General features: G+C 37.3%; 3 protein-coding genes across 4 annotated transcripts; all 3 read right to left on the minus strand.

The window, feature by feature from the left end:
• Positions 1–622: 622 nt before the first annotated feature.
• On the minus strand, positions 623–8,784 carry LOC149836638 (serine hydroxymethyltransferase 3, chloroplastic-like). Its single transcript, XM_090005495.1, has 11 exons — positions 8,367–8,784; positions 6,712–6,907; positions 6,437–6,611; positions 6,235–6,352; positions 5,991–6,103; positions 5,725–5,847; positions 3,873–3,977; positions 3,352–3,438; positions 2,146–2,253; positions 1,116–1,188; positions 623–1,037 (listed from the first exon to the last, which is right to left on the minus strand). The coding sequence occupies exons 1-11, from the start codon at positions 8,578–8,580 to the stop codon at positions 763–765; spliced, it is 1,587 nt and encodes a 528-aa protein (XP_089861621.1). The 5' UTR covers positions 8,581–8,784; the 3' UTR covers positions 623–762.
• A 12,530-nt stretch (positions 8,785–21,314) lies between these two features.
• Positions 21,315–36,092, minus strand: LOC149836639 (protein ABIL1-like). Of its 2 annotated transcripts, none has more exons than XM_090007061.1 (9): positions 35,595–36,092; positions 33,814–33,896; positions 33,332–33,482; positions 33,146–33,245; positions 32,963–33,052; positions 22,922–22,997; positions 22,729–22,781; positions 22,472–22,572; positions 21,315–21,676 (listed from the first exon to the last, which is right to left on the minus strand). In XM_090007061.1, the coding sequence occupies exons 1-9, from the start codon at positions 35,679–35,681 to the stop codon at positions 21,518–21,520; spliced, it is 900 nt and encodes a 299-aa protein (XP_089863187.1). In that variant the 5' UTR covers positions 35,682–36,092; the 3' UTR covers positions 21,315–21,517. The 2 variants fall into 2 exon arrangements, with proteins under 2 accessions (XP_089863187.1, XP_089863186.1); XM_090007060.1 differs by having other exon boundaries at positions 22,922–23,006.
• Positions 36,093–52,007: 15,915 nt separating this feature from the next.
• LOC149836640 (acyl-lipid (9-3)-desaturase-like) lies at positions 52,008–53,699 on the minus strand. Its single transcript, XM_090005496.1, has one exon. It carries the CDS (start codon positions 53,608–53,610, stop codon positions 52,261–52,263), a length of 1,350 nt encoding a protein of 449 aa, XP_089861622.1. The 5' UTR covers positions 53,611–53,699; the 3' UTR covers positions 52,008–52,260.
• Positions 53,700–72,089: the final 18,390 nt, after the last annotated feature.

A 72,089-nucleotide genomic window follows, 5' to 3' on the forward strand; every position in this document is an offset into this window, starting at 1 on the left:
TTAAATGTAGATCCATATTACACATTCAATCTTCCTCTTGTTAAGAGTTGCCACTAACTTGTAGATCCATATACGTTGTTTCACAAGCTCGATCACCAGGCTTTTATCCAAAATCACAGAGGCAACCTATGGCACAATGATTCATGGACTCCAGGATAAAGGATTCGGATTAGACTAGAAAGTTCAATTTTTTTTCAAAAAATGGGACAGAACACATTTTTTTAATTTTTAATAAATAAAAAGCTATTTTTTAAAATATGTAACATTAAAAATGACTTTTTATTGAAATAAAATTAAAATATAAATAAATTATTAAAATAATGCTGTATATGTCAATGTACGTGATGATGTGTCTGCTTGTGTCACCAGGGACATTAATCCAAAATGACGTCCCCGTGACATAGGTTCCAACACGCATGCATGCGTGTGAGCGTGCATACACACATGAAGGAAATGAGAAAAAGAAAACGAGAAAAAGGAAATAAAAGTTTTTTTTTATCTACCGGGAGTACACCCCGAGCCTGGGCTGTTCAAACTCGGCTCGGTTCAAAATTACTCGTTCAAGCTCAGCTCATTTACGATGCGGGAACCAAACCGGTTCGGCGTCATCCCTAGCAGCGGGTACATCAACATGTGCACATACTCATTGTTGATAATGTAACACCATTCAGAGATAAGCTCTCTCTCTCTCTCTCTCTGCAATATATATGATGACAAAAGTTTCACCAGGTGACTGATGAAGGCGATATGGAAGCATGATTTCTAAACACCAGGCAATGGAAAATGGCTCGTTAGGCCTTCAACTCTCCCTTTCAGATCCAATATCTGATCTGTGAGAGGAAACTCCTGAGACTCCACAAACTCCAGGAAATCCTTTAGCTTTGTTCCCTTGACAGCTTCCTTTGCCTTGAGTGCTATCTGCACACCCTCATCGACCAAGTCTGCAACCGAGACGAAATCTGCCTCCTTGAGTCCTCTGGTAGTCATAGCAGGAGCTCCAATGCGGATGCCTCCCGGAACTATGGCACTCTTGTCACCTGGAAGGTCGTGGAGTATCAGAAGCAGATCATAAGATTACTGAAAAAATATAAAAGCGCAACAAAATAGCAGTGTACCAGGAACTGAGTTCTTGTTTAGAGTGATTGAGCTAATGTCCAGGACTTTCTCAACTCTTGCACCATCGATCCCCTTTATATCAAGAGTAATAAAGAATTGGAAAGACAAAAACGATGAATATCATCACCAAAAGAAAGTGAAGAATGCCAGAACAAACTAGAATCTGCACACATAGGAGTAACTAATACCCGAAAGAAGCGGGATTGTAAGCAATTGCCCGAAAGTTAAATCCTCTCTCACAGCCATATATATAATCACTTGATTCTCACTTAATTTGAAACAAACAATTGACAGACTTGGTCAAGTCACCAGCAAATCAGTGATTTATATAGAAGTAAAAAATATACACTTCAAGGATTAAGGGTGGCGAAAACCAGTTACAAAGATCTTTACTTTGAAAATTTTATATGACCTTCAAATGCTGATATCATTAATTTGTTACCACTAATAACCTGCTCAAAAGGTTTTCTCAAAAATTATACTAAACGCACCTCTAAAGGCAGTTCCTGATTTTACAATTTCCTCTAAATGTGTTTCCATAGTATTTGTTTGCCTTTCTTTAGAGTTTTTCCCATGTAAAAAGGAGTTATTTTAACTCTACTAGTTTGCCAGGATGCTGCTTTGTCATTACAATATTTCATTATCATGGGCATCATCAATTAACACCTTAACAAATATAAATCGGGATTAAGCTACGTTGATAGAGCACTAGTGTACTGTAGTCTAAAAACTTCACATCTCAATTTTGGTCATAGTGAGTGGGACTGAATTGCTAGAATGCTGACCATATTTCTTTAGACCAAAAACATTACCAAAATAAAAAAAATTGGTGGCATTTTCTGGTCGTCATCTTTGCAAAAGAAAGCAAATTCTATCATTTTCAAATATGAATTTGCTTACCACCAATTGAGGTAGGATTCCACAATTCAAAGCATAAACTTATCTGGTAAAAGAACTATGCCGATTAAAGTAAGTAATGAAGACACCATCATCCATGTGTGACAAATATGTGTTGAACAATTGCCTTACCAGAGGCCTCAGGTCCACTAAAACAAGGTGATTATCCGTTCCACCAGAGACCAGTTTGTATCCCAAGTCTACCAAACGGTTGGCAAGAGCTTTACAGTTAGACACAACCTGCAAAGAATTTTACACCAATATTCAATATTGTTAGAAGTATTGATCGAATATCAGATGGTCATGGAAACGTGACTGGTGGCATAACTTATAGATTGAGTTGATCTGATTCAATTCCTTTAGCAAGGGATGATTACCAACAAGTAGCTCAACAGGCATGATAAGTTTGTCCACCATTTTTTGTCGAACCTGGGTTTTGCCCCAAGATATTTCATGTGCTGAACTAACTGCTGGTGAATGAGTCGACAAACATCTAACAGGTTATTTAATAGGAGTAAGTGGTTTGGGTCCAGTTTGGATGTACACAAAGCCAATTCCTATTACTGTATCTAATTTGATTCACTCCCAATCCTTTTTTGGATCTAATTTACATGTAAACTAACTTTATCTGATTTAGATCTTTATTTTTTTTATTTGAGGACCTTGTAATGGACCTTGCCATTTATCTCATCAGATATGGAGATGGTTTTGCTAAATCCAGCTAAATGTATTTATCTCAGAGCAGTATCCAACCTGAATATATGCTAGTACCAGAACATTTTCTCTAATCATTTTGCAATGAAACAGATTCTTGACATCCAGTCTTCTTTTCCTTTCCAGATGCTCAATATTTCTTTTTGTTTTAACAAAAGATATAAGTTATTAATCTTTCTGCCCTGTGGGGTTGTCAGGTTGAATGTCCAAGAATTCTTGTCGTGCTAACCATTTTCTTGCTCTTGATTCCATTGAGCAGGTAGTATCCTTTATCTTTCCTTTTGCAGCAAACTGGGGTTTCACTATGTCAGTTCCTATCCCTCGCTTAGGAGTGAGTCATTGATTGGGAATGGCCTCAGTCCAAGACATGGAGTTGACTATTTCAAGCTGAAATGTTTATTTCATCCAGACTGACACAACTAGGACTCATCTAAATCAGCAATCATAGATCCTAATACTTGCTCAGAGTCGTACAGACTTGGACGACTCTAGTCAGGGTAGCTCATCCTAACTTCAGCATGTCTTCAACAACTATCTGTACAAATTATGCTTTCAGACAGTTTATTAAAAGTTAAAGCCGCAACAACTTGAAAACAATTATCATGCCAAATGTGGTGAAAATACCTGCTCCTGGTAAGCCTTAAATTCAGGAGACTGAGCATGCTTTAGGCAGACAGCAAGTCCTCCAATTGTGTGGTTATGTGGCCCCCCCTGTAAATGCATGTTTCCATATAAAGAACTTTGTTCATACAAATATAAATATGAGTCTGGTAAAGACAAACATCATTAATTCAGGATCAGAAAAAAGAGGAAGATAAAAAAAATGAAGCCTGTTCCATCAGGAACTTCCCCGGAGCAATTTTTTATTTTTTTATTTTCTTTTGTTCATTTAAGTGTTAACAAGAACAAACTTGAACCCGTGGACACCATTCACTGGGCTAAGGACTTCACCAACTAGATGCCAGTCAACATTGACTCAGTCCATCAGTTGATTTGGTTGCTACAGCAGCAACACTATCCAGTACAAGTCCATGTAGCTGCTCACTTGGTCCTAGTAAGAGTTGACTTGTACAGTTCCCAGTTGTAAATCTATATCTAGTGATTATTAGGAGGTGATATAGAAAGAAAAAATTCTACTCATTTACCTGCAATCCTGGGAAAACAGCATTGTTGATGGTAGTCTCCAGGTCAACACCTAGAATGGTTTCTTTCTTGAAGAAGATCATACCTCCCCGCGGACCTCGTAATGACTGGAGATAAATGATTCCAAACATGCAAATAAATTTGGAAAGATAAGTGCAAGGCATAAATAGAAGAATACAAAATAGTTACTCAAAATATTTAAAATAATATTTGCAGGAAAATCTCCCTTGCATTCATTAACAAAAAGAAAGCTCCCATGTATTCATTAACAAAAGAAATGATCTAGTATCAAGAAAAAAAAAGAGAATTGGAAGAGAAAGTAACAAATCATGCAGAATTGAACAGTAGAAAATGTAATTATGGCTTATGGAGATAACAACTCTCATGTCTAAGGCCATTTTTTATTTACTTATGTTTATATTAATTATAATAATAAATAGAAACAGTTTTTAAAACCATTATTACAATAAATAAAATCAAATTATTTATTACATATAAAAGTGTGCGAACTTTTATACTATATTGGCACTGGATCCAACAGGGTCAAGTGAGTCCAAAACCGACAACCAGAACCAACAGGATTCATGTGGGTCCAATTAAATCTGCGGGGCCTTTGTTGGATTCTATCTAAATTGGCGAAGGATGTGCGAAAAGCTAAGTGCTGTTTCAGCACTTAGCTTTTCTGCACACACATGAACTAGCCCAACAAACAAGGAAAGAATGCCTCTCAGGGCATCTGAGAATGATTTGAACCGTATGATGGCCATTTTTTCATTTTGCTGTTTGTATGTCTCAAAGAGAAATAGTAAGCAAGTCATCCAGACATACTTGTTCTGTTCAAAATATGCACAAACAGAAAAAGCCAAACATTAAATTCATCAAAATACTACTAAACATACAGCATTCCAGCTTCTCTGAAATTTACAATGTGAAACACATAAACTGCACCAGTACCAAACAGCTACAACGAAACAAAGTGTGTAAGAGCACATATTTAGTTTATATATAAGATACAAAAGATTCATATTCAGCACTTGCAAGCACTTATTTTGTTTGGTCTCAGACTCTCAAGTTATCTTGCCATGGAATTTGGGTTTCTCTCATTCAGTTTAATGTAAGATCTCTAGTTGTAAGAACATTGTAAACAAGGCTCATATTAAGAGGATTCTGATCAGAACAGACAAAAAATGTTCACATGTTAACAAGAAGTTAACCGTGTACAAAATTAAACAGATGCATTGATATCTAAAGAAAGTACTGTATCTCAATTAAAAAAAAATCGTTAACCATTTTCCATGATTCAACAACTTCATCGATCATTTGGTCCTTAAATGTATTCTAGCTTACTGTGCAGTCACTTGTAATAAGCAACAGTGCAGGAATGCTGGAAATTTAAGCAATTTATCCAATGGAAAGAGGGCCAACTCGCCAGTTATTGTGCTATATTTCCTTTTTGAGGATAAATTAAGTGGATTTTCTTAAAGTGTTAATTCATTATTGAGCCCATACTAAGAGTGAATTTTGCTCCCATAAAATTAGTTCATTGTCGTGCCCATCAATACAAGGAAAGAAACCATCGAAATGTCTTAGAAAACTATGGGTAAAACTTTACGAACTATGAAAGCATTATTCACAAGTAGGAAACATTGACAATTTCAATGTATTTGAAACATATGAAAGCTTTTTAAGCTACAAATCCCATACAACCAAGTCCAATTATGTTTACAATCTTCAATGGACCAAAATAGGTGAATTTAAATCTCAACTGTCAATATAGGGTTTCAATCTATTAAGGCCACTAAATTTGACACTTTACCCACAAACTCTTATCAACCTCAGAAAAGATCACTTTACCTTATGTGTAGTTGTAGTGACAATATCACAATACTCAAAAGGATTAGCAACAACAGAAGCAGCAACCAACCCGCTAATATGAGCCATATCCATCATCAGAAATGCACCTACAGAATCTGCGATCTTAAAAAAGTAGTGAAGATAGAATGTCAAAAGGCTGAGCAATGGCCAAGGGTTCATTAACACACTTACAACTCTTAATAGTAGCATGAAAAAAATTAATTCCTATAAATATCTTCATACAATGGGTAACACGAAACAAATACCTTCCTCATGCGAGGGTAGTCAAAGTCTCGAGGATATGCACTCGCACCAGCAATAATGATTTTTGGTCGGAAAAGTGTTGCTGTTTTCTCAAGCATATCATAGTCAACAAGTCCTGTATGCAAGTGCAGTATACATGAAAATGATGTAAGTCCTTTTCATTTAAAGAGAATAAGTGGCTCCAATGTTCACTCAGAAATAGGTAAATATACAAGATATAAAAGAAAAAGGTGGGAAGTGGGAAACCTGTGGATTCATCAAGCCGGTAAGGCATTGACTCAAAATAAATCGATGTTGCTGAAACTCGCCTCTTGGGGGTCATGAATCCATGCGACAGATGTCCACCATGAGCTAGATCCAGACCCTATTAAAGTTTATGAAAAGAATGAAGGCATTACCAAAGGAACACAAAGCTTTCAAAACAAATTAAATCATATAAAAGACCTACCATGATTCGATCATGTGGACTAAGAAGAGCAGTGTACACTTCAAAATTAGCAGGAGAACCAGATAGTGGCTGAACATTGACCCCCCAGAGTTTCCCATCAAGGTGAAATGCTTCCAATGCTCTTTCTTGACAGAGAGTTTCCATCATATCAATGAACTCATTGCCACCATAGTATCTGATTCATAAGTGATAAGAATGATCTGCTACATTTTTCCAACAAACAAAAACAAACACTTAGAACCCAATGCATGATCGCAGATTGCCACATGCCTTACCTTTTACCAGGCAATCCTTCAGAGTATTTATTTGTGAGACATGAACCAACAGCTTCCATCACTGCCCGGGATGTAAAGTTCTCAGAAGCAATGAGTTCCAAGCATGTGAACTGCCGATGCTTCTCTTTCTCAATTATTGCATGCACTTCAGGATCTGCTATGCTCAAGCCATGGTCCACTAAACCACTCATATTGCCTAAGAGTAAAATGAGTATGATAAGCAAAATATGGATCAGCCACAGTAATAGAAGTAACAAAGGGACCTTGGTTCTATTCATGTCATAGGGGATACATGAAAAAGTCTGATCACTGTTGGAACTTCGACCATTATGAGACAAAAACAGTAACTTGAGCACAGAATTATGGATCATCAGAGAATAGTGCAGTTATCTCTAATAGTTAACATCAAGGTGAGTTTATTGGCAATGCATCAAAATTTCACACTAATGCATTCTTAAGTTTGTGAAATGCTTTGTTTTTCATTCTAGATAACGCCATCACAATAAAATTTCACAATGTTGGATTATTTTCTTAGATAGCTAGGACGTTTAAGTAACGGCTGTGTGCCTGCTCGGAGTATTGCAAAATATTATCAGTAATGAAGAGAGATAAATAAAAGAAACTAATTTAAGATACACCCTCCAGTCTGACGCACTGATTTGTGTTCTGTCCTTTCTGAGCTTGTAAGGCAAATGAGGGTGGAAATATGTAAATGAGCCATGTTTCATAGAGACATCTAATTCATGCTATATAGAAACAAATAACGATCACTTCTCTTAACCGGAGAACCAATCTATGTTCATATATAGTTTCGCCAAATTAAGGACAAAGACGAAATAAGCCAAGCTAAATCAAACAATGAAATAATCAAAATGGAAATACAACATCAAATACGGCAGTGACCATCACCATACTAACTAAAAAGAGAGTAACAACAAAATAGAAAACGGAGCAACAAAGGCAACAATGAATATTCTTATGGAATATTCTGAATAAGCGACAGTAACATGGAGAAAAAGTTGATAATTGATTAAATACGAAAATATGAAAAAGAGTAAGCAAGTTGAAATTTGAATGTATACGAAAATGCAAATAAGGCACCAAGCACATCATTCTTTAATTTCAAATCAGAAACAATCACAAGTTCTTATCCTGAAAAAGGAAAAGATATGCCTGTACATAAACTAAAGAGGCACCAAAATTCATTTTTTCTAGTCAACAAAAAAATTTACCGTAGAAGACAGTCCTCATCTGCTCAATAAACATACTAACAATCTTTAGACAAAAGAATCTCTCTCTCTCTCTCTCTCTCTCTCTCTCTCTCTCTCTCTCTCTCTCTCTCTCTCTCTCACACACACACACACACACACACACACACACACATAATAAAACTAGAATGACAGAAATCGTTTTCAAATGGAAACAAGTTGAAATAGAAGACCCCCATAGACTCTTGTACAAACATGAACATGAAAAACGGCACTTTAGGTGAAAATAATCAACACCACCCTCCTGTTTTCTCTTTTCCTCTTTGCTAACTTTCAAATAGCAACCGAAAAAGAATTGGTTTCTCGAACAAAATCAAACACTACCAAGGAGTTCTCATCTCCTTTTGTTTAAACAAACACAAGAAAGAAACACGAAAGAAAAAATACCTTTAACATCAGGTGCAGCAACGCTTGCAGAAGAGGGCGCCCTTGATGAAACCACGATTCCCTCGATGGAAGCGTTGTAAGACCTCACCACGTTAAGCCTCGCTCTGTAAGAACGCTCGGAAAACGACGAGCCCCTGGGAAATAGGGATCTATGGTTCCCCACAAAAATGGGCTGCTCGACTGAACCCTTTCCGATTCCATTGAAGGCCAACATGATTCCTCAGAAAGATGGCGCGTTTTCTGCTCTTTGGAGTCTGCTTTTGAGCGCCAAAGAAGACTCCAAAGAGCAAGGAAAACAGTGAAGGGGAAGGTGGGTATGCTAATTTAGATAACCAAAAGCATTGAGAATCAAAGAAATACAAAGAGAGATGATCATCAGTGGCAGAAAGTATGGTTCTTGAGAGAGAGAGAGGTCGGCGACGGCGATATATCTGCGCGTGTATTATAAAACAAAACGAAAAACAAATTGGGTGGTTTCAGAAAATTCCTGACAAGTGCCTGTGTTGTAGTTTTGACCCTAAAACCGATCTCTGAAATCCTCAATTATCAAATGACTGCTATCACGAGGTTCATAGGAGTTCAAAAGGCCACCCAGGGTGCTACTTTTTACTAATAACATATGTGGTTTTCGGTGTTTGATCAACAAGGTGGTCATCATGACGAATAATCCTAAAGGGTTGGTTTAATTCTTTATAATTCCCATTTTTTTTGACGTTATTAGATGTACATGATAATTTCAAATTTAATTGAAAATTTAACACGCCATAGTTTTCATACGTTTCAAATGTCCCACAAAGTTGTAGGTTACGTTTGGTTAGGTGACTTATTAATACACTTTAGAAAGTGAATCACATTTGTACATTACCCAAAAACGGTTACGTTTGGTTAGATACATTGATTATTGATTGACTTATTATTACACTTTAGAAAGTGAATGACATTTGTATGTTATCCAAAAACTATCAAACATAAATTTTTTTATATAACCTCAAAAGCTAAGATTTACTTTTTCATGGGGTCTTATGAAAATTTGAAAGTAAATCTCTTTTAAACAGTACTTTTACTTTTAAAAAACACAACCAAATCGTAGTATTCTACTATGTCACAGTATTTTAATATAACAATGCAAGTTTTATGTGTAATTCATGATTTAATATTATTGTATATTAGATTTCAGTAGGAATGAACCCTAAAATCATTAAAATCGAATTTGGCTTGAATCCAATTTGATCCAGGGGCAGAATTATAATTTTTGGATAAGGGACGTACCCAAAAATTTCAAAAAAGGTGAATGATTAAATTGTCAGGGGATATGTTAAGAATTTGCTTAAAAGATTTTGTTTTTTATGAATAATAGTTGTTTGGTAAATAGGTTCGAAGTTAAAGGCAATTTTGGTATAGAAAAAGGTAAGTTAAAAATTTAAAACAGCTACAAGGGTACTATGGTAATTATGATAGGGCCAACTGTCACTAAAAGGAACAACTCAACCCCAGCTGTGGTAAGAGAGGTATGATTAGAGCTAATGATTTTTAATAATAAACCTAATCTAATCTCTCTTTTGATTATGCATAAGCTTGTTTTCTCTCATCTTCTCTCTCTCTTCTCATTATTCTTCCTCTCATTTCTCTCACCAACCAGCACATTTCCTCCCCCCTTTGGTTTAGCCCCATTCCCTCACACCATCACGTTGTAGCGGATGAGGAGGGGCTGCACAACATAGAATCAATTTTGGGGGCTTTCAAATAACAATTTTATCTTGCAAATGTTCGATTCCATACAAGTAAGGAGCTGTTATTGGTAGATTTTTTAGTGTTCTTGCGATTAACAAGATGTAATCCCCTTACTCTATAACATAGATGAAGTTTTGTTTGAAACCATGCTAGTTTAGATAATTTTTTTATATGTTTGGAAAGTGGTTTAGTGCGTGCATCTTAAATGTTTATAATGAAAAAATTATGGTATGCTATGAAGTTGTCAAACCATGTTTTCGTTTGAGTTTTTTAAAAAATGTACATGCCCATATATGTTGTATGGTTAGAAAATGGTGTTTTCAAAAGCATGCATGTGTGTGTTTAAGTGGATACGAGGTTTAATGCAATCTTGATCATGTTTTTCTGCAGAAATAAGTATTAGAAATATTCATCTCATATTTTAGAATGAGAATCCATGAATTTTTGCAATTTTTTTTTATTTTGGAGTTGAGATTTTTGGTTTGGCCCTATTTAGGGTCGACTCCTGCTGTCAGGAGTCGACTCCTTCATTGATATACATTATGTTTTGTCCCTGAGGGTCAACCCTTATAAATCAAGGGTCAACACCTTACTTTCTTAGCTCTAATATGTGTTTTTGGGGACAAACAGTCGACCCCTATATTCAGGGAGTCGACTATTGAAGTGCTAGGGACGACCTTTGTCTTAAAAAGAGTCGACCCTTGCAGTTGGGGCATCAACCCCTAGATATGAAGAGTTGACTCCTGAACATAGAGAGTTGACTCCTAAACTTAATGAATAGACTCTTAAAAGGTAAGAGACAACTCCTTAACAGATAAGTCAACCCTTGGGCTCAGAAGAGTCGACTCTTGAAACACCCAAATCTGGTTTTCTTGGTGTCTTGACATTGAGTGTGGGTTGCCAAGTTTGGGATTCGATGAATCAAGTCTAAAATAGTTGTGTATGAATTTGAAGTACTCATATTTATTATTTTTGAGCAATCTTTGTGCAATGAGGCACTAATGTGATTTTGGGTGGTCCAAGAGTTACCTATTTTGTGTATAAATGCATATTGCTTGTTGTGAGATGCATTGGGATGTAGAGTCCTGCAATTTTTATTTATAGGCATTGTCAGGATGGTAATACCAAGAAAAACAAAGATATGTGTATGTAAGGTTGGTATTCTAATGTGATGATCCTAAAGGTATCCTTTTAGAAGAGCATGTTTAGGTGTTGACCCCGAATAACCAGATAATACATTGTGAGGTTGTGTGATGCATAATAAACTCTAATTAAAAACAAGATACACTGTCATGAAGGGTGATATATGCTCGTTCGTGTGGCTTGAGCTAGTTTGTTTGATGTGAACAAGTCTGCACCAACCTCGTGGGAGAATTTTTTTGGAACAGTTGAACGAGCCCCTGTCATGTGAATCTAAGGGATCTGTACCTCACCACAGGGCTTAGGGGACACTGGACTCTAACACTCGAGACAAAGGTAAAGTTGTTGCAATATGCCTAGTAGTGCACTATGTTGACTACAGAAAAATGGATAAGGTCTCAGACTCTATGTTCTAGGGAGAGAGATGCCTTAACGAAGGGTCTTAGTGTCCGTTAGGAGTTAAAAGACACAATAAAATATATGAATGAATACCCTTAGATGGGCCAGAGAAGCCCGCAATTTTTAGGAGAGTGGTACCCCTTTGGTATAAATAGGATCATAACAATAAATGCATGTGGTTCAATGCAAAAACAAATAAATAAAAAATTTTAATAAAATATTCATGCATGTAAGTATACATGGCATGAGTTTGTATGCTCAGTGCATGGTACACCTGAGGCTCAACTCTCAAGTTGGGTGAGTCGACTCCTCTTCGATTTTGGCATTATGATCTGCTTTTAGAGTCTACTCTTGTGTTTAAAGTGGGTCAACTCCTCTTGGTTTTTGATTTGGTGTTACATTTTGCAAGGCGGGTCGACCCTTGTGTATGGATGGGTTGACTTTTTTTTTGCATTTGTTTGGTGGTTCTGTCGAGAGTTGACTCTTAGATTGGGAGAATTGACTCCTCTCCTGACTTTGGGTTATTATGTTCTGAGAGCAGACTCCTAGGTTGGGAGAGTAAACTCCTCCTTGTACTTTTACATATACTTAACCCTAGTTGAGGGTCAACCCCTGGTTCAGCAAGGTCGACTCCTCTTGAGTCTCTTTCACAGTGTGAGTTCTCCTGAAAATCGACACCTGACGAATTAAGGATCAATTTTCTTGTTTGGAAAATGGAGTTTTTGGCCAAGACTTTTCAAATTGACTTGATCTTTTGTTAGTACCTTGTGACACTTGCGTTGAATAGTTGGATCACACTTAGACATGTGTTGTAATGCCCCAAACCCCAACCAAGAAAAAACCCTAGATTTTTAGAGTTGAAAAGTTTTTTTTTGAAAGGTTTTAAATAAGCAACGAAAAACAAGAGAAAGACAAAGGTTGCAAGTTTGAACGACTTACATAGAAATAACATTTATAATCAAAAGTTACAATATCAAAGTTCTTTTACAAAATGAGACTATGAATACATCTCAAATACAACTCTCCCAAAAGTCAGAGAACATTCCCCCAAAACCCCAAAAGCCAAGACCGCAGAAGTCTAAAGTGTGGGTCCCAAGCCTCCCATCGTGCAGCCATCACATCACAATTCAAGTTAATCATCACCTGCATCCCCATAAAATGGGGTCGGAACTCTTGCAAGTTGGTGAGATACTACAACCATATATTACCATTTTTAAAGGAAAACATGAAGCATGGAAGCAGATAATTAAACAAGTATATGTGCATGTGAGCAAGTAGGTGCACGTGCTACAAGTCTAGTCGACAAAGGAAGCAATGAAGTACAGACTAGTGTAACAAGATACGACAGTCAAAACTAAGAACTAAAGTAAAACATCTACTGTACGAGCAACTAAGGAAAAATATAAGTAAGAAAAGCACAAGAACAGTACTAACGTAAGCAAGCAGAGCAACTAACAAGGTAAGTTAATATGTGATTGGTTAGTAATTATAATCTTCTGATTACTCCTTCGGGTACGCAAATAAACCTCACGTTCTGTGAGACATGCACTCGATGTATGTTATTCAAATTCTAATATAGTAACCGGAGATGCCACAGACCGAGTAACCTCATGCGGACAACCCACGACTGAGAGAAACCACACATAGGTAATGGATTACAATCCTCACTACTGCAGTAGCAGAGGTACCTTAACAGGTAACCTCGACCTCCCTAACTTCGAGTGACTGGAGGTCAAAGGACCCCTCAGCTCCTATAAATGTGTCATAGTAACAACCTGTCACTCGAGGATGTACTATCTACCCTCTTTAAGGTGAACCATTCTGTGAATGAGAAATGAGTGGTTTATCTTTCTTAAGTTGATTGACAACACACCTTCTTCTGAGGCGTTCAGGCACCCAGGCCTCGTGATCCCCGTAGGGTCACACAACAAGGTCTTTGCCCGTCCATTCGCGTGCTCAAGCCTCACACGGCCAAAGAAAGAGCACATCGCCAGTAAACGTGATTCAACACCATTTTTCATTTTCATCTCTAGGGTATCTCAATACGTGAGTTCACTCATGAACATGGGACCATCGCTCAAAGACTCAAGTAGAGTCACAAAACCTCAAAAGGTGTTTAAGTCATAACTATTTGTTACATCGAGTGTATAGTGTGCAACATGGTGCATTTTTCTACAGAATAGAGCACAATACTCAAATACAACACTCGAGGTAAGAAATGGATAGTACATGTGTTATGGTGTGTCAAGGTGCAAGTGTGAAGCTATACCACACATAATTCTAATTTTTCGTACAAGTATCGAAACATAATCAATGGCAATTATGCATACTTATGCAAACACATTGCAACACGTGAATATGTGCAAGTGAGTGTATCATTCGACATTCATATGCGATATATGATTCAAAATATGTAAATTTACCATAATTTGCATATAAGTCGAGAAAGACAGTTTAGCAAACATTCTGTGCATGTGCCATGACTACAAAATTTCAAGTAAACACATTCAAAACACCATACATAGGTAAATTGTATAGCATGACCATTTGCATAAAGAAATCATGCCAATCAACGCACACAAGTATCATGGTGTGCAAAGTGGAACATTTGCATACGTATGAGAATTACGTTAGCATTGCCAAGGTTCATCGTTGCGCTTGCAAAAAATAGATAGGCGATTCTAGAACCTAAGGCGAAAATGACAAAAAATCAAGTGTTGTAGAAAAGGAGCAAATGGGGTGGGCAGCATGCTGCTCATCACCTCGCTCACCACCCTGCTGCCGTAACAGGATAGCAAGGGTGTGCCATGGCAAAGCCACGGAGGCCAGCACAACCATTCGTCGAATGCAACCAGCCGAAGGTGGCCAGCTTGCGGTGAACACATGCCAACTCAACCTGGTGCAGGCTGTGGCCAAGGAGACCAGCAGCCCACTGGTCTGAACATGCACAGGTTGTGCAAAGTGTCCAGGCCAGTGCTGCTGGACAACTAGTGCACATGAACTAGTCACAAGAGTTTTATTTTTCTTTCTTTTTGTTTGCTTACAGCTAGAGTGCAAAGTGTACACGCTGAGGTGACTGGATAGGGTGCAACCCTGTGCTAAGGCAAAAAAATGAGCTCAACCAGGCCTGGTCCAGGAGGGACCGGACCTAGTTGGTCTCACCCACGCCCTGGTTTGAACTGGTGCAGTTCGGACCAGGTGTGGCAGAACACAAAATGGGCTGGAAGCTCCCCTGAACTGAAGCAGTCCGGGTGTTCCAGCCGTTGGGCAAAAACACAGCAGGGTCTGGTCTGCGAAGAACCAGACCTTGCTGGTGGGGAAGACCCTGGTCTGAACCATAAAGGTTCAGACCAGGTGCTGCAACTGAGCAGCAACCTGCTCAAAGGCAACCCACGACCAGCAAAAGCCACCCGGATGCCGCACCAAAAGTGCTCAGCAGGGAGCTCCTGGCCGAGCTCTTGCTCGGACCAGTATGCTCCTGGCTGGGTCCAAACAGAAAGGTTGCAGACCAACAGCTGACACAACAAAAAGGAAAGGAAATAAAATAAAAAACAAAGGGCTTGCAACGGCTCGAGTGGAGGAAAGAGGCAGCGGTTGGGCTGGGCTACAAGCAAGCCCAGTCCAGTTGCTCCAGCTCTTCCAAAGAAAAGATGTTGCCCCCAACCAACCTCTTAGCAACGAGAAATGGTTGCGGACAAGGCATGCAACAATAGAAAAATAAAAACAAAACAAACTTCATAGGCAAACCAGAAAATAAAAACTAGAAAGCATTTCTGGTTCGTATGCAAGCAATGAAAAGGAATTAAAATGCTTAGAACTGAATGAGCAACTAGTTGCTTAGAATCCCTCTCATTTCATGGAATGAAATCGAGAGAGTTCAAAGCTTTACTCCAGTCCACCCACCACAAGCAATGCTAAAAAAAAATGGATAAAGGAATGTGGAAGAAGATCATTTTAAACATGCCAAGTGCGTGGGTACTCAAGGTGAAGAAATGCTACAAGCATTAACCCACAACCACCACTAATCCGCCAAAGATCCGTACATGCAATGGATCCACCCGAACCTCTTTGGCTTCACGCATCATGCAACAGGCAATATCCGAATAAAGATGGAAAGACATAGTGAAGTATTCACCTTGCTCGGATTGGGAAGGAGGAGAAGTCGGCTGCTATGCTTGAGATGGAGCCTCCACACTCACTCGAATGCACACACACTCACTCGATTTTTCGGTAGCTTAGAGGAAGAGGAGAGGAGGAAGAGCTCAAGAAAATTTACCCCTTTTTGCTCTCTCTCTCTCTTTCATAAAAGTTTTTATACCAGTGCATGCAAAAGGGATGGCTAGGATCTCTTAGAGAGATCCAACGATTAGGGTGAGTTGCACACCCATCCATGCCATGGCAAGAGTGAAAGACTCTTGCATGGCCGCCCATATGCTCCATTCATCTTCTTCTTTTTGAATTTTCTTTTCATTCTTTCAAAAATGCCATGGGGCGCAGCCCCATGCTCTCCTTGGAAACACACCCCTCCCTCATTATGACATCCAGAGACATTACAAGATTGCCATGGGTGCCGCCGACTTGGCCAATCCATGCTATCTTTTCAAAAAATATATTTTTCCTTACCTTCTTGCCACCGCCCAGCTGGTCAAACGTGACCAGCTAGTCTCCAGGCCTAGCTGTTGTCCGAGTATGGGTCGACCATGGGCTAGGGTCGACCCCTTGTCGTACTCAAGACCACCTACGAAGGGCAATTCGACAGAAATTCAAATATGCCCGAATTTTAAAATATATTCTAAGCTAATGTTCTTCGCGAAAACCCATCTCCGGTATAACCCATACTTCTTTAAAAATACATTCTTTATTAATTTGCATAAAATGACTGGGTTTTAAATCGTTTACATTCTTTGATTTGAGATCCGATTGATCTTATGCAATTTGAATAGAATTTAGGGTTTTGATGAATAATGCCTTGCAAACTCGCATTTGTTCAATTCGTATATATATATATATATATATATATATATATATATATATATATATATATATATATATATATATATATATATATATATATAAATATGTGTGCGAAGGTTCTCATAAACATACAAAAATATTTATCTCAGAACTCTTATCATGAATTGAATTTTTCTCAGAAAATTTGTGGGTCTTACATGTGTTGTCTCACTCCTTTAATTATTACTATTTTCAGGCACCCAGTAATAGGCAGAAGTGGCAACGGAGGACACGTGAGCAACTTGTGGATATTTAGGGATGTGGACTAGGTACTGCTTTTGTTGTTTTTGGAACTTTGTACGTAGATGTAAATAATGATAAATATTTTATATAAAATATATTTTGTAAAATAAATCTCTTATGTTTTGTATAAATGTGCAAATTGTCTTGTGAGTTTTGGATCCGGTTTGAAAACCTGGATTAAAAAATAATTTTAAAATAAGAACAATCTTTATTTTTTAAAAAGAAGATTAAGGAAAAAAGAAAACAATGAAAATTTCATGTTAAATATCTCATGGGTTTCCAGCTTGTCCCCATGACATGACCAAACACGCTTGGACGATATTTTAATATTATTTTAATAATTTTAAGTACTATTTCATAAAAATTTGTCATTATTATTAAAATATCAAAAATTAGTTTTTTATTGATTAAAAATAAAAAAAATTCGTGTCCTATCCTAGTTTTTCAAACAACTTCCCAACTTGTGCATAGTCCACGTGTTCACATGTCTTTATGACATAATGATCAAGTAATTGCCTTGTTTCTCTGTATGATTGTATCCATTGTTAGCATAATCATGTGCTTATGTGGCAAAAGCTATTATATTAGCTCCATATTGAGATTTCAAGTTGTTTTAAATGTCTCTAATGAAGAAGTCAAGATGGGATTAACAAAAAAGACTAACTTAAGTGGGTATTAATTATTTTTTCCTAACATGAATAGTCTTTATTTATATATAAAATAGTTTGATAGAAGTTGCTTTCTGTGATTATTCATTTCATTCAAGCAAAACGTTTGGGAGGTATATGAAAGGTAAAGATATTTGGTGGAGGCATTAAATAGGAAGGCGTTGTTTGAAAATATCTTGTAACCCTGTGAATCTCTCTCGCATTTAATAGCTAGCTGGCGTTGGTATTTTGTATGGAGCAATTGGCTCATACTTTTTTGTTTACTGGGAGAAACAGCTTCAGGCGCACAGACCTAGCAGCCCTGGCTCAGCCTGTCGTACTTAGGGTCACTGTCCTGTCATCGTCAAAAACTCGGAAGGCTTACTCCTTGACCCCATGGAGTCGCCAAGCTTTGGCTTAGGCTGTGGGTGATGGCCATGGGATTTTAACCTAGACTGTACGTGAAACGGCCTAGGCCCCATCCCACAAAGCCAAACCCCTTAGGTCACAATTAAGGTTGGTAAAGGAGCCGGATGAACCAAACAGGGCATGTTCAGGCTCGGATCGTTTATTAGTGGATTGAGCTTGTGGCTCGGCTCGTGTTCGTGTTTAGCCGATCCGAGTTTGAGCTTGGCTTGTCCCTAAATAAGACGAGCCAAACATAAGCTGGCTTGTGTCAAAACATTCCTTGCTATTTATACATAGTATATACATTTTTATATATTATAATTGAATATATATATATATATATCTTTTTATAAATTACACTTAATAGTCTATATTTTATGTATATATTTTTTATTCATCCTTGTTATATATATATTTTATACATTATTTTTTTTATATATTACACAAAATTTATTATTCATAAAAATATATATTTTATCTATACTAGCACTATCGAGCTGAGCTGAACACCTTGTGTTCAGGCTCAACTCGTTTAAGCTAAATGAGCTGCTCGTGGCTAAGCTCACCAACTATACAAATCGATCATGAACGAGTTTGTGGTGAGCCAAACTGAGTCGAGTCACGAGCTGCTCTGTTCGTTTACCAGCCCTAGTCGCAATTGGATCATACTTGCGTGGTGGAACACTTGAGGGAGAGAGACACAGGACTGTTGTTGAGTATGAGGCATCTTTTCTCAGTAGATATTTTTCTTTTCTTACCCTCAAATCTGGCAGAGTTTCTAGCTTCTTGAGATTTCTTCTTAATTTGTGTAAATTCTGGGGCTCAAGGATTTCCTCATCAAGACATTTTCTTGTGATTTCAGGAGGATTTGGTTGGGCTTAAGGGGAATGTGGATCCATGGATTACCATGCATGCATGTGCTCCTATGAAGTTGGATGGAGGAAGATCCCTGGGATAACAATCTGCCTTGGCTTCAAGTTTTGTGCATCGACCAATGAACTCACAGAATTCTGCTTGTGGAGCAACAATAGCTGGGCTTGTGAATGTTGTGCACGCAGTGGAAGGTGATGACACAGTGTATCGTCAAACACCCATCTCGTCCGACACAAGTTGGACAATTTTTGCGCTGCTGATCGCACAAAAAAAGTTGTGTTTTAAACAGTTTTTAGCAGCAGTCAAGAACCTAAAAACCATTTTTTTGAATTTTTTTAATGTGCGGTGCTTGGCCGGGCATCTGGTGCAGTGTCCGACAATATTGTCAGAACACCCATCTTGTTTGACAAAAAACCAGACGTGTTTGCGCTGCTGATCGTGCGCACGATCAGCAGCACAAATTTTTGTTGTTGTGTTAAAATGGTCTTTAGCTGCGGTCACGACCATTTTCCGACCTTGGACGCCCCTTAGCACATCCGATTCTGGTTTGACAGAAGGGGCCCCAACGTTACACCCTTTCGTGTATATATGTCAAAATGGTGTATCATCGGATGCCAGAGGTGTCAGACGAGCGGCCTAGCGCCCGCACTTAAAAAAAAAATTCAAAGAAAAGTTTTTTTTGATAAAAACTGTTTAAAACACAAATTTTATTGTGTCAAAAAGTGTCTGATTTGCGTTGGATACACCCATCTCATACACACACACACACAAGCTGATCATCATCTATCATAAAACAAAGACTATGCCAAGAACGAGCGTGCTAATTCATGCGACCAAATGCTTGATATACATGTATTTTCCATGTGATAGGAAACTGATTGAATGGAAGCCTTGCATGTGACCATAGTCCCGGGTAGACGCACTCCTGGCCAATGGATCCCTCCAAGCAGATTCTTTTGATGGAAAGGACGACTTCGATCTTCCTCTGTCAACACAGTGAACCAACTGCACTTTGCAGTTGCTCTATGGTGTCATGGTGGTGAGGCTGATTGAAGCAATAATCAAGCGGTGAGTCTTGTGCTCGTGCATGGTTAGAAGCTAAACATTCAAGTTTTTAGATTTGATTGCGGCAGTACATACCTGGGATTGAAATCCACTCAACCAGCATTTGTGAAGCATTTGCATGGTTTCATCCACCACTTGTGGTTGAGCAACAAACTGTGGAGCATATAATTCATGACCCATGATTCAAAAATACTTCTCTTTATCTCCTTTGTCTTTCTCTTGCTTTTTCTTTTGCTCCTCTTCCTCCTTTTCTTCGATAACTTATGGATTCATGATCCATAGGTTAAATATAGAGAGGATGCAACTCTAGTGATCCAGCTATTATCAGACATACCATGAAGTGAAACTTCTGCCATCGATTGAAAACAGTGAAGTTTGATACATTCAAAAGCAGCAGATTTCATGAAGACATTCAAGTTGTGGTGGAGGATGAGAGATAACTCATGCAAAGGCAGTGAGGAGTCCTGGTGTAAGGAATTCTGTCATCTAAGGTTACATAAAGGAATGGTGTATATATGTAACATGCTAACTGATTGATGTAACAAGTCTTTCTATTGAATCGGAAACAACATGACCACCCAAGAACTCTCTCTCTCTCTCTCTGGGTTTTGTATGCCTATGCAATATTTATGTATTTCTGCAATAAGAAAATCTTACTATCAGAAAGGAAAAAGTCCAACCAAGAAGGCAAGAACAGACATTAAATCTAAAACCCATAATTAAGTCACATGTGGAATCAGATGGAGGATATGAATAGGCTTCGTGTTAGGTCAGAAACTACACAAACATACGCTGATCATTAAAGCTTAGTGTTAGCTCAGGACCTACACAAAGCTTATGCTGATAGTTAAAGGCTCTAAAAGCACAGGTGAGCTGGTCTGTGTTGACTAAAAACAAGTCAAGCAGGTTTCTTAGAACTAGAACTAATCAGCCTGAACTAGGACTCAGGCCTTAATGTGGCTTGAATCCTCAAGCTACTTTTTTTGGTCTAGAAAAACTTACAGGGTTGTATTTTCATAGTGTGTGTGCACATTACAGTTGGATGCATTTAGTACCTCCATCCCGAAAGTGAGTTTCTATATATTTTATATCTTATAGTTGTCCTCTTTTTACAAATTTTCTGATTTTAATACCAATCAATTTTTTAAATGGTCCGATTCAAATCAGTTTGATTCAGACGATTTTCCGAATCATTTTGAAAACCTATCCACCTCATGAACTGATATTGACCTGGACTCATTTACAACCCTACCCCTTAATCTCCCAATTTTCATGGGAAAAAAGAAAGGAAATTGCTGAACCATGGGCACATGCTCACATGAGTCTAATGTCTGCATGCATACGCTTTACATTATAATATGAATGTATTCTCAAAGAGAAGAAAACACAGCTGAAAAATAGAAAAAACTGAAAATAGAGAAGAAAAATAGAGCAGGAACCGAGAAAGCATATAAAATACAGTGTTAATTAAAAGACCAGACCATATTAATCAGAGCAGATTCAAAGGCAACTAGACATTGATTCTAGTAGAAATTAAGAATGGTAGCCTGCCTTATGCTTCACAGATTTGTTTCTGCCAAATAATGTAAATGTGCCTTTGGTTCGGACAGGATGTCAAGGTATCTCCACCGGTTAGGAAGAATAGCCTGTTTTAAGCTTGGCAGATTTGTTTTTTCCAAACAATGCAGCTAACATGCTTTTGCTTCGGATAGGAGGGCGAGGTGTCCCATGCCGGCCACCAATGTCAAAGGACTTGTATACAGTTAATGCTTTGGAGAGTTCATGTGGATCCTGTACAAGAGGTATACAAATATTATGCTTGCAAGTAAACGAACATTGACAGGTGGATCACAATTCTTCGACATAAAAACATTTTCAGTTTCTACTTACTTTTCCTTCATTTTTATTTTCTCTAACTACAATAGACTGCATAGTTTTTTTTTTTTGAGATCAAGATAGGCTCTATGGTTATTCATGATAATGCCCAAGCTAGCACTCAGCTCCTGATTTAGTTTTGGTCCCAAACCAAGGGAAATTCATGTTATTCAGTATATAAACTACCAAATCACAAGAGACACATTGATCCTATGGATCCCTATCACTCAAAAGTATCTACACTTTCTGTGGAGCCTCATAGCACTTGATCTTTCTAAATAAAAGGTTTCTGCCTTAAACGAAACATAACTCATGTTTTTCTCCCAAATAGCTATAACCTAAAGTAGATTCAAACCTAAACAAATTTAAATTTCTTAAGAGAGTTAAGACTAAAATCCTTAAGAATAGACCAAGTAATACATGTATGTTGGTGTTAGATGATATGGGTGAATCTGCGATTTTCTTTGAAATTTCTTTCTATCTCACATATGCAAGTATGCAACTTACTGATACATTGGGTTAATGGCAGGCTTCTGACCGTTTTTTGCAGCAAAACAAATCAATAATTTGTTAAGAGAAAAAATGATACAAGAATAGAAACTGGTGACAAATTTTCAATTTACATCTTTCTCAGTATATGGATAATACTAGTCTTTGCTTAAAAGAGGGCGGGGGAAGGGGGGTGGTTAGGAGAGGGAAAACAAAACTGACCCGTCTTGCAGCACCAAGCGCAACTGGTGTGGTAGTGGAATTGTGTACGCCATTGGCTGATGGAGCTTGACCTGGCAAGGGAGGTACTGATGAAACAGCATCTGTAGATATAGATTTTTATCAGGGAAGGAAAAAAGAAGCATAGATAAACTCAAAAAGGCTCTATCTGTATGTGTAGACAATTTGTGTAACCATTTATTAGTGATAAAGAACAACAAGAAGTTACAGAAGCATAAAGAGCATGGGCCCTATCATACCTGAAAGGCAGAAAACTCCTGGAGCTATTGCAGAAGCTATGATATCTTCAGTGCTGCACAAGAAAGCACTTTTGATGTCCTTTTATTGCTCACAGAACACATCTAGAATTTTCATTTATTGACATGACAATGTCATATTTAGAAAAAGAATAGGCCACCTTGTTAACCATGAATAGGACTGGAGATAGCATACCTCGAAGATGCATGTGATTCATCATTTAAACCAGACTTTGATTCAGAAGCCAAGTGCCAGCAAAGAGTCTTTGATGCTGAGGTACCTAGGTGTCCATATCAGATAACCAGCAAAAATGTATAAAAACATTCAACAAAGAATCCAAAATATGTGGCACAGATAATAGGCTAAACAAATAAGTACTACTTCACACAACAACTAGACAAGAGATGCAGACCAAGATGAGACCCTGAACTCAAATGTGGTTCTGAGTCTGGAAATGCAGTGTCAAAGTGACACCCACTTAGGCCACCAAACAAAATATGTAAGCCAGTTAGAGAAAGCTGAAAAGTCTGAGTCAAGAGTTGTTAGCACTCATCCCTCATGGACAACACCACAAGCCAATACACACACGTGCAACACACAACACATACACACAGATGCACACACGTGCATGTGAACACACACGACACACACACACATGTTAGAAAGTGACTTTGAATACTTTAGGTTCGATAATGAACCCATACACATGCACATTAAGTGCGAATATACCCACTCAAGGGAACAACACAAGCACATCATGTGCTAATACATAAACCCATAAAAGGGGTAAATATGACATAAAGTCATAAGTTGAATATTATTGAAGAAAGAGGGTAAAAATATGTTGATCCTTAAATGTACATATATATATTTATATATATATAAATAGAGATATGTATACATATATATATATATATGTATACGTATCTTTATATATATATATATATAAATATATATATGTACATTTAAGGATCAACATATTTTAACACCCCCCCTCAATCTTTGCGGGGGGGTGTTAAAATATGTTGATCCTTAAATGTACATATATATATTTATATATATATAAATAGAGATATGTATACATATATATATATGTATACGTATCTTTATATATATATATATAAATATATATATGTACATTTAAGGATCAACATATTTTAACACCCCCCCTCAATCTTTGCGGGGAAACGAAAAGATTGAACAAAGGGCAAGACTCCAAGAGGCTCCGGCAAGGATGCAATGGAACTTGAAAAGGCCTTCCTCCTATTGTCTTCAAATTTCCCGAATTATCCAGGGTACTTCTCTTTGTCCTATCTCCAAGATCCTGTGAAATAACAACAAAGAAACAAGTAAAACAAATCTTTGTACTTTTATTCAAATGGAACATTTCTAACTAGCACAGGTTAGAAGATATGCAAATTATGCAAAAATGACACCAAAGTTTCAAAATCATATATCATGTTTAAAACAAAATGAGCGGAAGCAAATTATGTAGAAATAAATTGCAAGAATGCATAATGCATTCATAAGGTCCAACGTTGGACAAATATAACCCCATAATGGGGAATAACAAAATGGTCCACTAAGGGACACCACAATAAGCCTACGAAGAGGCATGATATACATAAACATTATTGAATGAGGGCCCAAAAAGGCCATAAAGAGCATATGCATATACTTATCATGAAATGAATTAATACTCAAAGAACTCATTAATGAACATGCTTCAAACATGTAATGAAGTGTCAAACAAGAGAAACAAAGTCTCCAAGCATACTTTAGGCAAAATAAACCCAAGAGTTCACAAGCATACTTGGTTTTAAAATCATTTATGAAAGACATACTTAATACACATTTTGCATATAAGGGTGGCAAAAACCATAAGCACTTAATATATAGATTAAATGCTAAGAAATCAACTTGATATGCATATCAAAAATATGATTTGCTTGAAAAACACAAGTCATGAATGAAATTTTGCAAATTTCAACAATAGTTTATCCATTACAAACATCTTCCTCATTAGTCCTCCAAAACCCATAAATCAAGTGTATAAGCTACTAGATCAAGAATATAAAGTCATTAAAGGCAAAAGACACACACAAAGGTGTGTAAAAGAACCTCTTGTCTACATATAATAATACTTGAAATAAGTGCATCTACGACAAGAACAAGAGAATACATGCCAACATGGACTAAAAAGTATCTCTTGTCTACGTAAAAAATACACTTAAAACCAAGTATGTTCAGCTACTAGAACAAGAGTAATAAGCCAACCATGGGCTTAAAACATAATACATCTCTTGTCTACATATGATAGCACTTGAAATGAGTGAAATAAGTCAACCATGGGCATACATCTTAAGCGACTAGAACAAGGACACAAACGCCAACATAGGCTAAAAATCACACACCATGGTGTGAATCAACGTGACTTGTCTACATATAAAAACACTCAAGACAAGTGTGTTCAGCTACTAGACCAAGAGAGCAAAAGCCAACAAAGGGCTAAAAACACACGAAGGTGTAATAAAATTCTTGTCTACATATGATGACACTTAGATAATGGGCATAAAAGGAAAAGACTTTTGAGGCAATAAACTTGTAATGAAAATAAACCTCGAATAAAACAATACTCCTTTTTAAATGAATTCTCATAACAATAACATGCATGTAAAAAATATCTTCAACAAGATACTATAATCGATAAAATAAAATTCTTGAGAACATACAAATGTGTGAACATACACACACCAAGAACACTTAGAATACTTATGCAAAATCACAAGAACACAAAATCATAAATGTGCAAATGCACTCATAAGATTCATAAACAAGAAAAGGTTGGGCAATAATCCCAAAACCCTTGATTTTTAATATACCTTAAAACATTTAAGGTTTTAAAACACCATATGTCCATCACATTTACATAGAAGCATCCATAATATCAATGGCCACAAGAGAAAAAATGAGTGACACTCATAATTAGAGATCATACAACAAATCATTTTAGAGTCCCAAGGTGCCCATAACTCACCTCAACAACCATCTATAATATGGAAGGTGGACAAACTAAAATGATATAACACGAGGTGCCCATAACTCACCTCAACAAACATCTCTAATATAACAATAATAAGGCCAAATAAAAGATACATTAAATAACATGTGATGGACAAATATAAATGCCACAAAAAGGCAATAAACACTTAAGGAATCATTTTTCAAAGAAAAGAGAACCGATTAAAAAATTGAATCAAAAGGTCCAATAATCAATAATGTGCTTTATAACAACAATTTTGCATAAACACAAATTATGCTTAATCTTCAAACAAGTCATTTATACCAAAAAGGACTTATTAAGCAATAAACACAACAACATAAAGAATTCATCAAGACAATCAAGCTTTTAATCAAAGAAATCATAAGAACCGTAATGGTTCACAAAGAAGGCTTTAACACAATACTCAAGGAATGAATATTTAAAACACTTGAAAATTTATAAATTTGGGATTAAATCTCATACAACAATTTTTAAAAAACCTTTGATTGTGATGAGATATGTGGAAACATTCAAAGTGCTAAAAGCACTTACAATGATTTAAAAATGACTCAATATCTAAATTCATTATATTTTTCACAAAAATAAATGTGCATAAAGGCTCCATAATGCAAAAATGTCTACGAAGAGACAATACACATGTGAGCACAAAAGGCTTTATAAAAGATGTGCACGAAGGCACTCATACAATACTTGAACAAATACACACCAAGGTGTAAACAAACATGCACTAAGGCATGTATTTCATAAAAAAGAGGGAATGCATACAAGCGCAAATATTTGAGAAACAAATGTGCACAAAACACAAAAATACACAAAAGTGAGCAAGTATGCACTTTATAAAAAGAGCAATGCTTGAAATTCTCAAACTTTAACAATTGCAATTGAGGACAAAGAAAACCATATTATGGCCAATGTAGGCATTTTAAAAGATATTATTAAGAGGTTTCGAAACCTTATGAAAAATACAAACCAACAAGTTTATAAAAATGAAATCATTTATACCAAAAGGATGCAAAAGATGAACTATGCACTCTATGTAGTGTGAGAAATTCCTTTAAAAAAAATCTTTCCTAATGGTTTATCATAAACAATTTTTCAAAAAAGAAACATTGAAAAACTTTTAGGAGTTCTTATAAGTTATCATTAACAAGAACTACTTTAGGATTCAACAAAGATTTTTAGATGTGAGAGATTTTCATATAAGGATTATATCAAATTTTTCAAAAAATGCACTAAAATTCATAATCAAAAGAGGAACTCAAATCAAATTAGGGTTCATATGAGAGTAAAGAAATTTTAAGCAAAGATCATTACTTTAGCAAGAAATCATATATATAATTTTAAAAATTAACTTATAGGTCAATCATGAGATAGTTCGATAAACACAAATTATATATTTGAACAACAAACGAGTTCACCAAATTTGAGGGAGATAATTTTAAAATATACGAGCACACGAAATGTGAAAAGACATAATTCAACTATCATAACTATTAAACGAACAAACTATATGCAAGAAACATATTTTCAAATGCATAATACTTTAAGAAAAGGGATACATACCGAATAACTTCAAAGCAAAAAGGAAGAGCAATGAATACTTCACCATTTCTTGAGCGACACGCTTTCTGTTGCACCAAAGGACAACCCCATCGTGACCTCGCTTTGATACCATGTTAGAAAGTGACTTGGAATACATTGGGTTCAATAATGAACCCATACTTATGCACGTGGAGTGCAAATATACCCATTAAAGGGAAACAACATAAGCACATAATGTGCTAACACATAAAACCCATAAAAAGGGAAAAATATGACATAAAGTCATAAGTTGCATATCATTGAAGAATAATGGAGAAGGGGTAAAAACCCCATTACAATGGAGCATAAGCTCCCTCAAGAATACGAAATACAAAGGGGAAATCCCCTATTTATAAGCATGAAAAGGGACCACCTTGGGGGCTCCCAAAGGGGACGTTGGAGAGCCCCCAACGGTCACATTTGTGACCGTTGGGGGCTCCCAACGTCACTTTTGGGAGGCCCCCAATGTGGTACGAAATCCAAAAATATAAAAAACAAAAAATAAAAATAAAACAAAAATTACAATGCATATTCCAATTGGAATATGCGTAAAATGCTAATTTACAAGAATACCCTTGAGGGTATTTTAGGAAGATAAAATATATATTTATATATATAAATAGAGATATGTATACATATATATATATATATGTATACGTATCTTTATATATATACATATATATATAAATATATATATGTACATTTAAGGATCAACATATTTTAACACACAAGCACATCATGTGCTAATACATAAACCCATAAAAGGGGTAAATATGACATAAAGTCATAAGTTGAATATTATTGAAGAAAGAGGGTAAAAACCCTATACAATGGAGCATAAGCTCCTCCAAGGAGTGAAGAATACAAAGGGGGAGACCACTATTTATAACACAAGAGAGGGGCCACCAAGGGAGCTCCCAAAGGAGTCGTTGGGAGCCCCCAACGGTCACATTTGTGACCGTTGGGGGCTCCCCAACGACTCTTTGGGGAGCCTCCCTAGGTGGCGCAAACCACAAAAAAGGGAAAAATAAAAAAGAAAATTAAAAATAAAATTACAAACATATTCCAAATGGAATATGCGTAAAAACTGTGAAATGTCTAAACTACCCCTATGCCTATAAATAGATAAATATATATTTTATATATATAATTAGGATAATACATATGCATATATACCATATATGAATATGTATTATCCTTTATATATATAAAATATATATAATATTACAATTGTCGAATGATACATTTTAACAACACACACACAAGCATGAGCGCACACACACAAAAATCCAAGAATGCATAATCATGTTTAAAGAGTGAGCGGAAACATATTGCAAGAATGCATAATGCATTCATAAGGTCCAATATTGGACAAACACAACCCCATAATGGGAGAATAACAAAATAGTCCACTAAGGGACACCACAATAATCTTACGAAGAGGCATAAACAACATATACTTTATTGAATGAGATCCTAAAAGGCCATAAAGAGCATATGCATATATTATCATGAAATGAATTAATACGTAAAAGAATCATTAATGAACATGCTTCAAACATGTAATGAAGTGCCAAACAAGAGAAACGAAGTCTCAAAGCATACTTTAGACAAAAAATAAACACAAGAGTTCACAAGGTTTTAAATCCATTTACGAGGCAAAACGAATAGTATTATTGGAGTAGAGAATCTTACCCATTTAGGAAAATCTCACTCAATTGACAAAAAGGACACATTTTGCATACAAAAGTGGCCAAAATACCATAAGCACTTAATATATGGATTAAATGCCAAAAAATCAACTTAATTTTAAAATATGCATATCAAAAATATGATTCACTTGAATATCTTAAAACACAAGTCATGAATGAAATTTTGCAAATTTCAACAATAGTTCATCCATTACAAACAACTACCTCATTAGTCCTTCAAAACCCATAAATCAAGTGTATAAGCTACTAGATCAAGAATATAAATATAATGTCATTAAAGGCCAAAGACACCCACAAAGGTGTGCAAAAGAATTTCTTGTCTACATATAATAATACTTGAAATGAGTACATCTACGACAAGAACAAGAGAATACACGCCAACATGGACCAAAAACATCTCTTGTCTACGTAAAAATACACTCAAAACCAAGTATGTTCAGCTACTAGAACAAGAGTAACAAGCCAACCATGGGCTAAAACACAATACATCTCTTGTCTACATAAGATGGCACTTGAAATGAGTGAAATAAGCCAACCATGGGCATACATCTCAACGACTAGAGCAATGACACAAATGCCAACATGGACTAAAATCACACACCATGGTGTGAATCAACGTGCCTTGTCTACATAAAATAACATTCAAGACAAGTGTGTTCAGCTACTAGACCAAGAGAGCAAAAGCCAACAAAGGGCTACCAACACACGAAGGTGTAATAAAATTCTTGTCTACATATGATGACACTTAGATAAGGGGCATAAAAGGAGAAGACTTTTGAGGTAATCAAACTTGTAATGACAAACATATATATAAATCAAACCTTGAATCAATAAAACAATATTCTTCAAAAAAGAATACCCATAAAAATAACATTTTGGAATAAACTATGTAAAAGTATCTTCAACAAGATACAACAACCGATAAAACAATATTCTTGAAAATAAATGTGTGAACATACGCACACCAAGAACATATGGAACACTTGTGCACAAAAGCACAAAATCACAAATGTGCAAATGCACTCATAATTTTCATAACAATGGAAGGTTGGGCAATAATCCCTAAAACCTTGATTTCAATATGCCTTAAACATTTTAAGGTTTCAAACATCATATATCCATCACATTTATATATAAATAAGAGCATCCATAAGATCAATGGCCAACATCAAACTAGTGACACACTCATATACCAAATCATTCTAGAGTCCCAAGGTGCCCATAACTCACCTCAACCCCCATCTATAATATGGTAAGTGGACAAACTAAAATGACATAACAATGAGTGACACACTCATAATTAGAGATCATATACCAAATCATTCTAGAGTCCTAAGGTGCCCATAACTCACCTCAATCACCATCTATAATATGGCAAGTGAACAATCTAGAATGATATAATACGAGGTGCCCATAACTCACCTCAACAAACATCTCTAATAAAACAATAAGGCCAAACAAATGATGCATTAAATAACATGTGATGGGCAAATATAAATGCCACAAAAAGGCAATAAACACTTTAGGAATCATTTTTCAAAGAAAAGAGGACCGATTAAAAATTGAATCAAAGGTCCAATATAATCAATCACAATAATATGCATAAATCCGAATTATGCTTAATCTTCAAAAGAAGTCATTTATACAAAAAGACTTATTATGCAACTAACACAATTTATGAAATATTAAGCAACATCATGATCATTATCAAAAGACTCAATAAACACAACATGAAATACTTAAGCTATGTCATGTGTGAGAAAGGAATTGGAATCATCCAAGAAACAAATCAAGCCTTTATAATTTGCAATTATATGTATACCAAGATGTAAAATGGCAATAATCTTAAATGTGTAAATTTAGGACAACATGTACCAAGATATTGCGAAAGCATTCATAATGATAAAAGAAACAATCTTACAAGTTCATAAAAAATAAACACAAGCCCTAAAGGAGGCAATAAAAACATCTCTTTATTGAAAAAAGAGTATCATGTGAAAATGTCTACGAAGAGACAATACACATACAAGCATAAATACTTTATAGAAGAAGTGCACGAAAGCACTCACACAACACTTGAACAAAATACAAAAAAAGCGTATAAATAATAAACATGCGATAATGCATGTATTTCATAAAATGGAAGCAAATGCTTGAGACTCTCAAGCTTTAATTATGTAATTATATGCTTGATAAATGCAATTTAAGACAAAGAAGACCATATTATGGCCAATGTAGACATCCTTAAAGATACAATCAAGAGGTTTTGAAACTTTATATGAAAAATACAAACAAACATGTTTATAAAGTTGTATCATTAGAAGAAAACTCAAAAATTAATGAAGTCTTTTATACCAAAGGATGCAATAGATACACTATGCATTCTATATAGTGTGAGAAGATTTTAAAAGATCTTTCCTAATGAACACAATGGTTCATACAACATATTTATCACAAATAATTTTTCAAAATCCTTTAACTAAACCAAAACCATTGAAACATCATTGACAAGAACTACTTAGGATTCATAACAAAGATTTAGATGTGAAAGATTCTTGTACAAAAATTATATCAAGATTTTTCAAAAAAAAAATGCACTAAAATCCATAAACAAGAGAAAAACTCAAAACCAATTAGACTTTATATGAGAGAAAAGATTTTTTAAACAAAGATCATTAATCAAGAGATCATATATAATCTTTAAAAGTTAATTTATGAAATACTTATGTAATCATCATAAATCCCACATAATTGAAGACAATTTTAAGAAAGAACATAAATTACTATTTATATGTGATGAGTAATCGATAAACATATAAACAAGAATTTATATATTTGAATAGCAAAACAAGTTTACTAAATTTAAAAGGAGATATTTTTTTTTTAAATTTTGAACATGCGAAATATGAAAAGAGGTGATTTAACTATTATAAACACTTCATATGCAAAAAATAATTTCATAATGCATAATATGTTAAGAAAAGAGATACATACCGAAAACTTAAGAAAAAAGAGAAGGACAATGAATACTTCACCATTTCTTGATCAACACGCTTTCCGTTGCATCAAAGGACAACCCCATCGTGACCACGCTCTGATACCATGTTAGAAAGTGACTTTGAATACTTTAGGTTCGATAATGAACCCATACACATGCACATTAAGTGCGAATATACCCACTCAAGGGAACAACACAAGCACATCATGTGCTAATACATAAACCCATAAAAGGGGTAAATATGACATAAAGTCATAAGTTGGATATTATTGAAGAAAGAGGGTAAAAACCCTATACAATGGAGCATAAGCTCCTCCAAGGAGTGAAGAATACAAAGGGGGAGACCCCTATTTATAACACAAGAGAGGGGCCACCAAGGGAGCTCCCAAAGGAGTCGTTGGGAGCCCCCAACGGTCACATTTGTGACCGTTGGGGGCTCCCCAACGACTCTTTGGGGAGCCTCCCTAGGTGGCGCAAACCACAAAAAAGGGAAAAATAAAAAAGAAAATTAAAAATAAAATTACAAACATATTCCAAATGGAATATGCGTAAAAACTGTGAAATGTCTAAACTACCCCTATGCCTATAAATAGATAAATATATATTTTATATATATAATTAGGATAATACATATGCATATATACCATATATGAATATGTATTATCCTTTATATATATAAAATATATATAATATTACAATTGTCGAATGATACATTTTAACAACACACACACAAGCATGAGCGCACACACACAAAAATCCCAGCTGTTTTTTCGTGTAAACAAACATTAAAGTTCTCCCAACCCTCTCACGGAGCCTGGGACCAAAGGAACTATGAAATGAATTTCTACCCACTGCAATAAGGAATTACAAAAAGCAAGTACCTGAACGATAAGTACGTGGCTTTCCAAGCACATACTTTGGACCAGATTCGTGTGTTTTTGCACTGGTCTGCAGTCTTTTGTTTACAGAACCTAAGAGAACTTAGAATGTCAGATAAAACTTCAAGAAACAGAAATCAGATGGACACATAACAAGGACAAATTAAACGCTTCAAGCTTGCATACCTGGCAATACATAATGCTTGTGATGTCTTGGAATGACTACTGAAAACTGCTGCTGTCTGAGACCTTCTTTATCTGTGCAATTTTGGAAAGTTTGAAGTTTCTAAGATAAGCAAAGAAATGTCAGTTACCATTTAAAATTTTAAATTAACACTTAACTGAGTCATGACAGAAATAGAAAGGGAGTACCTGATCAAGACATGTAACTTTTAAGTCCAAAGTAAAAACATCCAATGTTTGTTGTTCAAATAATTCAGTTAATTTGTAGGCAACAGTTCCAAGATGATCAACCACATTGACAAGAGCTTTCACAGCATAATCTTTCAAGTTATCTAGTACCCTGATCAATGGAAAAAACTCCAGTTTAATCCCTTTTTTACATTTGGCAAATTAATGTTTTTGAGTGCCACACCATGAATCCAAAATCTTCTGTCCCGTAATGCTGGCCCATATAGTGATCACATATACAAAAAATATCCTTAATGGATAAAGATCAAAGGCATAAAAAAGAAAAGAGCCAGCAGAAATAATTCCATAGACGCTCTAGTCCTCTCTGCAAGAAGTTCTTGAGCCTTTCAGTATAAATTTCAGCAGAAACGGCAGATCTGAAGCTTTAATCAGAAACATAAGTCAAACAAAAACAACATAAAGACAATGGTACTTGTACATACATCTGTTTCTGCTCATTATGGACATAAGACTTTTCACAGTATTCAGCCGCAGAATAGAGTTGTGGCCTCAAAATTCTCAGTTCCTGAAAAAAGGCCAACATAAGAAATACGGTAAACAGTATAACTCAAACCATAAGAAAATGCAATTACAACAAATAATGAAAACAGTGTCACAACAGTGCAATTGATCCACAACAAGAACCACCGAGGGTAACTCCAAGAAACTCAAGACGATCTGAAGAAATGCACTGAAAGATGGAGGGTGACTATCCATATCTGCAACACAGGTTGTTTTCTAGATTTCTATTAAATTTGTGCTTCCTCATGCTCTAGTACTCTTGGAACCTTTGGCAAGGAATTAATTTCTCAATATGAAAGCTGCTAGGGCTGTTCCCAATGCCAAAATCTTCACATGACTGTTGGTGCATGAGACACTTTTTGCGACTGATAATTTGCCAAATTCAACTTGGTGTTAGTCTCTCATGCTAGAAGATTTAGTAGTGGTGTACAAGAAGCCTTTCAGACCATATAACTTGCAAGCTAGTAGTGGGGAACTTCTGAGCCAATGTGGTATGTGCAAATTTGAACAGTTAATTTAGAGATCAGGAAATTAACGTATTCACCAAGAAATAAGTAGCAGAAAATTCAAGGACAGGGCGGAAAACTTCCAGTCTAACAAGTGCAGACTTGAAAAACAGTATCAGGGTGTACTAAATGTAAGAACAACCTAGGCAGCATTTACACGGACCAGGCCATGTAGGTTTATCAATAACAAATCTCATACTAGATTGCTGATATACTAGTCACTAACACTCCTCAACGTTTTGCACCATCTCTTATTAGTGAAGATCTGAACACATTCTAGAAGCTTCACACCCTGGCAAAAAACAAAAGGTGTTTGAAACTGATGTCTACAAATCATGGGGTCCTCCGTCATCTACTTCTCCAATGCTCCCCACCCACCAAACATCATCCTCTTTATCCCGTTACAACCAATTCTGAACAACACGTTCTGATACAGAATCGGAACTAATTCATAAAGAGGATAAAAACGATTTGGTTCAAGACTTAAATACAAAACAGCTAAGAGAACCAAACGACCCACCATATAAACACGCCAACATAGGTGGTCATGAAGGTAGGCAGAGCGGTGGTTAGGTGTTGATGGTTCAATCTTGGTGGTTAGGGAGAGAGATAGAAGTAGAACACCACCGCGTCTTTTTCCGACATGTTGGCAGCATTAACTAAAGGGCACCAATTTCAAGTACATACCCTTTAATTAAATTAATTACATTAACAAAAACAACAAGCGCATCTCCGACATGTAAGGGGGAGTTCAACCCCGAATTTCATCAATGCAGCGAAATCAAACACACACAAAAAAAACGATGAAGCCCTAAAAGAAACACCAAGAACTTAAAGACAGTTCATTCCAACCATAAAGAAAGGCACCCCCCCCCCAAAAAAAAAAAAAATCATAAAGAATCAATCAAACCCCACTAAAAAGGCGAAACGAAAAACTTAACCAACAGAACCAGACCCATAGGGAACCGAAAGTTAACCCTAATTTTCAATAAAACCACGAAATCAAATCCAAGAAACTAGAAGAAACAGGATCGATTCAAAACAAAAAATCTAAATTCTCACAATGCCGAGAATTCGAAGCAGCGAAAATGCACGCGAAACCCTAATTACCGAGACCCAAACAGACTCAAACAAGCAAATATACAAAAAAAAAACCGGATTCAACTAATCAAAGACAGAAGAAGAAGAAGAATTGCCTGCAGAGTCTTGATGAAGCTCCTGCTCCTCTCCATGGACGCCTCGTCGAACGTCATCGACGGGCTCGCCTCTTGCAGCTGCTGCATTTGCTTCTTCTTCTGCCTCTTCCAAACTCTTCACAGAGGAATCAAGGTTTTCAGGATCGGCGATTAAAGAATCACATAAAACCGATCGGCAGATCGATCGATCGATCTTTGAGTAATGAAGAAGAAGAAGGAAGAGGCAAGTGGGGCTTCGATTCTACGGCATCATCGTCCCCTTTATATTTAACGATCAGTGGGGCTTCGATTCTACGGCATCATCGTCCCCTTTATATTTAACGATCAAAACGATGAATTCTCAATTCCCCGCTCATCGTTTCGGTGGTGCTTACCGTTTTCCCCCTCTCCTTGTTTTTTTGGTTATCCTTCCATGTGGCAGAGGGATTCGATCCTGGGCCTTCAGCTTGACACAGAACACCTCTTACTACATGGGATACCACCTCGGTGGTTCGTAACGTCTGTTTTTCTTTTTTTTAATGGCATTTACTTTGGGTTTTCACGGTAGTTGGTAATACCTAACACCAAAAAGTGAGAGAGTGGGCGGTGCAAGGTTTCCATCGGTTGGAAATGGGTCGGGTCCATTCCGTCCCAGATCTGGCCTTTCGCTTGTAAATGGTTCGGATCCTGGGCCCGGGGATTGTCGACCACTGACATCATTCTTGGGGATGGAACCATATATATATATATATATATATATATATATATATATATATATATATATATATATATATATATATATAAGGAAAAAAGTAGAGTACAAAAAATATGCAAAAATATATAGAATGCATTAATACCGTGAAAATACTTTGATGAAAATTCAATATTTTCAAAATAAATGATATTTTAAAAAATATCATGTTTTACTTGGGTTTATATTAGCTTTTGAAAATCCTGTGACAAAATCAGGAGATTTTTGAAAAAGAGCTGGAATTTGGGACTAAGGTTGGAATAAATAAAACAACAATTCAACGATTGGGATATTTCATCTTTCTTGTGTTTTTATTAGCAAATTGTCACAAAATAAAAATATGTAAAAATGATAAGAATGTGCGTAAAAATAAAAAATACAATTATGAATGTTGTTTTTATTATGAGATTTTGATTAAAAACACAAATATATAGAAGGGTAGTTTTGACCAAAAGGGTGGTGTAGTCAACACGTGAATGAGTTGCTGGTAGAAGTCGGACCACGCCATTCTGGATAAAGGATCGGTATGGTCACGTAACAAATAAGAAAGGGAACATAAAATTACATTGACTAACTTTATATACAGGGAGCCTATCATTTCACAGATTATCTAGGTCTAGGAAAAAAAAACTTTTTCAAAATATCAGACTTCATATATAGAAGGGTAGTTTTGATAATTAAAAAAAATATTGTTTTTCAGAGGCATCTAGACTTTTTTTTTTATAGACAAAGAGACCCGAAATCAGGTCCCCTTACCAAATAAGCAGAGGCATCTAGACTTCACCTAAAGCATTGTTACCAAACTTAACAACTGCCTCAAGAAATAGTTGAATTTTAATAAAAATCATATGGATCGTTTAAAAAAAATGATGAAATATTATAGGAAGGTATTGATTTTACATGGCAACAGGTGTACACACAAATTATTTTGTTAGGGATACTTAACCTAAAGTTCCGTCATCATTATGGCAGCTCAAGCATTTGATAAAGAATATGATGCAAGCATCATTTGGAGATCATTTGAAAAAAAAAATTGACTGGTTCTTTCAAAACAAAAAAAAGAAGAAAAAAGAATTGACTGAAAATAATGAAATAAACAAATGAGAAAGCACCTTGTTTACTTAGTTCATTGGTGTAAAACCCCCAGGTCCCCAGGGATGTGAACGGGTCAGATTTAGCCATTTTTGAGTCTGATCTAATCGGATATGACACAATCAGATTCGAAGTTGGATGGTATCAGATAAAACTGAATTAGGATCTGACTAGCTTAAAACTTGATATTTACAGATAATTTGATTCAGATTTTGTCAGATTCGGACTCAAATGCAAAACTCAATACTGAATCCAGGTCTGATCATTAATCATATCTGAATTTGACTACCAAATCCGACTAATCAGATTCAGGTTGGATCTCGAATTACATCCGACCTGTGGACATGCCTACAAATGAGAGAGTACAACCAGTTTTGGTACACACCTATGAGATTCGAACTCATGACACTTTGAAAACTTGGTGACGTTCTCAAGTCGCCCAACCAGATGAGTGGAGTCCTTGTGTGCAAACCAAATTACTTTTTGTTTTGAAGATTGTATTTTTAGCTAATAGCACATAATGTAACAAACAAAAATAGAGATTTAAGTGGTAATTAGATTGTTGTTGCTTCTAGATGGCTTTGGTTGTGATTTTTAATCATTTTTATTTTTCTTCCTTGAAACCATGGTTTTTTTTTTTGGATAATCCAAGGGAACCCTCTTCATCACTGACTGCACATTGGTTGGTAAAACATTTGAGATCCCTCCTACTCACCAGGCAGGGAGTAGACCCAGCTTCGACCTTTCAGCAAGAGACGCTACCGATGTGTTTCAAACTTGTCTCATCCCGTCAATTTGGTGACATTCACAAGTCACCCCTACCAGATGAGCGAATAGAGTTTCATGAAACAACTACTTCCACATTTGATATGTGCATTAAATCTTGTGAATTTATAACCTAATTGGATTCAAATTTTTCCTGACCACAGATTTGGAGGTGGCAAAGATATGATATGAGTGTGTTTCATTGCATGGATACAACTAGAAGGGGCTTGATATGAGTGTGTTTCATTGCATGGATATTTGAGAAGAGGAAGAGGCAAAGAACTTCATTATGCTTTGATTGTTTTTCCAGTTTCATTCAATGTACCATGACTTGTATGTGTGCATTCATACTCGAGTAAAAGGGATGTAATATTCTTTTCTGCTTGTTTTGGCATGTAAAAACCTCCAAGCTGTAATATTCATGAATTGTTTTGAACTTTTGGTGCATATATATATATATATATATATATATATATATATATATATATATATGGCACTGCAACTATGTCAGCAAATTGCATTAAGGCCAACTGCTAACGAAAGTTTCTGGTGATACAGTAGTACAACATGATGATAGTATAAACACTTTGTGTAGGGTGACCTTCATTCATTAGTACACTATTTGTTTATCTCTTTTTCTTCTGAAATGTTCCTGTAAACTTTCAGAAGAAACTCCTGTTTTTTCTCTTTTTTATTTCAAATATTAAATCAGAAGCTTAGATGTGAAGAATTGTGTAAAGCATCTTATGTTGGCTATATTTTTCCATAATTCTTCTGTTCCCTTGGATGTGAAGAATAGAGAATAATACTAGTGAATTTTCCTGTTCTTTCCCCTTTGTTAAATTATTTTGGTTATTTTCCTGGATGATTTCGGCTTAATAATGCTTTCATAATATGTTGATTGAATATTAGCTCAATGTTAGAGCGTATGTGAAAGACAAGTTCATACTCACATGATCTTGCAACTAGAAAACCATAGGTAAATAGAAATCAATATAACTGGAAATCAAGGAATAAAACTGAGAGAGAGAGAGAATGGAAAAAAAATAGATCAAAAGAAAAACAGATGAAATAGGAAACAAAGACAAAAATGGTATAGAATTAACATAATAGAATACAATGTATATTAACTCACCTCCACCACCATTCATGATCTTCAGCAGCAAGTTGAAAGTATGTCAGTGCCACAGTAATAATGATGATGAGAATGATGAAGACAATTAAGACAATGTTGTAGATGGTGTAGATTCTGTGTCCCCATACACTTGCAAAGATGTAGTAAAGTTCAATATAGATAGCACTGAAAGGCAAGAATCCCGCCATCACCATCTGGGGCATAGTCCCCCTATAAGACTATACCAAGGCAATGGTAGGATTTCTCTAGGATACTTTGTGGTCCGAACCGGAGCTTGGAACTCAGCCTTACTATTTTTACCAGCTATTCCACCCAGAACAAGCAAAGGTGATGTAACTAGTGCCCATATGAGAAGGATAACCAGTATGGTGCCAAATGGCAATGCTGCAGTAGTGCTATATGCTATAGCAATAGTGTTCAGGAAACAGAATGTGAGGAACAAAGACCCATAGAAAAAGAACCTCATCAATAACAAATTCCTCACCTGTAATTCTTTTATGTTTTTATTAATTGCTTTTGGTGTATTCATACTCAAGTACATGACTTTCTCTCTCTCTCTCTCTCTCAAAGTATTACTGTTATTGTTTCTTTTCTGCAACCAAGTAATTCTCGTTGTTTTTATTATAATTCTTGTTGTCTGCTTGTTCATTGGATACTCTAATAAGCTGAACTTTTGAAGAAAAAAAAGGTTGACTACTGTAAGCCAATCGCTGTAACTGGTTTATACCAAAAAAAATCACATTGTGTAGAGATTTAGGTAGCTTGGTTTTAATTCAAATGCAACTTTATTGTTTACAAGTAATAGAAACGTTTCTGACTATTAGTCTATTTGCATTGTAAATCAGAAACCTGTGTTTATACTCAGCAGCAGGTGTGTAAGCAGCTCACGGTTTACCTGTGTCTATTTGTTTGTTTCTTTAATTTATTGTTGAAAGGTTTTTGCTATGACTGGATTAGCTTCCATATTGAAGGATCTCCATGGTAGAATTATGGCAGATTCTACTTTGTTATGCAATAGAAAATTAAGACCATTCAGTGTGATTTTCCTTTTTTAGTTATTTTTTCTTAATGATAAGATGTATGAGTTGCTTTGGAAATTAGTATGGAAACTTCTGTGTAAAGACATTGAGTAAGGAATTTTTATGGTGCATGTTTTCGTTCTCTATCTCCATGTATACTTGGCATTAGTTAGCAATGCTTATTTGTTTTGTAGTCTCTTTGCTTTCTGTTGCTTGCATTCACTTGGTCTAACTTTATGCATGTTGATAGAATACCCAGTCAAAATATTTGCTTTGATTGTTTGCATGTAATTCTCTCTTAGGTTTGTTGCAGAATGTGGTAACATTTATTTTTCAAAGTTCTAAGGCATAATTAAGGATATGGATTTTACTTTGTTCAGTATTCAAGTGCAGAATTTCAAAGCATGGCCATACATCTCTTATGTGAATTTTCTTGACAGAAAATCCTTGTGATATTTGACAAAATTTTCAGAAAAATATAGGTAAAATCTTCACATAAATCTGGAAAATGTTATAGAAAATAAAAAACAAAAAAACATGACATACTAATTTGTGATGAGATCCATGGCGGGGATGGGGCTGGACGGGGCGGGGCAGGCCGGGACGGGACGGGATGGGGCAGGGACGGGGATGGGGGCGGGGGGGGGGGGGGGGGCGGGAATGGGGATAATTTGTTTGACGGGGCGGGGGTGGAGGTCCAAAGTAACCCCCCCACGGGGATGGACCGGGGATGGAGGTTAACTTTTTGAGATGGGGCGGGGGTGGAGACCTTGTCCCCCGCCCCGGTCCACTGCCATCCCTAAAGCTTTGCAGAGCCTACCCCATGTGTGAACTGGCCATCTTTAACCCTCTTCCCGGTACTTGCTCATACTCAAGAATTCCTGCGAAGTATCCCAAAAATAATTAATAGAGGTGATTGAAACATAATTCTCTTTGTTTTGTACTATTGTTCACACATGCATGCGCACACAACTGTGTGCATAGATTGGTAAGTGTGCACGTGAGTGCTTGTCCAAGTAAGAAGGGAACATGTGTCCAGGACAAACAGAACAGTTGTCTTTCCAGGACAGACTGTCGCGCTGGATTGTTAATTTTTTTTTTGGTATTTATCCCGCAAGATGCCCATTCAAGCACGCCCTAATTTGGACTCAGGTCAACCACCACTTTCACTCAATCAAACCCATAGCCAGGTTTTGCATGGTTAATTTGTTTGTTAGGGATAATAACTTGAACTTTATAGTTCTTAAAAATTTTTTTTTGACATTGTAATCACATTATCCAAAACTTATGTCTTTATCAAATAAACCTTGTAAATCATATCAATTATAAGGTTTTCTTTAACCATCTTTTCATTTGATTGGATGATCCAAGGTGGGTGCACACAGGCGCGCACCTACAAATTCTTATATATAGATATGGACACTGGGTCAAGCATGGTTTAGGTTGAGCAATCATAGTAACAATCATAAAACAATAGCTTCAAGATGCATTTATAGATTAAAATAAAATCTTCCCATAAATTAAAAAAAATCATGAACTAGCTAAAATCATAAGCCATAACGAGTTAAAGATGATGCACAAGTATGAACTATCACTTGATGATATGTTTTACATCCTCCTTATTGTATGTTAGAAGGTATGAAGGTAAATGAGTGCCTACCCAAATGGTGAAGGATTTCACTGCCAGCTGCAATTGAACTCATCTAATGGTACATCTTCAGTGCTGTAGTATGAAGATGTGGAATAAGTGGAAGATGAAGAAATGGTGGAAGCAAAAACACTCTAAGAGACCAAATCGGGCTCCGCTTGTCTGGTAGGAGCAGTGAGTGCATGTCACCTTGTGTTGAGACGTTGCAGGTTCAAATCCCAATGGCATGGTTGTATAACTGGTAGGGGTCTGCCTAACCCCAGTTTAACTATAACAAAAAATTCTAAGAAGGGGCCAGTGCACGAGTCCCTGTCAGGTGCCATCACATGACACATTTTTTGTGCCTTAGGCACTTGATCACCCTCCATCAGGTCATGGGCCCCACATTTCACAGGCCCTATCCCCAAGATGGAGGGTGATCAGATGCGATAGATACGGGGTTGAATGAGATCATGGTCAGGTTGCACCATCATAACCAAGGGGTGTTAGGCGAGCTAGCTCATGAGGATTATCCTTTCAGCTTGATTATAAAAAAGGCAACAAAGGATTTGATTGGATATAAAGGTTTCTTCTTCTTTTTTTAACGCAAAATTTCTGTTAGCCTCAATTTTTTTGTATTTAGGTGTCATTTCACAAGAATTGCACTTCCATCGTTTTCTCTTGAATTTCCAAAAACAAGTTTAAAGTAAACATCCACTAGTTTTACATTAGTCAGGATCACATATTTTCAACCTTTCACTTGATCTAGAGCCATAATGTGATCTCGTACTTTGATGAGGTAGGGAGGGCCATACTAGAGATGCATCTAATCGTTTGCGTTTTGCAAGTGGCTGCACCAGTATTTGAATCCGTGATGTTTACTGGCAGCCCGAGCACTTTACCATTGCACCTAGCAATTGCCATCTTCCACCTGACATTGAGTTAGAAAATATTGGAATTTGGCAAACTCTACTGACCTCATCCTTGATCAAATTAGACAACAAAAAATAATCCATATCACAGAATTTGATTCGATTTGGTATGATCATTGACTACTCAATATATTCCTGTTGAATGCAAGATTTTCACTGCATGACTAGGCCTATGATTGCAAGGGTGATTTTCCCATCTTTCATAAAAAAAATAGACAGTGACATTTAGGGCACGTTTGGAAGCGAGAAAGATATAGAAAAAGTGATGCAAAAATGAAGAAAAAATCCGTATGGATTTTCCAACCCTTGAAAATGAGAGAGACTATTTTGCTGAGAGTTTTTTTTTTAAAAGTACACTTTTTGATAGGAAACATTCCTCCATGGGGGGTTGGTGGAGAAATGTTTCCTACCAAGCGAAAATTTATTTTTACACTCTCCACCACCCACCATCTCGCCATCACCACGACCCTCTTCCTCCTCTCTCATTTTTTCACATTTTCCCACTCTGTTTTTCTCATGCTACACAAACAAGCGAAAAACTTTCATTTGAAAATTTTCTCTTATAAAAAAACTCTCGTAGGCAAAACTCTCTTTTACTATGAGAGTTTCTCTTTGTTCCAAACGTGCCCTTAGGAATGACCATAGGTGCTTTTTATTTGGTTTATTACACAAACAAACTGTACCCAGAATCACAAACCTAGTCGGGTTGGTCGTACCTGCAGTCTCTATCTCGATGACATAAAACTTTGTGCTCGACTCCCCCCATTGACCTCAAGGTGTCTCCTGCACTTGCATAAGGGAGTGTGTGCACGAGTGCACACACACACACACACACAAGGACTTGAACTCTGGATAGGGTGGTTTGACCCAAGACTATATATGTGGTTGATCCTTGAGGTCTGACTAAGGGCGCTTTTTATTATGCTTGTATATTATAATAATTTTACAAAGTTTTTTTGATAGTCCAGCCAGGGTTAGGCTGACTCTCGCGAGCTATACAATGTATATCATTGAGTTTTGAACTTGCAACATCCCAACACATGGTGAAGTGCGCTAACTATAACGTCCTAGAATTTTGAAATTGAAATAAGTCAAAATTTGCAACAATTTTTTTTTTTAAATACAATTCAACTTGAATGAGATTATCAATGCATAGCAGAAATAGTTTTGGTTTTCAAATGAGACAACTTTGGGTGGATTACAGAAACTAATAATAATATCAAACTAGGTCCAGTTTCGATTTATACTTGGATTCTGGTCCACACACTAAATGATTCCATCAAGAATCTGAATCCACATGAATTAAATTAAAGATGTAATATCATTCCATCATAGATTAAATGTATCAAAAATTATTCGACCATATTCATACATAATAGTCACAAAACATCTCAATCTAATTGAGACACAAAAATCTTAGGATCAGTAAAAAGATAAAAATATTGTCCTCGGCCTCGCTCTACCACATCCAGTCATCACACTGTCGCTCATTTACCACCTGTATCCTAATAAAATGAGATTAAACTCTTTCAAGCAAGTACTTTTAAACCAACAACAATAATATTGCGCATGCTAGAACATTCATCACAGTCATAATATCACAGTTCAATAATATCACATATCATGATATAAACAAAGCAAGGAGTAAATATGAATCTCATCATTAATATAAATACCAATATGTATATCAACTTCAATGTAGATAACAATTATGTATCTCAACAATAAAGCATAAATAGCATTTCATGAGTTAATGCATATCTTATTTTTCTTAATTAACATTTCTAGGTACTTAGGTATAATCATTGTATTTGATAAAGTCACGATGAGTATTTATTATGCTTTATGATTTTTTTTTTTGAAATATCTAACAAACTGGATATCCAAAGCGGGTGACCCATGATCGAGAGAATTTCTGTAAAGGCTAGACGTTTAGTAAGGATTGCAATCCAAGACTATTTGCAGTAGTAAGGATGTATCACCTAGGACACATGGATAACTTCGGCCTCCCTAACTTTGAGTGACTGAAGACCAAATTGACGCCATCGCTTAAATAAAACATTCAGTATGACATCTAGAATCTATATGTGTTTGTGTCACTCAAATCTGTACCTCTTACCTTCTTCAAGGTAGATCAATAGTATGAATGAGTTATAAGTTTTTTTCTTAATTAGAGTGTTTGACATTTTCATGTATCTCGATCCATGAGGCAAACAGGTCTTAGTAGTCCAAATACCCTCTTAGGGCATTAGCTATAACAAAATATTGTTATATACTCAATAATTCACGTTGCTCTGACGTCTTTACCCCATATAAGCAATTTGCTCATGGAGGCGAGTGCAACCATTCAAGGTGTGTATGCATATAGTATGGTATGCCCTTGCGCACCTCATGAGTTTTTAATAGACTCATGCTCATACAAGAGTTATCAAATGAATGACATGACTCACATGCATAACAATATCACATGCAATAATAAAAAAATTCACACAAGTGTGTCCATTGACACTGCAAAGGTTCCTTGAACCATATACTCAAATACATGCAATCATAGTGCAAACATGGCCTAAATATAAATAAAACTTCATAAATATCATGATTTGGATTCAATCTCATTGCCTAAATAATTTATGCATTTAGGTCATATACATTTTATTGCATACTTAGTGATGCATTTACATCATATATTATTTCATTGCATGCATTTTACATCATACATTATTTCATTGCATACTTAGTCATGCATTAGTATCATACATCATTTCGTTGCATGCATTTACATCATACATACGTATATGCGATCTATAACCGATGCACATACTCTTAAGGATTGCATACATGAGTGTTATTTGAAATCTTTGACTATTGCACATATGTGTATAATAAAGTTACTTATCCGCATTCTAGGTTGCATGAGTTCGAACTACAAGAATATATATATATATATATATATATATATATGTGTGTGTGTGTGTGTCTTGGTTTCTTGAAATGCGTACTTATGTCTAGCAAGGTATACACACACTTCGCATTATGCATACATATATGTATATCTATATACATATATATGCCACAATATATATGTATTTTTTTTAATCTTGATATACATATATAACTTTTCCTTTGAAAGTGTATATATGTCATATGGGTATTTTGAAGCCATACACTCTTATATATGTATATCCATATATTTTGATTTTTCTTAGAAACTCTATTTTTTTATTTTATTCCCACATTTTTTTTACAACACTTTGAACCAAGTGAAAATGGTTTCAGGTCAGGCCTGGGCGCACCTGGGTTCAGATCTGGTTTGAACCGGTCCTGGTCTGAACCAACCTAGGTTCAGAATTGGTCTGACCCAACCCAGGGTTCATATCAGAAACAAAAAAGAATAATTTTTCAAGATAGATGATGATGGCATGAGTAGGTGTCAATGGTCTGGTTTACAACACCCAACCCGAGCTAAACCCTATAGGGTTAGGGTATGGAGATAAATAAGAAGACCCAACTAAGACCTGGGTTCGGACCTGAAAGTTTGATTAATACATGAACCTGGGTATAGTTTGTGAAATTTTATATCAGACCCGAACCCGATCCGAGTTTCGATTAAGACCACACATTTTTAATGTAAAAATGATAAAAATTATGATTTTACCAGGTATGGTTTCATGTAATTCTTATTGGGTCTGGGTATGGTTTTTCTTATAGAGGACCCGATTAGTCATGGGTCCGAACTGGATGCCATACCCAAAAATCTGGTCCAAGTTTGGTCTCACCTGGGTCTGAACTAAACTGGACCCATTGACACCCTTAGACACGAGGTTCCTGTTGTGGAAAATTTTGGCTCATATTTAGAATTTTTAAAAAGTGAGACCCATTTTTAAAATTATAGGTAAAAGGTTAGCCTAAATAAAAAATTTCTTATTATATAGTAGTTCACTTGGGTTGTCAACTGGTTGGGTTTGATTGGGACCCTGGTGAAATCAGACCCAGACCTGACTTGAGATGATGTTATCAGATTTGGAATTTGGGTTTAAATGGACCCATAATAAGGGAAACCATATCTGTATCCTATAAAGATTACATGAACCAGACCTTCTCCAGTAAATTTATATTTTTTATTCTGTTTACATTGAAAAACTGCAGATCTTAGTTGGAACTCATGTCAGGCCTGGGTCTTTTACGAAAGTTCATAAATCATACCCAGCTGACCCGGATTCTATTCAAACCTTCTTATTTGTCACCCTGTCCCTATAGGGTTTGGTGCGGGTCGTGTCCAGGATATTCCCAACCCATTGACAACCCCTAGTAGTTTGGGGTAGTCCATGACACGGTTATTCATCAGTGATCTGCCCCGGGCACTGTTATGTATGGGCATGTAGGGACACTCTCAATTAAAAAATGAGCAAACCAACATCGTTTCCGAGGGCTTTTGGCTCATTACTATAAGCCTTTTAGGGGGTTGTGCCCTATGTCCAAATGGGCTGCTTAACCTTTCCAACAACACTTTTCACTAAAAGCAAACATGAACAGGCAGACCATGTGAACTGCGCTTCTTTGCAAGTTGTAAGGTCCCCCCTAACTTCAGTGAAATGGCACTATTTTAGACCATAACATGGACCTTGGGTCTACAGTTATCTGTGCAGAGAACTTTGAGATTGTTAGAGTTTCCATTGATATGACAGCTTTTGAATAGTGATGTCAATGAATCAGATTTTATCCTATAACTGATCAAATTCAATTCCGTTTAGTTGCATTTGATAAGCCAAAATCATAACCAATTATAATCAAATGTGGATATGGTTTTGATTTTTTTTTCTACCGAATCTGACAAATATCTGAATGACATATATTGGAATCTGTGTACATGTAAATAAGCAGATCTGGTATGAGCTTTTCTCATCATCCTATTAGTCGATTATAGTATTGGTCACATTAGATCCCAAACGGAACCATTTTCATCCCTACTTTTAAAAGTTATGCCTCATTTTAATTGATTGATCATACTTGGATTGATTGGTGTAACAATGAAGTCAGTCGGCTCTACTTTCTCTTTCTGCTGCTGTTCTTGGAAGCCAGCAATTTTTTAGGTGGACAAGAACAGCATGTGGACAGTATATGATATGTTGTTGTGTACAACTGTTATAGATGCCCACGTTAACATAAACTTTAGTGTTGGGCAGAGTACCAACCTACCTAATCTTCTTTGACATAAGTAAAGTGTCTAGCACATTATGATCCTATCGACATGATCATTCATAAGACACACTGGCATTTGAGAGCACATTGATTAGTCAAACCTCTGATGCAGCAGTGCTGGATCTCAACGTCTTTCTTTCTTTGATTATATTAGCTTTCAGTTTACCATGCAAATACAGAAAATAGAAAAAAGTTCAGTTAAAAAACCATGAGCTGCATCAGTTTCAACTTTTGAATATTTTTTTTTATGACAAGAAACTCTCGACAACAACCAGGTCACTTACCTGGGTAAGGTCACCAATACCCAAACCTGGGAACCCACCAGTTAAAAGCACCTACACACCTGGTGAGAGTCCAACATGGATGAAGGGTCAGCACCTTCTCCCCAACCTTCATAGAAGTACAGGTTATCCTGAAGTATCTACAGTCATTGAAATATAAAGGCTATGAAGAAAAAGTAGAGTAAACTTTAAATATGTTTAAATGATTTGCAACCACACAGCTGGCAGGCTATGTCACGTGGTTACCGCTATAGATACGGGAATACAGCCATTTTTGTGGAGTATACAAATGGAATATCCGTGTGACAGCTGGTAGGGCAATGAAACTTGACTGAAGAGAGGAAATTGCTTGAAAATGTAAAGGGTTCAACACCAAAGTACAGAACAAATAATTTGAGTTAGAAAATTATTTAATGCATTTCAAACTACACAAGGCTGGCTCAACTATAGTGCACTTCATATGAAATGCCCCACTGCTTATCAAGGCATATTTTGGATAAAAATTTCCATAACCAAGTTGGACTTCCAAGGGGAAATTTAAAACATGTTTTGGTGGACGAATTTGATTGTTAAGAGTCCAGTATGTACAGCTTACTGTGTGTTCTGCAAACACACTCACAAGCTTGATTTTTCCAAATCAAAATAAAGCTTTTGACGATAGAGGCTACACATTAATTGGTTTTGAGGAAATTTTACAAAGAGAGAAAGAGAAGGCTAAAGTAACAACACAATGCAAGAAATTTTGTGCACAAGTGGGAGTCAATTAGCAGTAAATAAGATAAGCAGGTTTCATGAGCCAGCCCACTGAATGCGTGCACATCTTCCAAGTAGTATATATTAGGTCCAAGTGGAACTTTGGTTCATGTGGGTTATTTGTTAATGAGCATATCAATCTTTATATATACATATATAATGTGATAATGTATGCATGCTCTGCATTTCATAGTTGGATAATGATTCATTCTATTGAAAACTTTGACTAAATTTGAGAAGCTACTAAACAAAAACGCTCAAAGAACCTTATAAAACCGTGTCATCCAGTATCGACTGTCACCGTTAGCTTTCTTGTGCTTGCCCCTTCACAGAGGATGTTCTCAAGATCACTACAAATGTTTTCAGTGAGAAAATGGTTACCATAAGACAAGATACCTTTTCATTAACAAGCAGTACCTATTGATTAACTCTGCCCTTACTAGTCGACCACGGTGGGATTGTCCTTTTTCCTTTTAACCTGATTCAAGGTGGTCAGGATGATCAGCCTAGGACACTCGTCATCTGGTGAAATTGTGTTTTTACCTGCCAAAATATGATCAGAAACTATAACGACAAAACCAATAATGTCTGTCTTTTTTTTTTCCTTCTTTTTTGAGGGGAGAAAAACCAAGAATGTCATAATCCAAACTTTGATCCTTTAGTCTGTGGACACTATCTCAAGGAAATTTTTTTCTAGCTTGACTAAAAAAACCACAGCCTATGAACCAATTCAAAGGTGAGTTGCTAAGTTCTGAAGGATTTAGGATTGCATAAGGTTTATTGATTTCACAGAAAACCCAATGGGATACCAGTAGATTTATATCCATAGTGATCATTTCTTCCATAAAGAGTTTATTTTTGAAATTCTTACTCTACAGTCGGACCTGCAAATTAAAAAGTTATTTAGCTTCATGGATGAAGTTCATAGGGAAAGTTTGGGCCTTGGGCTATTCCTTGATAAGGGGAGAGACAAATAAAGAAGGTTTGGAAATCTTGGACATCATCATATCATCAGAAAGAATCTTATCATAAACACGGCATAACATGTGAGAGCTAAAAGAGAAGTGCTACTCCCAAACCAAGTCCCTTAGTTTTCACAAGCACGTAGCTTGGGGCAGATACTGCACACTGGGATGGCTGTCAGATTTCTGGGGTTGCAAATAGAGAAGAATCTGTGGTGTTGCAGGTGCTTGAGTGAAATTAATGCTAAAGTAAGACACATGTAGCCACCTGTTCCGGTAGTGGAATTTCATACGCACCATGAAACTAAATGCTCTGGAACAGTTTCTGTGGGTCTGAATCAACCCGGGAAACATAAGAAATATGAGTTGGCACCATGAGTAGACGTAGACACAATAAAGGACCACTTGAAGATGGTGAGTTTTCTTTCCGGCTGAGCCTTAAGCATATCGCTAGAACAGAATGAGAAAACTTTCAATGTCAAGTTTTTTAATACTAGAAAGCTACATCCTTATTTGAAAGATTTCCAGTAATGTAGCTCACATGGTGATCTAGGATTCAACCTAAACTGGACAAGGACAAATCAGCTCTTGACTACTTGTGGTTGTGGGATGACTTTCTCAAGTTCCTCTCTTGAGACCACATCAGCCCTTGTATCCCCTTGTTATGTTTTCAGCATTCAACTGTTCTGCTAATCACAAATTATTAAACTTAAAATTGAGTTTCTAAGTTACTGATCCCAAGCAGAAAGAACAAAGAAGAGAAACTGCACCTAAAGCAAGGAGGAAACAGTTAATTTCTTTTATTTAGTTACTAAAAACAAAAATTTGAACAGAAATAATTGAACCCCTTTTAGATTTCTTTTTTATGCAAGCTGGAGGATGACCCAGATACCTTTTGTTAAGAAAGTGTACCTCTACCGATTCAGATATCGCACATAGACCAATAAGTAATATATTTAAGTATGTCCAATATGTGGAAAAAAGAGTTGCATAAATAGCACAGGGAGTAGATTCAGCAAACACGAGTCAATGAAAATTTTTGAAAAGGCCAAAATCTCAAGTTCTCAGAAGAAGCAAACTGATGTTAGCAACGGAGAAGAATCTGAGAACTATTATGAGAAAAACTGCATTATTACTGGGTCTAATGCAAATAAAGTACATTGATAATATAATTGCTTAGATGGAGCATGCCCATAACTGTGGAAGCTCTGAAATGAAAAAAAAAAGATAAAGTGAATATTTTCTTAGTATCAGGAGAAATTTACTGGAAAGCTTTTCACCAATTACAAATTAAGGTTATCTTAGTTTCTATAGTTCAGTTCCAGAACAGAGGACCCAAACTTCTTATGAACTTGAGAAGAATAAAAAGTTACAAATTATACCCACGCATCACCAATTCCAGCAATTATGTACAAAACTAAGGAAATAATAAGAAAATATATAGAAATTCAATCATTTTGGCTGATGTGAAGCAGTGAATTGCCATAGAACATTCAAGTCTTTCAAGCAATCTATGAAATGAAAGTGAATGATATGACTTCTAGATTGCTTGATATCATTCACTTTCATTTTTGTGTTCATAGTACAGAAGCATGTATTAATTTACTAGCAAATCACAGCATACTGGGATCTCAAGCCAGCCATGGGGATTCAGCCTTGGCTATTCCTTTCATTCGTTAGACAATGCATTTCTATTAGAAGGTTATCCAGTGCTCCACATCAAGCTGGAAAAGCTCATTACCAATATTTCACATCCTAAGCATCTTTATACACCACAATGCATTTGCTACTTGGCAAATACAACAAATTTTATCTCTTAAAAGGATTCTTTGGGGAATGCTTCTTATTTCTAGGCAGTGATACTGAATGGCAGAACCTTCTTTATAAATAAAATTAGATTTGAGATTTGAGAACAGAATTAGATGGAAGAGAAAAACGACAGCCGTACTCCCATTCTGCAAATATATAAATCCTTACAGACTCTAGGTGCAACTAACGCACAATTATACAAACAATAAAACCAACCTAATATAGTCATCACAGAATTCTCTCATTTTGGCTTCATTTGGAACTTCCTAATCAGGATTAAAAACATAAAAGTTCATACATGATGCAAAAGATGGTGAGAGAACATTCAAATGCTTCCCAAAACATGAAAACCTCTCCAATTCTCAACCGTGGGTGTTAACAGCTTCCCACAGGAGATTCCTAGGAGCTACATTGGCGTCTCTCGCCTCCAGTGCTGCTGTTCTGAGAGTCTTGAGCGTCAACAAATTAGCCTCAAAAAAGTGCACGATATCATACGGAAGGCCATGTTTCATGCACAGAGATCTCACGAGAGGAGCGATCTTCCTCAAATGGCAACGAGGGAGCCGAGGGAATAGATGGTGCTCAATCTGAAACTGCAATCCCCCATGGAACCAGTCCATCCAAGTGGGGCATTGTATATTAAGAGACCCCTTTGTCTGGGACTCAAACCAATCATTCCCACTAGGCTTACCCACATACACCTCCGAAGAGAAATGATTCAAACAGAACTGCACATGCTGGATCCCAGTGACCACAAAGCTGCAAACAACAAAAATCACCCTCTCCTTCCAATTGGGCAAGCATGAAACCAAATAAGGGTACCAGATCCAGAACACCATGACCCCCAAAAGCTCCTGCGCCCTGTTGGGCACCCTCTTCTTGGACAGCAACAACAAAAGTGTCTGTGCAAAGAGATTGAGCCTAGCAAAACACATCACAGGATAAAACGTCCAGTGTTGGTAACTCACAAGGAACCTAGTAAGGCCATCAAAGGTCATCTTCCTCTCATAGAAATAAGAAGTCAGTGATTGGAAAAACTTCGAGGAGACCACAAAAAACGGCATGTGTTGCAGGTCGGGATCGAACTCCAGGCTGTTGCAGGCAATGTGGTGGGCATTGTGGTTCCTCTTCCACCACGCAATGCTGATCCCAGTCATGCAATTCCCACTCAAAACCTGAACAAACCTGTTCAATGCCTTGTTCTTAATAAAGACATGGTGCCCAGAATCATGACCAATCCACCCACTCTGGATCCACACAAACCCCATCAAACACCCACAACCCACATGCACCCAGAAGCTCTCACACCCTAAAACACCATAAAAACAGAGGAAAAGCATCAGGAGCATGACCAAGATAGTGAAGTACACAAAGAGGCCGGTTCTCTCGAAGGAACCCGACCTGACCAACTCGTTGAGGAGCCTCCTGTAGTCCTGTGAGACCTCGGAGACCTTGTAGTCCTTAAGGTACCCAATGAAGAACCTGTCAAGGAGATTCCATGCAGATCCAGGGTGGTAGGCGATGAAGGCATCGGTGACGTCCTCGCCGGCTAGGTTCAGCAAGGGGAGGTCCCCACCAGGGTGGTCCTTGAGCCAACCGGTGACGTCGTAGACCTTGCCCTGGATTGAGATCCATAGATCATTCTCTGAGTTGTGGGTGTGGAGCTCTTGGGTGGTGATGTACCTCTTGGGATTGGGAGGGGAGGCAGCCATGGGAGAGGGGCAGCCCTGAGGTTGGTGTCCGATCCCTGGGGTAGTTTTGGGACAGTTTCCTCTCTTGGGGAGGTGGTTTTTATAGCGTTTTGGGTGAAAATATATTGCACAAATATTTGTGCATTAAGCACCCTCCATCTTAGGAACGGGGGCCTACCAGTTGTGGAGCCCAAGGCTTGATGGAGAACAATCAGGTATGCCATGTGATTGCACCCGATCCGGACTCTTGGCAGCTGGAGGAAGCATTATGATATAAATAAAGATCGTAGAGAGAGAGAGGCTTGAAAGGAGTGCGTTATTTTATGCGGACTCAAATGATACTTTTTGTTGGTAATCTAATCTTAGATACCTTGATCCTTTACGTATATACGTATACAAGATAAATACTCAGCAAATTTGTGCATGGAACAGTAACTATGCAGGATAATGCAATTCTCCCTACCGAAATAAGAAAAATATAAACTGGGTAAATGTTTGGTACTAATCAATATACAAAATGCTAAAGTTATATAACTGGTAGGGGTCTGCTTAACCCAACTTGCCTTTAAAATAAAATAATCAATGTACAAAATTATTGAGTCGAAAATAATAGGTATGATGTATCGACTCGCTGCCACTACATGGATGTGTTCTACATGGTTAGTTGATTAAGAACCAGATCTTAGATCATACTTTTTTCGGTAAGAATATTTATTTTTTGAGTTAAAAAATGTTGGCATGTTGGAGCTACTGATGTTTTTACGAGTCATTGAAGATATTTATTTAAAAAAAAAAGTCCTTGAAGATAGGGCTGTCAATGGGTCCTATTTGTATCAGGTACCCAACCTGATTTATAATATGCAGGCTGGTTTTGGGTTATGATTTTGTCGGATATCCAATCGAACCCAGCTTAATTTGGCAAATTATATATATATATATATATATATATATATATATATATATATATATATATATATATATATATATATATATATATATATATATATATATATATATATATATATAGGTCATTTAACAATGATAAAGCAACTAGTGAGAATTTATTACAGAGATTATAGCTAGTGTACTAGTTGTGGAAGTGATTTCATATAAGGCCATTAGAAGGACCTAAAATAGGCCAATTTTTGGAATTGGTATAGTGTGTGTGTATAGCCTGATTGGCGCCAAGTAATTCTGATTTGATCAACCCACCAGAGTTACATTGAGGAATTCAGTCCAAGAGTAAGCATGAAGCATTACCGGGTCATGATGAGTATGAATCAATTTCTAATAAAGCTCCAATATAGTTATCCATGTTTTGTAATGGTTATATCCAATGTTGTGAAAATCGTTGAGGTGCCACCAAAAACTAAAGTGAGGCTCATTTAAAAAAAAAGCTTAAAAGAAACCTTTAAAAATATCTATAAAAAGTCAACAAATAAAAATTCAGATTATATTACAAAATATACATAATTACATATATATAACTATATATACAATTATTTATAACATATAAGTATAAAAGTATGAATTCAGCCTTTTCACACAAAAAATCACAGGACGGTAACACATATATATAATATATTACATAATAAATAATATTAAACATGTTTTTGGGTTTTTATAAAAAACTTCACAAAAACAAATAAAATTCAGAAATTAATAACTATGCATATATCAACAAAATTGTAAGCTTTTACAGAAAAAGTAATCAACAAAATTAACTATACATGCTTTCATAGAAAAATAAAAATTCAACTAATAAAAATAAAAAAATAAAAAGAGAAATAAGAAGAAGAATGGAGGAAGAACAGGTATAGCATAACAGGGGAGAAGAAGAAGAATATGAGAGAAAAGGCGGAGGAAGAAATTGTAGGAAAAGAAAAGGCAGAGGAAGGAGAAGAGAAACACGAAGAGGGAGAGAAAGAATAGAGAAGAAGAGACTAGATTGTGAAAAGAGTATCTTCTTTTTTTCTGCTGTGTACACAAGAGAGTGAGAGATGAGCAATGAAAGACAAGAGACAAAAGAGGACGGAGAGATGAGAGAGAGAGGATTAAGCAGCGAGAAAGGGGAAAGAAGAGAGGACTCAACCCTAATAAGGATCGGGCTTGCCCCAAATTTGGGTCAAATGAGGGCTTTGACTCCCATTTGACCTAAATCAAATGAGGCTCACCTCACCCTGAGATGTATGCCTCATAGCGCATGAGGCATGCGCCATAGCCTACGTGCTCAATTTAGGCGAGACATGTCTTTTGTGCTTTGAGGTGCATTTTTAACAACACTCGTCATATAAAAAAAAAGTGTATACCTTAGATTGTTCACGTGAATAAGCTTGTAGCCTAAAGTAAAAGTCATTTTTATTTTAGAAAAATCCACTCTCTTTAGAAATACTGACACGCTCACCATCAGTAAATGTTCCTGAATAATTACAAATAAAAAAATATAAATACATCAAATAATAAAGCCACTAAACATCACAAGGTAGCATGGATCTAATAGTAGATAGATAAAGAAAAACCAGAAAGTCTACAATTCGAAAGAATAGCCACATGTCTAGAGCATGACCCATTGCCTCACCAGCCACACCCACATGCAACATGAACATAAGTCTGCTTGATAAGAAGGGGAGGGTTTGAGGGATGAGTCTGGTTGAAGGGTGATAAGCGGACCGATCGTTTGAGGTTCATGCAAAAATGTATGGGATTGCCAACCAAATAATTGTGGTTTCAACCGTCTCAGGCATCAAAGGTTCAATAACCATCGGTCTTCATTCGTCACCTAGCCAGACCATAAGGTGGGGGTGGTTGTGGAACCATAGTAATAAATAGGGGTACAACAATGACAGGGTTCAGGCAAGAAAATAAGAAAAAGGGGGATTTCTTTTCTCTGTTGGTGGGTGTAGAGAGAGGGAGAGAGATCATTGAAGATGACCACGGCCCCAAACAGAGGAATCGAGCTGACCGGTTCCACGTGAAGCAGCGCCTTTGTGAAGACCTAGAACACCCGATTCCCCTCTAGCTCTCCTCATCAATCTTCTCCACCGTGATGACAAAAAATGATCGGAAGATAGACAGTTAGAGAGTTGAAGAGAAAGTGATGTAACATTTACGAGGAAACACTGTAGAGAGGGTGGTGTATGTTCGCCCTCGATGATTCACTGAATCCCACGTTTGTGTTCAGGGCTTTGAATGAGCACCACATATACAAGCACATGTGGCTCGTATTCCCGTGTATGTTGACATAACTTTGCATCGGACTCTGGTGTTGTTGCAAAGACTTAAGTACCCTTTCTTGTTATTCTTCTTATAAAGTGATGGTTTGAGAAAATGACAAAAATGCCTTTCATTCAAAAAAGAAAAAACAAACAGTTCAAAAAAAGGACAAACATGTCCTCCATCCAGAAAGTCGAGGATGATGTTGACTCTTCAAAGTCTTCTTCTTCTTTCTCTTTTCAAAAAAAGGACAAACATGTCCTCCATCCTTTAAGTCGAGGATGATGTTGACTCTTCAAAGTCTTCTTCTTCTTTCTCTATTCAAAAAAAGGACAAACATGTCCTTCATCAAGAAAGTCGAGGATGATGTTGACTCTTCAAAGTCTTCTTCTTCTTTCTCCGTAAAACACTGTAAAACCCTCTCTCTCTCTAGAGAAGAAATCAAGGGAGGCAAAGAGTTCTTCCTGGAGAAGGCAATGAACATCAACCCTCTCACTCTCTCTCCCTTCTCTCTCTACTTCTGTGCACATCCAACAGACGATCCTACATTGCTCCATCGTCATCTTCTTCTTCTTCCTTTTTCGTAAAACACTGTAAAACCCTCTCTCTCTCTCTAGAGAAGAAATCAAGGGAGGTAAAGAGTTCCTCCTGGAGAAGGCCATGAACACCAACCCTCTCACTCTCTCTCCCTTCTCTCTCTACTTATGTGCCTGATTTAGAGTTTTTGCCCTTACAGGAGGGGGGTCCGGGGGCTCCCCCCCGGCGCGGATCCCGCTGCGCGGTCAGCGAGCGGGGGTCTAGGGGGGGCCGCCCCTGGCGGGGGGCAGCGTCCTCCGAAGCAAATTTTTTTTGGGCCTTCCAACAACGATTTGTAGTATTATCGGGCTTTCCTACAGCAATTTGTAGCATTTTCGGGTCTTCAATGAAACACTATAGTGATTTGCGGAAGACACTATAAATCGCTATAGCGATTTGTAGTGTCTTTCGCAAATCGCTATAGTGATTTGTAGTGTTATTCAGTAAGCAAATCGCTACCCGAATTAGGACCAACTTGTCAGGGCCATATCTCCCTAACCGGAGGTCATATTCCAAATCCGTAAAAAGTGGTGTCTTCGTTATTGAGTCTAGTTTATTTCTGTAAGTTTTCAGCGATTTCTATTGTAATTTTATTTCTCATTTTAACTAAAAACCAGACCCCTATTATTTTGTGTTATTTGAGTTGCACAACACCATTCTCGCTTGACATCCACATCTTGATTCTAGCATGCTCCTTGTTGGATTTTCCATTGATTTCCTCCAATCTTGCTTGGAACAAAAATATGTCTTTCTCACCATGATACCCTGTGCATTTTTTGACCACGACACCCGGGACTCGTGCCGGGTGGAGCCCCCGGACCCCTCTCCTGTAAGGGTAAAAACTCTAAATCAGACTCCACAATGAATCAAGCTGAACGATGCTACCCACGCTGAAAGAAGCCCCCAAACCCTCCTCCTATAAGGGCAAAAACTCTAAATCAAGCTTCACAATGAATCAAGTTGAACGATGCTATCCACGCTGGGAGGAGCCCCCAAACCCTCCTCCTATAAGGGCAAAAACTTTGAATCAGACTCCACAACTCATCAAGTTGAATGATGCTACCCACGCTGGGAGGAGCCCTTAGACCCCCCTTTCTGTAAGGGTAAAAACTCTGAATCAGACTCCACAACTCTTCAAGTTGAATGATGCTACCCACGTTGGGAGGAGCCCCCAGACCCCCTCTTCTGTAAGGGCAAAAACTCTGAATCAGGCTCCACAACGAATCAAGTTGAATGATGCTACCCACGCTGGGAAGAGCCCCCAAACCCTTCTCCTGTAAGGGTAAAAACTCTTAATCAGGATCTACAACTCATTTAGTTGAATGATGCTACCCACGCTGGGAGGAGCCCCCAAACCCTCCTCTTGTAAGGGTAAAAACTCTAAATCAGGCTCCACAACAGTCAATGTGCAGGTTAGCCGGTGCTTGATAGAGCAATGTAAGTTCTTCTGTTGGATGTGCATAGAAGCAGAAAGAGAAGGGAGAGAGAGTGTGTGAGAGGGTTGATGTTCATGGCCTCCTTCAGGGGAGATTTCTTTCTCAGATAATCCTGCAGTGCAGAGACTGGGTATTAAATAATAATCTTTGGGGCACTTAAGTCTTTATAACCACTCCTTTTCAAGAATCGTCATTTTTTTTTGCACCAATGCAGGAGAGGCTACTTAAGTCTTTGCAATCGCATCAAACTCCAATGCTAATTAATGCTGACAAACATGGGGATACGAGATGCACATGCTTACATACGTGGTGCTCTTTGGGACCCCCGAACATGAGATGTAGCTAACTGCCCAGTTTGGGGGGGGCACTACAACAAAGCAGTAGATTAGCGACGACCACATTCCGTCGCTAATCCGTCGCTACACATGTTAGCGACAGATTAGCGATAACAAGGCGACGATATGCTTACGTCGCTAATATTTCAACGCTAACTGGCGACAGAATAATTCCGTCGCTAGTTGCGACAGACTAACGAGCGCTATATTCCGTCACCAATCCGCCAGTACTAAACGATGACCACGGCTTGGCGACAGATTTACTTCCGTCGCTATGCCGTCGCTAGATTAATATGAATAGCGACGGATGGTTCCGTCGCAAACACGAAAAAAAATTTAAAAAAATTATTTGAAAATTAAATACCGAGAACTGTACAATTTATATTTTCTGTACAATTTATATTTCCTGTAAATAAAAAACAAACCACACAAAAAATTTTATATAACAAGAATCTACAACAATTAATCATTCCACCTTAAAATTAACAAGTTTAATTATTTACAATTCAACAATTACAATTAGGAAACATAAAAAAATAGAACTTCTTCAACACAGTTCTCTAATCATCGCCAAGATTTTGTGCGTCTTCTTGTTCATTGTATTTATCTGTCCCATCAGCTCCACTACGTTGATTATCGCTAGCAGCCTACACAAGAAAAGAACAATCAGTATTGATAAACAAAATATAATGAAATAAATTACACACTATATGTGATTCTATCATGTGCTCATGTGTGATCTAAGGCAATAAAAAAACTCTATATGTGATTCTATCATGCTCATATGTGCTCTAAGGCAGACAAAAAGTTATATATATATATATATATATATATATGATTCTATCATGCTCATATGTGTGCTAAGGCAGTCAAAAAATTGAATATGTGATTATAGCATGTTCATATGTGTTCTAAGGCATCTAGAAAAACTCTATATGTGATTCTACCATGCTCAGATGTGCTTTAAGGCAGGCAAAAAACTATATATGTGATTCGATCATGCTCGTATGTGTGCTAAGGCAGTCAAAAAATTGAATATGTGATTATAGCATGCTCATATGTGCTCTAAGGCAGGCAAAGCAAAAAATTTTATATGTGATTCTATCATAAATGATATATAGCATGTTCATATGTGTTCTAATGCAGTCAAAAAAACTTTATATGTGATTCTATCATGCTCATATGTGTTCTTAGGCAGTCAAAAAACTGAATATGTGATTATAACATGCTCATATGTGCTCTAAGGCAGACAAAAAAATTTATATGTGATTATAGCATGCTCATATGTGGTCTAAGGCAATAAAAAAACTCTATATGTTATTATAGCATGCTCATATGTGCTCTAAGGCAGGCAAAAAACTCTATATGTGATTCTATCATGCTCATATGTGCTCTAAGGCAGGCAAAAAGTTATATATGTGATTCGATTATGCTCATATGTGTTCTAAGGCAAGCAAAAAAACTTTATATGTGATTCTATCATGCACATATGTGCTCTAAGGCAGGCAAAAAGTTATATATGTGTTCTAAGGCAGGCAAAAAAACTCTATATGTGATTCTATCATGCTCATATGTGCTCTAAGGCAGGCAAAAAGTTATATATGTGATTCGATTTTGCTCATATGTGTTCTAAGGCAGGCAAAAAAACTTTATATGTGATTATAGCATGCTCATATGTGCTCTAAGGCAGACAAAAAACTTTATATGTGATTCTATCATGCACATATATGCTCTAAGGCAGGCAAAAAGCTATATATGTGATTCGATTATGCTCATATGTGTTCTAAGGCAGGCAAAAAAACTTTATATGTGATTATAGCATGCTCATATGTGCTATAAGGCAATAAAAAAACTTTATATGTGATTATAGCATGCTCATATGTGCTATAAGGCAATAAAAAAATTCTATATGTTATTATAGCATGCTCATATGTGCTCTAAGGCAATAAAAAACTCTATATGTTATTATAGCATGCTCATATGTGTGCTAAGGCAGTTAAAAAACTGAATATGTGATTATAATATGCTCATATGTGTTCTTAGGCAGTCAAAAAACTGAATATGTGATTATAGTATGCTCATATGTGTTCTAATGCAGTCAAAAAAACTTTATATGTGATTCTATCATGCTCATATGTGTTCTTAGGCAGGCAAAAAAACTTTATATGTGATTATGGCATGCTCATATGTGCTCTAAGGCAATAAAAAAACTCTATATGTTATTATAGCATGCTCATATGTGCTCTAAGGCAGTCAAAAAACTGAATATGTGATTATAACATGTGTCAATGTGTTCTTAGGCAGGCAAAAAGTTATATATGTGATTCGATTATGCTCATATGTGTTCTAAGGCAGACAAAAAACTGAATATGTGATTATATCTGAGAGGGACCTGGAATCGAAGATCCCCTATCCAGAACAGCGGCCTTGATCTCATTTCGGAGAAAGGGGGCGACAGTGTATTGGAAGTAGTTATTCAGTGATTCATTAACGATCTGGTGTACATCATCACCGGAAAGAATAGTCGGCTGCTTGGAGCTTATGTCGGCGCAAGAAGTCGGTGAGCCGTAACTGGAAGAACCAATAACTGGTGAAGTGTTCATATTACTCCCAAACCCGAACACACGACCTTTTTTGGGTTCACCTGCTGCAGTCACCCATGCTGTAGGATCAAATGATAGATGCTGAGTAGCGTCATCGCCATATCGCTCTACCATCTGTTGTTCATATGCCTCCTACAAAATAATGTTTAAAGTATTCATTAATAATTAATGATAACATTATGATAACTTGCATATATATTGCAATGATTATTAATAGAATTAATACATACCGTTGTCGTTCTCGCCTTCTCTGATACGAAGACTCCCGTGGTCTTCCATTTATGTGTTTCTACAAACACATCCTTATATGGTACACTGCCTCCTTTTTCTGCTTCCTGCGAAGTTGAATAACAAAAGATTTAGTACACAAGTTTGCAACAATACTTATAAAATTAATATTATATATTAATGAGTTATCATTTACTTTAGGTGGCTCCCAAATGTCCTAGATCCACCTATGTGTAGATGGGCTTCGGGCATCTTCGATCGATTTTGTGCAACCTTCGCAGAGCGATTTCTAAATGCATCTCCCGCCCACTTATCGCACATTTCATCCCAGTAATCTCTCCTAATAGTAATAGGACCATGGCCCTTCCACAGTAATGGATCATCTACTACGCCAGATGCTTTTTTTGCTGCAGTCTTCATAGTGTGCAACATGTTTGCAAATCGATTGGCAGCCACCTTCTGCCACACCTTCCTTGCATCATTTTCTTCCACCGTAGTTGCGAAGCGATTCGAAGCCTACAAATATTTTCAGAAAGTTAGTAGACATTGCTTAAATAAATTAAATATGAAACACATTAACTATGAGGAACAACTGTATACCATGAATGAGGACCACAATCTGTCTAACACCTCCTTTGGGTACTCTTTCCATTGAGCAACTACTTCTTGTGGCTCAAACCTCGTGCTGCACATGAATTGTTACACAGTAAATATCAATATAAAATATTTAAAAGATATGCAATAATTGAAAACAAAATACTTACGGTCGATTATCGATATACACTATTCGAATGAGTCTTCTTGTGCCAGCCTGAGAAGACCCTGTTTCCTGTGTTGGCTGTTGACTTGTGTAATCAACTGGTGTAGGTGGGTCGTGTACAGGCGCAACATCATCTGTAAAAAAATACATTAGAAATTCTCAGAATGTGCATTTGAACTAATCAAGCATCTAATTAGTTATATGATATACCTATCATAGGAGCCCGTGAAGATGAAGGCTGAGCCTGACTACTACTGGATGAGCGACCACTATAACCTCCACGAACCATATTCTAACAAATAACATATGACATACAATACATTCAAATAATTCACATCAAGTACTACAATGCATTCAAGTCATTCACATCAAGCATTGCAATGCATTCAAATAATTCAAATCATTCACATCAAGTATTGCACTAATTCAAATCATTCGTTGCATAAATTATAATATATTCAAATAATTGAAATCATTCACATCAAGTATTACAATGCATTCAAATCATTCGTATCAAGTATTATAATGCATTCAAATAATTCGTATCAAGTATTACAATACATTCAAATAAAATTTTTAATCATTCACACCAAGTATTGCAATACAACTCACATCAAGTACTGCAATGCATTTAAATAGAGGTTTACAGTATAAGATTTTGCTCACTAACTTGAGAATTCTTCCTCGTCACTAGTTTGACTTTCTTCTTCTTCTTCTTCTTCTTCATTGTTTGCCCATCCACTTGGTACATCATTTGGATCACATTTCTCTATGAATGTTTCATCGGCCAATGGAGATATGACATGCATATCATGCGCAACATCGTGACCATAAGCGAAGTCATAGACATCATCTGATTGATAGTAATCGCTGTCTTCAGCTAACTCATCTTCCTGTAACTGATCATACTCGGGGTATAGTTTGGATTTCACCTTGCAAACTGCCCACCATTCATTTCTATCTGACTTTTTTATACTCAGATATGAAGTATAATAAACTTGTTGAACTTGCGAGGCTAATATGAATGGTTCATATGTTCCAAACCTGGATTTATGATTCACCTCCATAATGCCTGAAGCTTTGTCGAGTCTTGTTGCAGTTGGATCAAACCAATGACACTTGAATATCGTAACCCTGTTATTCATGCCTAAGTAAGTCAACTCCATTATTTCCTCTATAACACCGTAGTAATCATGTTCATTTTCACCGTAGCTGCTACCCTTGACACACACGCCACTATTTATCGTTGATTTGTTTATACCGTAGTTTTTTGTATGAAATCGATAACCATTTACGATATACCCATTGTAGCATTGCACAACTTTGGTCGGACCATTTTCTAAATCACATATTCCTCGATCTTTAACATCACCATGGCGAACCTACGCACAGACATAAACAATGATTGTGATCACGATCAATTAAGTAACTTAGTGTTGTTTATAAGTACAAAATTTATGTTAGCTTCTTTACCAACTGTTTCAACCACTCCGCAAACTTAGTTTCACGTTCTTTTTGTACTTCTGCATCAGTGAGATGTGAAACTTTGCTTTGCAACTCCAGATCAAATCGTCTGCAAATCATAAATACTTATATTACCGAGCCATGTATCACCATATAGAACATTAAAGGATTTATAATTGAGTTACATATACATATACTTACTCGATGTATGGGTCGATCGCTGAGCAATTAAAAAGAATATAGATGTGTGCTGCATCTTGCTCTCGATCTGTCAATAGCCTTGATCGGCAACTACCAAATGCATGCCCAAGTGGTTGAAATATCGACAGTTTGTCAGCTACAGTTACTTGTTCTCCATCATCGTTACGGGGCGGGCATATGTAACGTGTTGGAATATGAGGTTCGAAGTACATAGATGAGAAATTTGAAATCTCTTCTAAAGTGTACGCCTCACAAATAGAGCATTCTACTCTGGCTTTATTACAAACCTTTTTTTTTAGGTCGAACATGCATCTGACAATAATATACATTTTAAATTTTAAATATCTGTCATTAAAGAGAAAAATATAAAATAACAAATACCTTTCAAATGGGTACATCCATCGATATTGCACAGGGCCACCAACCTTTAGTTCATATGGCAGATGTATGATCAAATGTTCCATAACATCGAAAAATGCTGGCAGAAATATCTTTTCTAGCAGACAAACAGTGGTGATGACAGAATCCTCGAGATTCTTTACATCTGATACAACGACCTCCGATGCGCACAATGTTCTGAAAAAGCCGCTCAACTCAGACAATACCCCCCAATCGTTGCATAAAGATATGACAATCATGGCTCTTCAACCCATATAACTGTCCATCGTCAATCTTCACAGCCCGAGCAATGTTAGAGACATATCCATCTGGAAATCTCAGTTGTCTCAACCATTGACATACATGTTTTATTTGATCAGGTCCGAGCACGTACTTCGCCTTTGGTTTCAGTACTTTGCCATTATACTCTTTGAGTTCCAATTCTGGTCTTTTACATATTAATTTTAAATCCATACGGGTCTTCGGATTATCCTTCGTTTTTCCTTTAATATTTATTACTGTATTGAACACATTATCAAACAGATTTTTCTCTACATGCATCACATCCAAATTATGTCGTATCAATAGGGTCGGCTAATACAGTAGTTCCCAAAAAATAGATATTTTTGTCCAATTGTGATCCTTCCCAAATCCACGGAAGGGTGTAGGACTGCGGGCATCTGTTAATACATCTGGAAAGTATCGCAATCTTCTTAGAATCTCTATGTCGGACAATCTTGAGAATGGACCTTCTGTTTCAGTTGTGCCTGCTTTAAATGCATTCTTTTGACGTCGGAACAGATGATCGCTGGGTAGAAATCGACGATGACACTCAAACCAGCAAGGCTTCCTTCCATGCCTCAATCTAAAAGCTTTGGAATCCTCCATGCAGTACGGACAAGCCAACCTCCCATGTGTGCTCCAACCAGATAACATACCATATGCAGGGAAGTCACTGATTGTCCATAGAACAACGACCTTCATGTTGAAATTTTGTTTTTTGTGGGCATCATACGTGGTAACACCGTCATCCCACAGTACTTTTAGTTCATCAATCAATGACCTTAGATATACATCAAGATTTTGGCCAGGTGAGGTCGGACCAGGGATCAACAGAGACAAGAAAAAATTTGGATGTTTCATACACAAGCTTGGTGGAAGGTTGTATGGAGTTACAAATATTGGCCAACATGAGTATGGAGTTGATCTACCCCCAAATGGATTAAATCCATTTGTACATAGACCGAGTCTAACATTTCGCACTTCCATTGCGAAGTTCTGATGAGTACGATCAAAGTGCTTCCAAGCTTCAGCGTCAACAGGATGCGTGATCTTGTTTTCATCGTGTCGAACTTTATTTGCATGCCATCTCATGTGTTTAGCTGTCCTTGAAGACATATACAATCGCTGCAATCTAGAAGTGATAGGAAAGTAGCAGAGCGACTTGTATGAAACTTCCTTTGATCTCGTGCTGCCATTGCCTCTTGTCTTTGGCTAGAACCGAGGATGCCCACATGACGGGCATGATATGTTGTTTTCCTGCTTCTTGAAATACAACATGCAGTGATTTGGACAAGCATTAATCTTTTTGTAACCCATACCTAGAGCGTTGACCATAACTTTCGCACGATAGAAATTTTGTGGCAATTTCTCATCTTTGGGCAACATACTCTTCACAATCATGCACAAACGGTCAAAACATGATTGACTCAAATTATACTCGGACTTCAAATTCATTAGTTGAAGAACTGCAGACAAGATAGTGTGACTCTCACAACCGTTCCAAAGTGGCTCATCAGCATCTCTAAGTAAATCATAAAATCTACTAGCTGCATCGTTTGGTGATTCTTCATCTACGACAGTTCTTACATCACTAGAACTTATAGCAGAACCCAGTTCTGTTCCTGCAGCATCAAATATCAAATTCGTATATGGATTATCGTGCACCACATTCACCCGTGCATCAAAATCGTTTCTAAATTCTTCTCCATGAAACGTCCAGTTCTGATAATCACTCACAAAACCCTTCCTGTATAGGTGATGTCTAACGTCATGAGGTTCTACAAATCGATTATTCTTACAAATCTTGCAGGGACACCTAATCCGACCTGTGGGATCTACCGTACTGACACTTGCCGTTGCAAATTCAATAAAACTGTCGACACCATCCATATATTCATGCGATAACTCATTGTCCACTATCCTACGGTACATCCATTCACGGTTTGCAGTCATTCTGTCGTATGATGTTACGAATAGTATCCTAACGAATTAAAAGAAAATAATCAGAATGCTACGATGAAGAAAATATCAAATTTATCATGCAATATATGTCAAACAATAACAAGAATTTTGATGCATGCATTGATAACTTAATATTTTTATGTGCAAACTATTAATGACACGATACAATCATTTGAAACATGCTTTTATTATAAAATTTCACATGGAAGTCAAAATCAAATTGAAAGTAACTACATGCAAGCATGAATACAATTACATCAAACATTGCAATACATCGTAATCATTCATATCAAACAAATGGCAAACATGTACCTGCAGCAAACACACTTCAATATCTCACTAACTACTACCATGCTTAGCATGGACTCCGTACTCCAAAAATAAGAACACTTCCATATTCATACATTAAAATCATGCTCAGCATGATCTCCGAACTCCAACAAAGCAACCCTAAATATCAACAACTAAGTGAGTGTGTGAATAATAAAATGTTACATCTAATAAATTAAATAACATGTGATACGCTTGCATCACTTACTCACCACGGGTATTTACCCGATTTGCATTGTTTTTGTCACTTACTTACCACGGGTGGCGGGGCACAAACGAGTTCCGTTGAAAAATCTGCACAAAAAAACACTATTTTAAAATGAAGTCACCACGAAAAAAAACTGTTCTGGCAAGGGGTCGACTCCCTTACGGAACATAGGGGGTTAACCCCCTTACAGAACGTAGGGAGTTAACTGACCCCCTGTTCGGGCAGCGGGTCGACCCCCAGCCTGTTACGGCAGGTGGTTAACCCCCTGCCGGGGTCGACCCCCTGCCGGAAAGGCAGGGGGCAAGGGTCCCCTACCGAAAAACGCAGGGAGTTAGCCCTCTGCAAGAAACGCAGGGGGTTAACCCCCTGCCGGAAAATGCGGGGGTTAACCCCCTGCCGGAAACGGCAGGGGACGCAGGGGGTTAATCCCTTGTGTTTTCCGGCAGGGGGTTAACCCCCTGCGTGAACCGGGAGGGGGTTAACCCCCTGTGTGAACCGGGAGGGGGTTAACCCCCTGCCGGAAACGGCAGGGGGTTAACCCCCTACGTGAAAACGGGGGTTAACCCCCTGCCGGAAACAACAGAGGGTTAACCCCCTGTGTGAACCGGGAGGGGGTTAACCCCCTGCCGGAAACAGCAGGTGGTTAACCCCCTGCGTGAAAACGGGGGTTAACCCCCTGTCGGAAACGGGAGGGGGTTAACCCCCTGCCGGAAACGACATGGGGTTGTCGGGCGTCCTTTACCTTTCTCCGGGCGGCGAATGTTGGGACCGGTGGACGGTGGGACCGGCAAACGGCGGGAGCAGGACCGGCGAACGGCGGGAGCGGCAGGAGCAGCGAAAGAAGAAAAGGAAAAGTTGCCTGGGATTAGGGTTATTCGAAAGTTAGCGACGGATGAATTTCGTCGCTAAGCCAACGTAAAATCAAATTTACAAAAATAGCGGCGGATTATATTCCGTCGCCCCATCTGTCGCTAAATAGCGACGGACTAGATTCCATCGGTAAATGGTGCAATCGTAACGACAAAACAGTCTGTCGCCTAGTCCGTCGCTAATTAGCGACGGACTATCTTCCGTCGCTATTTTCATAAGATCCATTAATTATAGCGATGAATATTTGTCGCTCGCTAATCCGTCGCTAGTTAGTGACGAAATCTTTCCTTTGCTAACGTCTGTCGCTAACAACGTATTTTCTTGTAGTGGGGGGGACATATAACTTGCTTTCAACACTGTAAGGCTACTCCTATGCATAAAAATTGAGAAAAAGCAGGAAAATATGATAAAATAATAAAAAAACAACAAGAAAATTATAAAAAATTTATCCCTACTCTACATAGGGCTCTCATACTCTTATAGATGAGGTCTCTCAAATCTCAATTCAAGTAAACTACCTAACTTGATAAACTCCTAATAAAATAAAACTTATCTTAATTAGACATAGAGCAAGCATAATGATCTAATATCCAACATAATGATCCAAAAATAAGAAAAATGATTTAAATGAAAAAAATTATCCAAAAATATTAAAATGGATCTAAACGAATTCTTATAGACCCGAGTCTTCTGCTTCGCCCTTGCATTATTCTCTCTCATATCTTTCTTACGCTTCTTCCAGTACCGTTCCACTTTATGGGTTATTGCCCCACAATACAAAACAGGATCTGTGTATTGCTCTGCAGAATTAGTAGCCCCCCAAGCTGTTTGGATATGTGCTTGAAAGCTAAACATATTCTTCCCGAAACCAATCAAAGTCATCCAGATCCTGATTTAGGTCTGGGTCAAATGGATCTAGTGTAAACTTCATCCAAAATGAAGAAGACCAGGAGCAAATAAAATGGACCTCTCGCTCGTTCAACCCATGCTCTAAGCATAAGTTCAGATCTTGTCTCTGGGCCCCAAAACTAGAAGGAATCGGGCTAACCGAAGAACGAACCGAGGTCTGAAGGCCCGAGCTGAAGTGCCCAGCCCATGACCTTGGCCTGAATATGGTTTGAATCAACTTTAAATGATAAATGAAAGCTTGAACCATGATTAGATGCATGAGACTCAGGTCTGGAGGTCCGATCGGCCGACCACCCCGTCGGTCAGAGCACACCAACGGAAGGTGGCCAGTGGTGTTCCCATCGATGGTGGGCCTGCTACAACTTGATGGTGGAGGAGGAAACCTCCACTGCCACTATCTCTCTCTTCACGTCAGCGTCACCTCTAGCAGGTAGGGGAGGCACCGACAGGTTGGATCCGACCGATGACTGAATGTTGGCCAGAATCTTCCCAACGGTGGCAGTCCACATGTTGGACGACTGATGCAACTCGATGGTGGAGGTGGCAACCTTTACCACCACCATCTCTTCCTCTCTCTCGCCGCCTCCGTCAGGGAGGGATTATACTACTAGCAGTAGCAGGGGTTGCCCCCACTATGGCTGGTCGTCGATGGGGGCTCCCACCATGGTTGCCTCCATCCACACTACGATGGGCTGGACAAGGCATTGTGAGCCACCACTAGCCACCCCTGCCGATTGGGTGGCTTCCCACAGGCCCGCACTGCCCGACGACTGGTCGACAGGAGGGAGGTTGCCAACGGTGGGACCCTGCCCTGCTTGAAAAAGAAGAGATGAGGATGGGGGGAGGGACGACAAGTGCCTTCCCTCTCCTCCCTACCTCAGGCGGTTGCAAGTTCGGCGACGCAGGCAAGGTGTTGGCCAACGATGGACAGGTTACCTTACGGTAGGAATCTGTCGTCGCTTTCTTGGCTCATGCCTTCTTGGTGAACCATTGGATCTTGACTGCTTTTTGCTATTTCTGAGCCTTGCATGCCACATGAACTTCTTCTCAAACAAAGTAAATTGTTCAAATTTTTAAGTCATTCTTTCGATCGTCTTCATTATTTGATCCGTCTCTTGAATCATGCTACACATATCACTTCTAATCTTGCACAAAGAAGTTGTGATGGAAGCTTTTTGGGCTTTCGTCAAGTCACCTTGCGAAATTTTGTAGCATCGTGGTAAGATCGAGGGCTTGCTTCGATACTAAGTTCAAGACTTCGACTCTAAAACCAATTGATGTAAATCAAGATGACTCGATTTATAAGAAAACAGTACTATGTTATGCTACTCTTACGCACATAAATTAAGAAAAACAAGAAAATATGATAAAATGACAAAAAAACAAAAAATTGCAAAAAAATTAATTGAAACAAGAAAATACTAAATTCAATCTTAAGTCGACTCTCAACCCTATATTACACGTAGGGCTCTCATATAGATGAGGTCTCCCAAATCCCAATCCAAGTAAACTACTTAATTTTTTTATAAAACTCTTAAAAAGAGAAAACTTATCGTAATTAAAATATAAGGATCCAATATTCAACACAATGATCAAAAAATAAGAAAAATAATTTAAATAATAAAATTATCCAAAAACATTAAAATAGATCCAAACAAATTCTTATAAACCCGAGTCTTCTGCTATGAGAGAAAGCGACAAGGATCGAGGGCGAAAAGCACAACAAAGAGAGAGAAGAAACAATTGGAAAAAGTAAAAAATGAAATGAAATTAGCTCCGAAAGGTGGGGCAAGGGGCGAAACTATATAGGGATTCAGCTAAAGTTTCACCTGCCACAGTATGTGTCAACAGTGGCTTCCATAAAACAACTGCCACTATAAGTATGTTGCGGCAATTTTAACAAGTTCGACGCTGTACATTTTGTCGCTGTGTATCTAAATTGTCGTAGTGTCATGAAAGTGGACGATTTGTCTTTATTTCATGGCAGGAAAAAGTGGTATTTGATGTTTGTTTTATATGAGAAAAAGTGGGTAACAAACTTATTTTTCATATTTGTTTCATATGAGAAAAATGTTTTCATAGTCATGTTTGTTTTTGAGATGAAAAGATCAGGTGCACAAATATTTGTGCCTTACGCACCTGATCACCCTCCATCTTTAGGGCAGCCCTGTCAGTTGTGGGAACCAAGGCCTGATGGAGGGTGATCAGGTGCTTAATGCACAAATTTAGTGTCATGTAATTGCACCCTATCCGGACTCATTTTTGAGAGAGAGGGAGAAGGTGCGCAAAGCCGCATACCTGATCCTCAAAGAAGAGGTTGCATATGGCGGACACCGTGGTATGAAGCAGGTTTCTCACGGAAAAGGGGTAACATGCATCAGGTCATATGGCATATGATAGGTGTGTTCAGACCACCTGGCACATCTGAACATCAAATTAGCAAATGAAAGAGGCCCATAATATGCCATATGACCTCATCACCTTCAGAAAGCAGGAGGATGTAAATCATATAAAACTGCTTCTGAGGGAAGGGTGCCCAAAAGCACTTTCATACGAAAAACGCAATCAATGAGAAAACTGGTTCGCTTGACCATAAGGCCCACCCCGGTGCATTTGATTCATAACCATAGGACAATGACTTATTTTAACACAAAAATGGGCCACTCTCTTGAAAAACAAAAAAATTAGCATAAATTAAGCGCACTCTTCCCTTGGTGTCCTATCCATCCTTGCTGGAATGCAACA

The sequence above is a fragment of the Nuphar pumila genome, chromosome 5, assembly GCF_984573655.1.
Source record: "Nuphar pumila chromosome 5, dmNupPumi1.hap1.1, whole genome shotgun sequence".
NCBI lineage: Eukaryota > Viridiplantae > Streptophyta > Magnoliopsida > Nymphaeales > Nymphaeaceae > Nuphar > Nuphar pumila.

Coding starts and splice junctions, on each gene's coding strand:
- LOC149836638 (XM_090005495.1), bottom strand. CDS start 8,580: ATGTTGGCCTTCAATGGAATCGGAAAGGGTTCAGTCGAGCAGCCCATT. Junction 5,848..5,990: donor ACTACCCTCGCATGAGGAAG/GTATTTGTTTCG, acceptor TACTTTTTTAAG/ATCGCAGATTCTGTAGGTGC. Junction 1,189..2,145: donor TAGTGGACCTGAGGCCTCTG/GTAAGGCAATTG, acceptor CTTGATATAAAG/GGGATCGATGGTGCAAGAGT.
- LOC149836639 (XM_090007060.1), bottom strand. CDS start 35,681: ATGCAGCAGCTGCAAGAGGCGAGCCCGTCGATGACGTTCGACGAGGCG. Junction 33,246..33,331: donor AAGTTACATGTCTTGATCAG/GTACTCCCTTTC, acceptor TGCTTATCTTAG/AAACTTCAAACTTTCCAAAA. Junction 21,677..22,471: donor CGCTTGGTGCTGCAAGACGG/GTCAGTTTTGTT, acceptor CCTCTTGTACAG/GATCCACATGAACTCTCCAA.
- LOC149836640 (XM_090005496.1), bottom strand. CDS start 53,610: ATGGCTGCCTCCCCTCCCAATCCCAAGAGGTACATCACCACCCAAGAG.